The sequence below is a fragment of the Neolamprologus brichardi genome, chromosome 23 (assembly GCF_056152115.1).
Source record: "Neolamprologus brichardi isolate AB-2024 chromosome 23, ASM5615211v1, whole genome shotgun sequence".
Taxonomy (NCBI): Eukaryota; Metazoa; Chordata; class Actinopteri; order Cichliformes; family Cichlidae; genus Neolamprologus; species Neolamprologus brichardi.
This window is the reverse complement of record NC_142125.1, coordinates 31,261,853-31,318,417: the sequence shown is the minus strand read 5'-3', so window position 1 is coordinate 31,318,417 and position 56,565 is coordinate 31,261,853. Positions and strand designations below refer to the sequence as shown.

At 43.7% G+C, this 56,565-nt stretch overlaps 3 protein-coding genes and 1 pseudogene across 3 annotated transcripts; 1 reads left to right on the top strand and 3 right to left on the bottom strand.

The window, feature by feature from the left end:
- Positions 1-7,293: 7,293 nt before the first annotated feature.
- On the top strand, positions 7,294-11,073 carry atp5f1b (ATP synthase F1 subunit beta). The gene is made up of 10 exons (XM_006804086.3): positions 7,294-7,452; positions 8,240-8,413; positions 8,513-8,687; positions 8,856-8,977; positions 9,052-9,236; positions 9,330-9,488; positions 9,674-9,796; positions 9,973-10,185; positions 10,267-10,468; positions 10,606-11,073. The coding sequence occupies exons 1-10, from the start codon at positions 7,350-7,352 to the stop codon at positions 10,701-10,703; spliced, it is 1,554 nt and encodes a 517-aa protein (XP_006804149.1). The 5' UTR covers positions 7,294-7,349; the 3' UTR covers positions 10,704-11,073.
- A 1,184-nt stretch (positions 11,074-12,257) lies between these two features.
- LOC102792419 (retinol dehydrogenase 7-like) lies at positions 12,258-17,068 on the bottom strand. The gene is made up of 5 exons (XM_006804087.3): positions 16,938-17,068; positions 14,793-15,107; positions 12,872-13,130; positions 12,637-12,800; positions 12,258-12,553 (listed from the first exon to the last, which is right to left on the bottom strand). Exons 2-5 carry the CDS (start codon positions 15,103-15,105, stop codon positions 12,330-12,332), a joined length of 960 nt encoding a protein of 319 aa, XP_006804150.2. The 5' UTR covers positions 15,106-15,107; positions 16,938-17,068; the 3' UTR covers positions 12,258-12,329.
- Positions 17,069-28,632: 11,564 nt separating this feature from the next.
- LOC148096261 (general transcription factor II-I repeat domain-containing protein 2B-like) lies at positions 28,633-35,745 on the bottom strand. Its single transcript, XM_087836383.1, has 3 exons — positions 35,698-35,745; positions 30,149-30,285; positions 28,633-29,587 (listed from the first exon to the last, which is right to left on the bottom strand). The coding sequence occupies exons 1-3, from the start codon at positions 35,743-35,745 to the stop codon at positions 28,633-28,635; spliced, it is 1,140 nt and encodes a 379-aa protein (XP_087692509.1).
- Positions 35,746-36,402: 657 nt separating this feature from the next.
- Positions 36,403-38,951, bottom strand: LOC102777213 (uncharacterized; annotated as a pseudogene).
- Positions 38,952-56,565: the final 17,614 nt, after the last annotated feature.

The following is a 56,565-nucleotide window of genomic DNA, read 5'->3' as shown; positions in this document are numbered from 1 at the left end:
TGCCACCAGTGCATCAAGCCACCTGGGGGGCTCTTCAACTGGTGGGGGAGGCTGTTATATCTTGCAGGAGGTCTCCTCTCTTCAGGAACTCACTCTGCAGGAGGGGGAGATATAGGAGAAGTGGAGGAAGATCTCAGCTTGGGCGTCTATTGTCTTGTGTAGTCTGGAAGATGAGTGGATGACGGGGTGGGTTTTCTCTGTGGTGGGGTCGGGTGGGCTGTACCGGGCTCTGTGGGGCTGGGCGGCGCTGCTGAACTGGGCCCCGGTCCGGATGGGCCTGGGCCCCCTTTCCCTGGCGGGTTGCAGAGTGTGGGGGGGGCCTACTGGGGTCAGCGGGGGAGCTGGCCCCAGGGAGGGGTCACTTGCCCCACCCTTCCTTCCCTCCCCATCTTCAGCTGCCTCTTCCCGCTCCACCACAATCACCCACACATGCAGGGCCTTGGGGTAAAGGTGTGTCACCAGGGTGCAGGGGAGGCATCCCCCCCTCTGTCCCCTTCTGGCTGCCTATGCCTCAATTTTATCTCACAACTTAGACATTCACATTACTCACAGTCTCATAACACATACATATAGGATCTTGGGGGTGGGCACGCTACACGGACTCCAAAAGACCATCAGGGTGTACAACCTCACCCCTTCCGCCGTTGCCCACCTCTCAATTTTAAATACATGTAGACATTGAGGGCTATCAGGAGGGGCTATGCGCTTACCTGCTGCTCTCTGGCAGGTAGCTCCATGCCCTCCTCGGTTTTAAATGCACCTTAGAACACTCATGCATCAACACTACATATGAGCGGGCGGAGGGAGATTTGGAGTCTTTACACCCCCCCGTTTTCTGCAGCCTGTTGGAGCGAGGGGGCTAGGAGGAGGAGTTGGCCGTCTGACTGGGGTCTGGAAAGTGGGACCTCCCTGCTGCTGCCGAGTCAGGGCAGTCTGCTTTTCTCCACCCCAGGCAAAAGGGTAACTTTTGCCTGGGGTGGAGGGGGGTAACACCACCTGGGTCTGGGTGCAGTTTCCCCCTCCTGGGGCAAAGGTACCTAGACCCGGGGCTTAGAGTACGCTTGGGGAGTGTGATTGTGTGTACAGTGTCTCTCTATGTCTGTCTCCACGTTGGTTGAGTGTTGAGTAATTGCATATGAGAACATGAGGGTGGGAATGGATGTTTGTATCTGTGTGTGCCTGTATGTCTGTGTCCATATGTCAGGTTGGGTATCAGACGCCACCTCTCTGGGGACAGCTCAGGCCCTTCAAGGTATGGAGGCCTATCTCCCCCACCACTTCCACTGCCAGTGGCAGACGCCCTCAGACATCGGTGCGTTGGTGGTTCTTTGTGTCCGGTGATGGGCGTCCAGGTACACACCAGCTCACTCCTGGTGGCTGCTTGTCGGGGCCTGGAGTCTGGGGCTCGCTTGGGCCACTTCGGGGGTGGGGTGCCCCCGGCCTCTCGGCCTGGGCTTGGTCACTCTGGCACAGCTGGTTGCCGGCGGAGCTCACAGGCACGCCACTGCAAACCCCCCCTGGCTTCTGCTCCGCGGCTGCTGAGTGACCCCTCATCTGGGACTCTCCTCAGCTCTTTCTGGGATAGTGGTGCAGCTGCCCCTCTGTTGGTCTTCCTTGGTCTCTTGTGTTCTGAGGACCTCTGGATGTCTGGAGTTTTGATCTCCTTCATACCTGCTTCATGCCCTGGAGGACGGGGCTATGGCCCCCCCACACCCTCTAGCAGATCATTACATGAAGGAACCTTTTAAATACAAGCGCACTCACGCTCACAGGTGTACACACGGGTGCTCACACACACAAACTACACCCTTTTTGGCTCCTACCTCAAAGCACACTGTGCGCTGTCGATCTTGCTATTTAAAAATGTTAAAAAATTAGTAGATAATTGCGTTCTGGTGTTGTTTATCAATCAATCAATCAATCAAATTGATTGATTTATATTCTACTCAGCATCACAATGTTTTCTGTAAACCATAAAAAATTTTCTGTACACGAAAGTTTTGCTGGTTTAGTCTTCGCACCACCTGAGTAGAAGAAAAAGAAAAGAAAGAAAAAGAAAGAAAAGAAAAAAAAACACTTGGTGTTGTTATTGCCTCCTTTGTTACTGAACTTAGGTAAAGGTAAGCGGTCACAAAAAAATCCTCTCTTTCAAAGATAAAGCTGCTTAAATCTTATTCGGCTCCCTTTCTTTCAAGTTTCAAGTGCTGATTAAGCAAAGCAAGAAACTCTTGAAGTTACTTTTGTCGTTTCTGCTTCTGCTTTGGATATTTCACATGAATCAAGGGAACGTCTGTTGCCCAGACTCTTTTTTTGTTCCATAACACACACCATATGGTAAAACTAGGATGCAGCATAGCGCTGAATTTCAATATGATACATCTAATAAAAATGAAGGGCCAAAAAATTTAGAAAATCTTCTGAAAAACTAAACAAACAGCTGCAAATCCACAAAACTCTCATGACACTTTTTTGAGTTGTATCACTTTTTTGTATTATTAAAAACAGGTTTCATTTTCCATCTGTGAACTTTTATTTGTTGATGGTTTTCTAAACGCAACACCCATCGTGCCTCTAAATTTCACAACAATTAACTGACATTCATTGAGAGCATGATAATAAATTAATAAAGATGATCCTATCTGAAAGTGTACTGTAATGCTCTGAGCACATGCAGACACCACTAAAGGGCATCAATAAAGAGCAGGGCATGGTATTTTTATGCAGTGACACAGAATTGAATTTTAATGAGCAAATAACTTCATTGGAAGAAGTGTATGGCAGATCTTTCTTTTATGACACTATGGAAGAAACCACTTAGCTCTTTGAAATTCCATAACCCCTCCAGACATCTTTCCGGTGACTTTAGTTTAATCACTGCTTTTACAAGATAATGCATGATCTTTAAACAGATAGTTACAGCACCACAGACGCATGACATGCGAAGCGCTTGATTGTCGCATCAATCCATATCACGTATTTTTAAGATTGTTTGGAGCAACAAAACATGCATATGTGTCCCAACAAGCCCTCGCATCAGTGTGTTTTACAAGAGAGCTGAGGGCTATACCACAGTGGAGTCAATAGCTCAGGCTTTTGGTTGCCATGTAAAAGGTTTTCACAGAACTCTTTGCAGTTCTACATCGACCTAAATATGCCTTTACAGGAACTGAGAGATAAAGCAGCAGACAGGTCCTGGTAATCAAATGAAACTGATTAACTGATCATCAGTAAGTGTGAGCACTTCGATAAATAATAATGGATTGGATTTATATAGCGCTTTTCAAGGCACCCAAAGCGCTTTACAATGCCACTATTCATTCACTCTCACATTCACACACTGATGGAGGCAAGCTACAGTTGTAGCTACAGCTGCCCTGGGGCAGACTGACAGAAGCGAGGCTGCCATATTGCACCATCGGCCCCTCTGGCCATCACCAGTAGGCAGTAGGTGAAGTGTCTTGCCCAGAGACACAACGACCAGGACAGAGAGCACAGGGTTCGAACCGGCGACCTTCCGGTTACAGATACACTTCCCAGGAGCCCTGAGCCACGGTCGCCCCGATAAAAGCAGAAGTCTGGATGCTAACATAATCGCACAGTCTTTCCAGGAGTGAATGTTCCAGCAAATTCACCACAAGGTCAGACCATGCAATGTTTGCAGAAACTGCAAAAATCCAAAACCTAGATCTCAGACTCTGCAGGCCTCAGCTAGCATGTTAAATGTTAAAGTTCAAGACATTTGAAAACGACTGACAAAATAAGCCGGTTCCGCTTTCTTAATTCTTTGATAAGTCAGGGCCAAGCCAGCTCTGATCAGCCAGAACCCTGTTACCATGGTTCCGAATAGGTAGATATCTTCAGCACTCAGGCTCACCCAAGCCCAAACTTCTCGTTGAGAAAGGGGTGTCAATTGCATATGCAAGCACGACTTCCACTGTGAGCATTCTAACTGCTCCCATCATCTCATGATCAAAAATAGGAAATACTACAGTTTGCCCATAGACAATGCCCATAGAAGGTCAAAGGTTACTTTTTGTGGATTCAAACAGAGAGTAGATTCTACAGATAACTCCGTAATGATTAACATTAGCACATTAAGCTTATGTGCTTGAATGGTAACCACATCGACCTCTGCTGCATTTGACTGTTTGAATAAACATGTTGATTCTTGTATCACACTCTTGTGAACTCATATAGCAGATCACTGTGGCTACAGTAACAGACACTCAAAGTCTGTCTAACACTAAGTAAAGGCTGCGAACTGACGTCAGTATTATTCCACCAACTACATTGGAGCTTTTTCAGCAGAAATGTTAAAATAGTTTTTTTCAATGAGCTTCTACCTGTAACAATCCAGCAACACAAACCACAAAGCCTAGCAACTAATCTCAGTCATCAGTCATCAGACATTACTTTGGGGCATGCAAAGGATGCTTAACTCATGTGCTGTTTTTGCAGGCAAATTCAGACTAGTAGAGCTCTATCTGAGCCTGCTGGTTGTCAGATAGTCATCTACAGGCATGGGGAGGGATGCCAATTTTTCACTTAAAGCAATAACCCAAATTATAGGTGTTTTAAAAATTTGTTTAAAAAACTAATAGAATACAACGAGTGCATCAGCAAACACTAAACTTGATTATTTCATGCTGACTGGACTCACCTGCAGTTTTGCCAAAAGTCAAAATCAGACATCATATCTGATTACAAAGCATACTTAAGATTAGAACGGTTCTATACAGAGCATAAGATTAGCAGACAGACATTCCTGCTTGTTAAAGTGTTAACTATGTGCTACTGAAAAGGCAAAGTGTAATAAAACAAAGACAACAGACTTGTCTATACATACTCATACACTAAAAACCTCAAACAACTGTGCATACACTAGCAAAGAGCATGAGTCACACATTCTATATCTTTTGGTACGGCAGCTCCCTCTACTGTAAATCTAGTGGAATTACAATTCACAATTTCCCAGTTTCATCCTGCAGACTAACTCAAAATATTTCTCTTGAAATCTCTTTCTATATGAAATCTCTCTCTCTCTCTCTCTCTCTCTCTCTCTCTCTCTCTCTCTCTCTCTCTCTCTCTCAGTGCATGTGTATCGCTCTTTCTCTCTCTTTTGATTGATTAAGAAACTGATAGACCTGTGCAGACGCCTTGAGCCATCTGTTATGTCTTTATATTTTGTTAGCAAAATGGGAATTAAATGTAGCAATTCATTGAAACATGGGCGAACAAACAGTTTGAATTGTATAAGGCACAAACAGAGATTGTACGCTACCTTTGTTTCATCCTCTGACAAGTTTGGCATGGTGGATCACAATTTAATCAAACTGAATCAAATTAAACACAATTCAATTATATTTATACAGTGCCAAATTACAAAGAGACAGAAATAAATATGTGTATAAACAGATAATGAGTGGAAAAAGGTGCATCATGGGAAGCCCCCAGCATCCTAGGCCTATTGTAGAAGGATTCAAGGTCATCCGATCCAGCCCTCACTATAAGCTTTGCTAAAAAGGATAGTTTTAAGCCTAATCTTAAAAGGGTGAGAGGGTGTTTTTCTCCCAAATCCAAGTTGGGAGCTAGTTCCACAGAAGAGGGGCTCTGCTTCCCAATCTACTTTATACTCTAACAACGAGTAATCCTGCAGTCTGAGGGTTAAACACTATAATGGGCTGATACAGTAATATGAGGTCTTTAAGATACGATGGGCGCTGATTATTTAAGATCCTGTATTCGTAGAGAAGGAGTTTAAATGAGATTCTGTATGTAACAGGGGGACAATGTTGGAGAAATATAATCTCTCTTACTAGACACTGTCAGTAATCTCACTGCACCATTCTGGATAAACTTTTCAGAGAGTTTTTTGGAGAGCCTAATAATAATGCACTACAACAGTCTGCCCTAGAATTAATAGATGCATGAACTGGTTTTTCAGTCTCACTCTGAGTCAGGATGTTAGTGATTTTAGAGATACTGTGAAAATGCAAGTCCTACATTTTTTTAATATAAAAATTGAGAGACGGATCCTGGTCAAAAACAAGATTCCAAGATTCCTCAAAGTGTTACTGGAGGACAATGTAATGCCATCCATAGTAAGTATCTTGTTAAACACCATATTTCTAGCATTTATAGGGCACATTACAGATTCAATTATTGTACTCGGCCCCATTAGATGTTGCTTTTTATAATTCCATCAGTTGAGAAGATTTTCAAAACCACTGTCTGAAATATGGCTGCAAAACAGGACTGAGCCTCAGATGGCTGTAGACACTCACTGTGTACAGTCATCTGTGCGTTTTTCTACCCAGGTATGCTTTTACGGCATTGGCAGTGTATATCATGGTCATGCTAAATGGCTTTGTGACATCCACTGATCATTTCAGAAACAGCGGATTGATTAAATGAAAGGTCAGATGCATTTTTCAGGATGCAAGTCAAGTCTTTGCTGTTTATTTTCCTGTTTCTTAAGGACATGACTTTCAGCAACAACTGCTGCTACTTCACTGATGAACAGTTTATTCACACCATCAAAATGGAAAACAAATGATCAATAATGAATGTAAAAAAGGAGTATTATAGTAAAATATTGAACAATATAAAGGGAATATGGGATATTTTAAATTGCATTGTTAAAAGCAGCTCTGGACAACAAAATTGTCCTCAATATTTTATTGATAATGGCAATAAATGTGCAAAATTTAAAAAAGTGGTTTGACAGGAACAAACTAAATCTAAGTAAAACTAAAATCACAATTCAATTATTGTTGAATTAACCCTAACCCTATTACTGTTATTGCTATTATTACTATTATTGCACAGTACTCTCCAATTTATGCTGTGAAACTTTAACATTAGCAAGGTAATTTCGATTTACATGTACAATAAAAATAAAGGGCTATTCTGTTCTGTAAAGTCTACTGGCTGTTGCTATAATGTAAACAAGTGGGGAGTGTCTTGAGGCAAACTGAGGCAACTATTTCTCATTTTAATGAGGGCACTGTCAGTGACCTATAATAAAAATAGGTTACGTGGATAACACTAGTTAGTTAGAGTTTCACCAGGGTTTTTATTTAATTTGGCTACCCCACTGAGATGTCCAAACCATCTACATTAACTAAAACAAAGAATTATAACTGGGATTATAAACTTTCGTTTGGGCGGTCATTTGGTTCAAATAAGCCAGCTCTATCGAGGGCACAATGTCAACTGCATGCGCTTAACTACTACGCATGCTCGTTGTGGCGTGTTTTACGTTGTGCGCAGGCGCAGTTCGTCTAAGCGGTCATACGTTATAAAGCCTGAAGTTCCTCTGTCTCTTTCCACCTTCAGCCATTTTGACAATGTTAGGAGCTGTGGGACGCTGCTGCACCGGGGCTTTGCAGGCTCTGAAGCCTGGAGTCCAGCCCTTGAAGGCTCTTGTTGGATCTCCAGCTGTCCTTTCACGTGAGTCCTGCATGCTCGTTGTTTCTGGAAAGAAGACTGTTTAAAGAACAGACGCATTTATGTGGCTGTCAGAAGAGGGCAGGGACCATGCTAAACTTAGCTGGTGCTAGCAACACGCTGGCTTGCCTGCCGGTGGCTTAGCAGGCCTTAATATTAAAATGTACATTTTAAATCAGCCGGAGTGTTTCCAAAACATTAAATGGGTAAACATGTGTGCAAACAGATCTTTCCATGGTTACTTCGCATTGTGAAATGAGCAGACTGTATTATTCTTGTGTTATTAGAAATGACCTCTGTAATGACATGAGGCGGTCGAAGACTGCTGTTAGCATTAGTAGTTGCAGATTAGCAGGGTTAGACAGTCGGTAACACAGTTCACTTTTGTGATACGTGTGGAGGTAATGCAGTGCCAAAATAACAAAACTACAAAGGGGAAAAACAAAGCTGTGTCACTGAGTTTGTGGCCAAGTATGCAGCATTAGCAATGCTAGCTCGGAATCGCTATCCATTCATCTGTCACTGTTGGCGCTGACGCTATTTAGTGGGAGAACTCGCTTATTTGCACTTGATAAAATAAACTGAAATTTTACTGAATTCTGCTTAGTACTGCTGTTTCACTTTCTAGTTTAAAAACTTATTCGCAGATTAGCCTAAGCCACTTGACATTGAGATGTACCGGCCGGACACACAAGTATACAAGCCCTTTCCGGTGCTTCTTCCGTCCATAAAGCATAACAAGGTCACAGCTGCAGCACATCTGTATGACACTCAGTGGTTCATGTTCCAGGTAGAGACTATGTCGCACCTGCCGCTGCTGCCAGCACCGCCAACGGACGCATTGTGGCTGTCATTGGTGCCGTTGTCGATGTCCAGTTCGATGAGGGTCTCCCTCCCATCCTCAACGCCCTGGAGGTGGCAGGCCGTGAATCCAGGCTAGTCCTGGAGGTGGCACAGCATCTCGGTGAGCCAGCTGGATTATACTCTTCACCTACCTACCTACAATACCACTAGCAACTCTTTCTTAGGTTAAACAGACACATCAAAATCACTTTGTTTTTAGGGGAGAACACAGTGCGTACCATTGCGATGGATGGTACCGAGGGTCTGGTCCGTGGACAGAAGGTTCTGGACACTGGTGCCCCCATCAGAATTCCAGTGGGTCCCGAGACCCTGGGCAGGATTATGAATGTCATCGGGGAGCCTATTGATGAGAGGGGTCCCATCTCCACCAAACAGTAAGTACACTTTGAAAATATCCTGCAGTTTTTTGTATGAGGTTTAAACATGCACAGTCTGAAGCAATAATGAAACCTGTTATGATAGGACATATAGATGCTGTGCTTTAAATGTTAACTGGTGAGTTCAGTGATTACATTAATCTACTTTTTTTCCCTTCTTCCCAGGACTGCACCTATCCATGCAGAGGCTCCTGAATTCACTGACATGAGTGTGGAACAGGAGATTCTGGTTACTGGCATTAAGGTTGTGGACCTGCTGGCTCCGTATGCCAAGGGAGGAAAGATCGGTATGAGCCCAAACATGCACGTCAGCCTTGACTTTGATGCCTGATAAACTAACTTGGTTTTCTCGTCTTGACAGGTCTGTTCGGTGGTGCCGGTGTAGGCAAGACTGTGTTGATCATGGAGCTGATCAACAATGTGGCCAAGGCCCATGGTGGTTACTCTGTGTTTGCTGGTGTGGGAGAGCGTACCCGTGAGGGAAATGACTTGTACCATGAAATGATTGAGTCTGGTGTGATCAACCTGAAGGATACCACCTCCAAGGTGAGGACTGTGGAAAGCAACTTTAAAAAGATGCATTTTTTATTACAGCACATTCCAAAATGTCTGATTTAACCAAACTCTTGTCCATGCTAGGTGGCGCTGGTGTACGGACAGATGAACGAGCCCCCCGGTGCCCGTGCCAGAGTTGCTCTGACTGGATTGACTGTGGCTGAATATTTCCGTGACCAGGAGGGTCAGGATGTGCTGCTCTTCATTGACAACATCTTCCGCTTCACACAGGCTGGCTCTGAGGTCTGTGCAACTTGATTTAAACCAAAGCTTTCCTTAAAAATAAAGATTTACAACTGCTCTAGCTACACCACACATCCAATGTAAAGATTCTCATTTCAAAAGTTATTTTGTTTTCCCCCTCTTCCTCCTTCAAATACACTGATTCTGTCAAACTGCAATCTTGATGACTTCACCTTCTCTCTCAGGTGTCTGCTCTGCTGGGTCGTATTCCCTCTGCTGTGGGTTACCAGCCCACTCTGGCCACTGACATGGGTACCATGCAGGAGAGAATCACCACCACCAAGAAGGGTTCAATCACATCTGTGCAGGTGAGGTTTGAGGAGTGCTGAGTCTGCATTTTAGAAATCAAAAATCTATTTACTTTGACATAAGCTGGAAACTATCTTACTGACAGTAAGGAATAAATCTTGGTTTTATATGTTGCTGGGCAACCTAAAGGGTAACCTAGGACTTCAAAAAATGCTAACAAGTCCTGTGTTTCCAGGCCATTTACGTGCCTGCTGACGATTTGACTGACCCTGCCCCCGCCACCACCTTCGCTCACTTGGATGCCACCACTGTGTTGTCCCGTGCCATCGCTGAGCTGGGCATCTACCCTGCTGTCGACCCCCTGGACTCAACTTCCCGTATCATGGACCCCAACATTGTCGGAGCCGAGCACTACGATGTTGCTCGTGGCGTGCAGAAAATCCTTCAGGTTTGCAGCTTTATTGGTACCATCAGAATTAACATGACAACTGTAAGTGCTTCAAACAAATTAGGCTACTTTCTTCTGTAGGACTACAAATCACTACAGGATATCATTGCCATCCTGGGTATGGATGAGTTGTCTGAGGAGGATAAACTCACTGTGGCTCGTGCCCGTAAGATCCAGCGTTTCCTGTCTCAGCCATTCCAAGTGGCTGAGGTCTTCACTGGCCACTTGGGCAAGCTGGTGCCCCTCAAGGAAACCATCAAGGGCTTCAAGAGCATCCTTGGTGGTAAGTTTGAATTGTCCATTTTTATTTTTTATGGCTTGTGATCCTCAACTTCCTCAGCTCTGTTTATAATTTAATTGCCTTTTTTTTTTTTTTTTTTTTTTTTTTTTTTTTTTTTTTTTGTTCTCATTTCATTTCAGGTGAGTATGATGCTCTGCCCGAGCAAGCCTTCTACATGGTCGGTCCAATTGAGGAGGTGGTTCAGAAAGCTGAGAAACTGGCTGAGGAGCACTCATAAACATCCAGACAACCTAACTGAAGGGAAGCAAGAAGAGTAGAAGCAGAGAGGCCCTGTGGTTAGGAGCACTTGGTTTGTAAAACATGTCAAAATACAAATGTACCTGTCTTGTCATCCTGAAAAAGTTCTATTTAATGTTTCCAGTGAAAGATGGAATAAAACAGTCTTTACATAAAACTCATCGTTAACTGCATATTTTCTCAATGGTTATACTTGTAGTGGAAAATCTTGTTGCTGGTAAAGGAGTTAAAGAAATGGCTGTCCTTGTCTACTTTGACCAGAAGATGGCATTCTGGAGCTGCTATGTTAAGCTATCAACTGTGCTGCAGCTTGTCACATGCTGAAATAAAACAGTTGAACAATTCTGTCATTCTGCAGTTGTTTACTTGGTCAAAGTAGTCAAGACGTTCTGAAATTGTACATTTATATGTACAAATTAAATCAACATGCACCAATTTACATGCTTTCCCAAAACATGTACAGCAGAGTTTTATTGAACCTAAAAAAAAAAATAGGTTTTAGCCACAATAGATTAAGACTTTAACGCTTGAATCGGGGGTAAAAAAATAAAGTTAAATTGTACGAAATCAAATCCTTTCTAAAGACAGTTGACTGTCATGCAGACATTACAGTGTTGACAGATGCAGCCAGTTTGACAAAGACTAAAACTAAATATTGAAACGTGATGTTTCAGAAGTAATTTCATTTTAACGTTGTTTATTTCAGTGTTTCAAGCTTTTCACAGAAGCGTTATACAAATGACCACTCTAGATCTCAAACTGCTGTCAGAAGCCAGCAGGGACTATATGAATATAAGAATAAACAAGTGTGAAGGTACTACCTAAATGCAGAGTTTTGGCTCTAAATCTGGTTTTATTAGAAAGCACGAATGGCATTACTGCTTACAGGAACAATGATAGAATATAAAGGCTTAATGTCTTAAGGTTTCATATAGGAAAGATTGTTAGTGCCACTGGAGACAAAAAAATACTATGTATTTAAACAGTTTGACTCCTCGTCTAGATAGGAGTCATGAAGCAAAATGAACAGAATGAACCTTACAACCTCGTGTCCACCAGGTCAGTGACTCCCTCCAAGGTAAGATTAGCACTGCGTCCTAAAAAAACAAGGTTTTCCTTTTTCTATATCTTTTGGACATACAGTTCTATTTTTATCTGTGCAGCTAACTCTACCAATAACTATAAACATTTTGCTTTGTAACTTAAGAAGTTAAAATCCTGCAGGTGACATTGCAGTCTTGTTTTGGTACTGCAAAACAAGGGATTTCTACTATTTGAAGTATAGCAACAACACGCTCCTGCTCGCTGTGTACTTTGAAACCAAGTGTGAACTGGATTTTTTTTATTTTTTTTATTGGTCTTTCTTAACCTTTCCCACATGCCTATCAATAATGTCATGGACAAAGGTCTTTTCATTTGTTCAGACTAGCTGTAGATAAGATGGCCTTGAAAATGCCTTTGTGAAAAAGGTGCAAAGGTTCCTTTCTGAGAAAGTAATGTGATAAGTAATGAGAACAGATTGGAAGACAAAGCCTTTCTGAAATCAGTTAAATTTACTGATGCATGAGATGTACATACAGAGAGAATGCCTTTATTACATGCAAAGTTATTCTATCTGCTTGGCGATGGGAATAGCTTCCAGCTTCAGGATGTAATCACGGATGCAGGTTGGCATGTAGGATAGTGGCAGCCAGAAGAACTTGGCGTCCCAGCCCGGGGAGTAGCGAGTGCGAGGATGGACAGCAGCCACGGCATGTTCCATGCAGCTGACCACTTTCATCAAGTCTGCATCACTCATTTTGGCAACTTTGTCAGTCAAGATTGTTAATGCTAAAAGGGGCAAATAAATGAAATAAGAACAAATAATCAGTTGGGAACAAAAATAAATGGAAGAAGTGGTGATCCACATATACCTTTCTGTAGGTATGCCGTTCCATAATCATCTCGGACTTCCTGTGGAAGTTTATCCCAGATCATTTTAATGTTTTTGCTCAGGATAGCACTGTTGGTCACATTTGTCTTGAAGAAGCCTGGCTCAATGCAGAGGACTTTCACACCAAAAGGTGCCATATCTAACCTAAGAAGGACACTTCATCAACCTGGGAAATCTTTGTATTATCATACCAATATTTGATGAGTTCTCCTTACCTGAGGCTGTCATTGAATGCTTCAACACCGTACTTTGAGACAGTATATGGGCCCCCAACAGGACTGATCCTTCCAAACACACTGGCAACGTTCACCACCCTTCCCCTTGCCTTTTTTATGAGCGGTAGGACGCTTAGGGTCACACCAATCACCCCATTCAGGTTCACATCCAGCATGGGTTTGTAGTCATTGAGGGTCAGCCAGTCACTTGGGGCACTGGGAATGGAGATGCCGGCATTGTTCACTACAGCCCACAGGCCTAAAATAATGAAAAAGAGCACATACAGTCTACTGAAATTCATCTGTTCTTGACCAGTAATGTTTTATGTGCACTAGCAACAGTAGTTGATCGATATTCAAATGGGAAAAATAACTCAAAGCGAAATTATTCTGCTCAAGTCCAGGTCCATATTTTTATCCCTAAACTCTACTAGAGTCGGGCTGCATGACAGAGTTTAGAATAAACCCTGCTTATCTCATACTGGTTCTTATCTGTATGTCTGTAAAAGCAAACTCGGTCTCCTCCTCCTATTAGACCCTCCTATCATTAGCTTTCTTCTGACTGGCTGCCTGGGATGGCCATATTATGCTTCCAAGGAGCCAGACATTCTTTTTAATAGTTGAGGAATAGTTCTGCAGGCTTTCTGGAGGTCTTTAAATGTTTTTCTTTGGACATTTGGACCCTAAAGGGACCCCAGAGAGTACTGCGCAGTATCTTAGGACTGTGCTCTTCTGGACAGAGATCTGGGATTTTATTCCTGGGACCTGCTGGAGCCATTCACCTAGCTTGGGAGTCACTGCACCAAGTGCAGACTAATTGGTTCACGATAGATACTGCAGCACAATACCTTTAATACATACAGCATATTTTAATCACTGTAATATTATGGTCAACAGGTCTAACAGGACAATCTGCTGTCAGAGGCCAAGAGAAGACCTTTTGTAACCGTCCCTAAAGATGTTTCTGTGCTGTAATGATCTCCGAATCTTCACTGAGACTCTTCAAATGAGGCCTAGATTAACAGATTTAGGGCTAACAGTTCATCCCTTGACATTTCAAGACTAAAATAACTGCTTATCTTTACCAATAACTAACCTTGCAACTCTTCAGAGGTCTGCACAATACTGTCACATAATAAAATTAGGAATTCAATAAAAAATTTCTAACTGGGATGTTGGATCTTGGAACAAGCTTTTTAACTAGTTGTTTAGTCCTATGTACCCACATAATCCACCATTTGCGCTTCCTGTCATATGGAGTGTTACTAGCAGAGTTTCAGTGATGCTCAGTGGAGTCCTTTATTTACATTTGGGTCACACATAGCTGCTGGCATCTCCTCCTTCATAGCCTGGTTGTACTTGATATAGTCCGTTTCTGCCTCGAGTGCTGAAACATATTTGTTGCTTCCACCTTCAAGCAAGAACAGTTTTTTGCATATTTTGCAAAGTACTTTATTGGAGGTTGTTGAAGCAGCTCTGTTTTAGGTATTCAAATTGTTGCTGACACATGTGCCTGGGCTTCCGTCATGGGTGCACATACTAAGGAAAGTTAACACGTGGCATTGCTATTAGAGTGATATCAGGCTATTACATTTTTATATCACTTAAAATGTATACATGTCTTCTGCAATAATACCTGTATACATTTTTATATCACTTAAAAATGTATACAGGTATTATTGCAGAAGACATGATATGGCACAGTCCTACCAGGAAATATACAGTTGGTGAGACCTCTGTGATTTTCAACCATTTATTCATTTTTTGCCAGTTGGCATAAAGAAAAAGAACATCCTATAGACTTACTTGGTCTTAATGGTGATATTGAAAGTCAGAGGTCACAAACATAAACAGCACTCAAACTCTGTGGGGAAACAGCTATTTAAATGAAGTGCAGGTATTTCCACCAAATAAAACTTACCACGTGCCCCAACCATATCCTTGATCATTGCCGCAACTTTGTCAATGCTTTCCTGAGAACTAACATCCAGATGAGTTGTGATCAGGTTGCTGGAGCAGGACTTCTTTAGATCCTCTTCTCCTTTCTCAGTGAAACAAGAGGCAATCACTCGAAAGCCCAGCTTGTCAAGATGCCGGGCCAGAAGATTCCCAAAGCCACTGTCGCAGCCTGTGATGTACACATACTTGCTGTTTTTGTCAGAGACCCTGGGGAGCTCTCTGATCCAACGGTACAGGTAGTAGAGAACCACCAGGCCCAGAAGGTACAAGTACATGACTGGAAGGACAAAGGAACGTATGTTTACTCGTTACTGGCTGTTTTAACAAAGTGAACAGAGTAAGCCACGTGACAACACTGTTGTGTAAGGCCAGCTTTAAGGTACCCCTGCATGTTTGATTTGGCTTTCTTTTTTCTTAATAACAGAAGCCAGTGTTCTTTTCGTCGACAGTCCCAAGCCCAAGTTTCATGGCCAAAGTTAAAAGTGAAGTGATCTGAGCAAACGATCAGGGACAAACTTGATGAAGGTGGCCTGAGGGTCCAACGTCCTCTGACAGACTCTAACAAACTCAAGTTAGTGTTTAATTTGAGCTGGGGGTTCTTCCAGTGTATGTGTTGGTGTTCTTAAGGTCAGTCATTGCAAACAAGGCCTGTGCAGGTGTACACCCTGTATGAACCTCATACAGTTCAACTTGGGAGAAAAGCTAAAACAAATGTGCTAATTATAACTGACATCTAAATGAACTTTTGCTATTAACAGAGGGCAAAAAAAGACTACTGTAAAGTTAGGCTTGGTTGTACTTAATAACATAATATTAATAATCATGATTAAACGTATTCAACATATTAAAGCTTATTACTTTAGGAGGGTTGATTATGCTTTTTCCTGTTAGTTTGCATTTGTGGGAGCTGATTTCTTTAACCGCTCTTTACAGGGACTTTTTTTTGCCCTCTGCCTGCTCAGTTTGAAGGAAGAGTCCACGACAAGTCAGTCACTGAAAAAAAAATCAGACAACCTGTAGAAAATGACAGAGACTGCACTTGCAGTTGTAAGACTGTAGCTATTTTGGCCAACATTGTTCATTATTTTAAATAAAAAACAAACAAACAAATATGGGCTCAAAATGTGGTCATAAATATTTTGTACTTGTAAATCAGGATTTGTATGTGTAAAAAAAAATTGTGTGTGTGTAAAAAAGATTTGTATGTGTAAAATAGATTTGTGCGTGCGTAAAAAAGAATTCATAACGAAGAAAGCTTTGTAATGAAGACCGTCATTTCGAAAACACTGCCCGCCCCCACCCCGCGGTCAGCAGCGCTGTTGAAAAGGCTGTGGAAGTCCCTATATTAAACACGTAGACCTGTGACACAAAAATCACCAAACTCGGACGACCACAGACTGTTTTCCTTCGTGGTGATGAAGGAAAACGCTGGGTTGGCATGTAAAAGGGCATTTATTCCCTTCAAAGACTTGCAGTTCAAAAAAAGCGCCCCTTCGACAGCCAAACCCATCTGTTCTGTGATTGGATTGTTACATTTGTGATTGACATGACATTGACCAATCAGATGAAAGGAAGAAACATAGGGTCAAAATTCGTACTTGTAACTTGCAGGGTTTTTTTTGGCTAAGTCCACAAATCTTTTTTACACATACAAATCCTGATTTACAAGTACAAAACCGATTTACAAGTACAAAATATTTATGACCACATTTTGAGCCCATAAACAAACTCAGTGACGATGTTAGGTCGTCTAAAGTTAATTAAACTTGCAGCTAAACGCACTTCATTTAAAGTCCGCCTCTAAATGTTCACAGATGTGACCAATTTACGACTACAAACTTTTGGAGTTCATTTGGTGACTGGTTGAAATAGTTGACGTGGAATCCAGCTAACCTGGAAGATGGGACTTGGACGCTTCTTTGCTCAATGTGACAGCAGAACAAAGGTCATATGGAACCGAGTTCAAAGTACATTTCCTCGAAGTTTCTTAACCCTTTTGAAACAAATATTAAAGCGTCCACCAAACGTACTGAAAATGTAACACTATTCATCTACTCAGCTACTGACTTATGCCAGTAATGTGCTGTCAGTTCACGGGATTTCTTACCTGATCCGAAGAAGATTTCACAGACAGTTTGTGACAAGGTACGTATGCCCAACAGAGTTTGTTACCCCTGCATCGGGAGCGCGCACTGGACAGGGAGAGCCGATCCAGTTGACTCCGCCTATTAGTTTAGTCTCTTCTGTTCTCACGTGGTATCTGACGGGATTATTTCAACAAACCAACGACGGTTTCCATAATAAGAGGATAATAATACTGGATAACGCTCAATATACCACGTTGTCAACAGGTAAACGGTCCTGTGTACGTTACCAGATGTCCTATAAAAACACTATTTTCTGTGATTGTTGCACATCGCCAAAAGTTATGTCTGCTGGAAACAAATATGCACCTTTCTGAGTACATCGCTGGAATCAATTATCTATTTTACAATTATTAAACACATTTCTGTAGCTGAAGGACAAGAATAAGGGATACTGTTTGTGCATAATTTGGACAGAGGAACAAAAGGAGGGATATTAGGCCCCTTATGTCAAACTGAATGATTTGTGGCCCCAATAGATTATTCATGAGCTCAGGAAGTAATAAAGGAAGTAATAAAAATTATGACATTCATAAAACATATGATATTAATAAAATTATGACATTCATAAAACATATGATATTCATAAAATTATGATATTCATAAAATTATGATATTAATCAAAATATGCTAGTTCATAGCTCATTAATTTTTCCCCAAAAAATAAATTATTTTATTATTAAAGAATAAAGTTTTTATATCAAATAGCATTCTTTATTTTTAAGCTTTTACTTTTTATGCTTAAAAAACGCCATCTGGTGGTGGGTCAGTGCGTGTGTGTGCGCGCGCGCCTGTGCGAGCTCGTGCGTGCGCCTGTGTCTGGGCCCGTGCTCGTCTGTGTGTGTGTGTGTGTGTGTGTAGGTGTGTGTGTGAAAATGTGTTAAACCAGAGTAAAAGTGCTTAGTTAAACTTGTGCTTTTGTAATGTTCAGTATGGCGAGACGTACAGGTTGCATGCCTTGTTGGAAAACTTTATTTCCATTTATTTGCATTTGTTTAATCTGAACAAGGAAAATGAGAATGAATGTCCAAGTCGCAAAAAACTCTCGCGACTCCCATCTATCCCCAAACCTTAGATAAGTCAACAGAAAAAAAAACCTCCGTCTTTCTCCAAAAGCGCACAACAAATCCCCCCTAGAATTACTTAATAGGCAGTGGCGGTCCTAGCCTGTTTGGCGCCCTGGGCGAATACTTCCTCTGGCGCCCCCCTCCCACACACGCACACAGACACACACATAAAACATATTAAAGATTGTACATTAACATAAAACTGTTGTCGAAACCATACTAAATTTCACCAGAGAAACACACACAGACACACACACAAACACACACAGAGGCGGTCCTAGCCTGTTTGGCGCCCTGGGCGAATACTCCCTCTTTTCTTTTCTCTTTCTCAACAGGTGATCCAGGTGATTGATAATGTATTTTTTTTTTGTCTGCTTATTTAGTTGGTTTTTGGGTTCTTTTGCCCTTTATCCCCGTCCGTCTTCTCCGCTGTTTTTTCCCCCTCTTCCTTTTCTTTTCCTTATTCAAGTCTGTCCCGTATCTAGCAAGTGAAAATAAAAAAAAATAAACAATAAAAGGTGAATCAAATAGACCATTACGGCAAGGCTGGGATGGTCAATTTGGTAAAGTAAATCCGTCGGGCATCTTTCCTCGCCTTTAGACAATAATTCTGATGGCAAAAGAACCAAACGGGACAGGCAAAAAAAAGAAAAAAAGAAAAAAAAGAAACCATACTGAATTTCACCAGAGAAACACACACAGACACACACACACAGACACACACACACATCAAGAGAGAGAGTGTATACATAGTATGCAAACGGCTACCAAACAGCCATCATAATACGTCATACAATGAGAACAGGACAAATCAACAATTGACAATGACTAATTAATATTAAAATCTGCAACATAATGTTTGGAGTTTAGTCTGTTACTGTTACTATTTTTATGTCTGTGAAGGTTCTCAGTCATCCAGGTCATCGTAGTCAAAGGAGCTTGCAAAGAAAAGCATCTGGACTTCTTTAAGTTGCTTGAAGACGTTTCAGCTCTCATCCAAGAAGCTTCTTCAGTTCTAAGGTCAAATGGTGGGGAGTCCCAGATTTAAACCTAGTGGGAGTATCCCCCCACAGAGGGACAAAAGGACCCCCTGATGATCCTCTAATCGTCTGAGCCAAGGTGTGAAACTTGGTGTGGGTCCCAATCAGCCAGAGTTTCGGGTGAGCTCATTGTCAAACCTTATCATGTGATTTACTGAGGTCAGATGACCCAGGATGTGAGTGGGCGTTCAGGCGTCTGGGGAGGGAACTCAAAACTGGATTATAGATGGCACAGTTGGTGTCGTAAACAGAGATGGGCAGTAACGCGTTACTTGTAATCTGATTACTTTTTTCAAGTAACGAGTAAAGTAAGGGATTACTATTGCAAAAACGGTAATTAGATTACCGTTACTTTCCCGTAGGAACGCTGCGTTACTGCGTTACTAAAACCGTGATTTTTTTGCGAGAATGTCTCATGACAGTGACGTAAGCGAGTGCGACGTTCGTAACAACAGCTGTGTGCAGATCAACAATGGATAATATATTGAGTGCGGGAGAGAGTATGAGCGTGCAGCGTTTAAAGCGTGGAAGTACTGACCTTACTTTAAGTTTGATTCCATAAAAAGTGACAAAAACATTAGTGTCCGTTGTACGTGGGAAGAAAACTTCTTTTTACAGCGAAAAACCCCCCTAAACTTCCAAGCAAGCACCAAGTAGCTACCACGTAATGGGAAACTCACAGAGAAACTCGCGGATTCTTCCACTGACCGCTGTGGCACACCTGCACCAGGGTAAACCTCCGCCTACCCCACTCCTGCTTTACAGGTGAAAATAGAGCAAAAGGACCGCTAGTCTTTGACTTTATTTATTTTCTGCTGTGTTTTACTTGCATCTATTTGAAAGACTGAGTGTAAACACAAAAAAATTATTTTATGTGCTGGAATGTGCAGAAAATAAGTTTAAATGTTAAACAAATGACCCTTATGAAAAAAACACAGAGGAAACAGTTTACCCTGCCCGGGATAGGGTTACCGGGGCCCCGCCCTGGAGCCAGGCCCGGGGAGGGTGCCCGAGGGCGAGCGTCTGGTGGCCGGGCCTTAGTCCATGGGGCCCGGCCGGGCACAGCCCGAAGAGGAGACATGGGCCCATCCTCCCGCAGGCCCACCACCCGCAGGAGGCGCCATAGGGGTCGGGTGCATTGTGTGCCGGGTGGCGGCCAGGAGCGGAGGCCCTGGCGGACTGACCCCCGGCTGCCAAGACTGGCAATAGGGACATGGAATGTCACCTCTCTGGTGGGGAAGGAGCCTGAGTTAGTGCGTGAGGTTGAGAGGTACCGGCTAGATATAGTCGGGCTCACCTCTACGCACGGCTTGGGCTCTGGAACCAGTCTCCTGAAGAGGGGCTGGACTCTGTCTAAGTCTGGAGTTGCCCCTGGTGAGAGGCGGCGGGCTGGGGTGGGTATTCTAATATCCCCTCGGCTTGCTGCCGGTACGTTGGGGTTTTTCCCGGTGGACGAGAGGGTTTGTTCCCTGCGCCTTAGGGTCGGGGAACGGGTCCTGACTGTCATCTGCGCTTATGCGCCGAGTGGCAGTTCGGAGTACCCAGCCTTCTTAGAGTCCCTGGGGGGGGGGGGGGGGGGTGCTGGAAGGTGCTCCACCTGGAGACTCTGTTGTCCTGCTGGGAGACTTCAATGCTCACGTGGGTAACGACAGCGAGACCTGGAGGGGCGTGATTGGGAGGAACGGCCTCCCTGATCTGAACCCGAGCGGTGCTTTGTTATTGGACTTCTGTGCTAATCACAGTTTGGCCATAACGAACACCTTGTTCGAACATAAGAGTGTCCATAAGTGCACGTGGCACCAGGACGCTCTAGGCCGTAGGTCGATGATCGATTTTGTAATCGTATCACCAGACCTGCGACCATATGTTCTGGACACTCGGGTAAAGAGAGGGGCTGAGCTGTCAACTGATCACCACCTGGTGGTGAGTTGGATCAGGTGGCGGGGGAGGACGCTGGACAGACCTGGTGCACCTAAACGCGTAGTGAGGGTGTGCTGGGAATGACTAGCAGAGGCCCCAGTCCGCGAGATCTTCAACGCACACCTCCGGCAGAGCTTCAACAGCATTCCGAGGGTGGCGGGGGACATCGAATCCGAATGGACCATGTTCAGCGCCTCCATTGCCGAAGCTGCTGCATTGAGCTGCGGCCGCAAGGTGGTTGGTGCCTGCCGTGGTGGTAATCCCCGAACCAAATGGTGGACACCAGAGGTGAAGGGAGCCACCAGGCTGAAGAAGGAGTCCTATCGGGCTTGGTTAGCCTGTGGGACTCCGGAGGCAGCCGACAGGTATCGACAGGCCAAGCGGAATGCGGCCCGGGCAGTGGCTGAAGCAAAAACTCGGGTGTGGGAGGAGTTCGGAGAGGCCATGGAAAAAGACTTTCGGACTGCCTCGAAGAGGTTCTGGCAAACCGTCAGGCGTCTCAGGAGGGGAAAGCGGTGCTCTACCTGCACTGTGTATAGTGCTGGCGGAGCGCTGCTGACGTCGACTGAGAAAATTGTCAGGCGGTGGAAGGAATACTTCAAGGACCTCCTTAATCCCACTGACGCATCTTCCGAGGAGGAAGCAGAGTCTGGGGATGAGGGGAATGACCCGCCAATTTCCGGGGGCGAGGTCACTGAGGCAGTTAAACAACTCCTTGGTGGCAGAGCCCCTGGTGTTGATGAGGTCCGCCCCGAGTTCCTGAAGGCTCTGGACGTTGTAGGGCTGTCCTGGTTGACATGCCTCTGCAATGTTGCGTGGAGATCAGGGGCAGTACCCGTGGATTGGCAGACTGGGGTGGTGGTCCCCATCTTTAAGAAGGGGGACCGGAGGGTGTGTTCCAACTACAGGGGGATCACACTCCTCAGCCTCCCCGGGAAAGTCTATGCCAGGGTGCTGGAAAGGAGAGTTCGTCCGCTAGTCGAACCTCTGATGCAGGAGGAACAATGCAGTTTTCGTCCTGGTCGCGGAACACTGGACCAGCTCGTCATCCTCTCGAGGATACTTGAGGGTGCATGGGAGTTTGCCCAACCAGTCTACATGTGTTTTGTGGACTTGGAGAAGGCATTCGACCGTGTCTCTCAGGGTGTCCTGTGGGTGTCCTGTGGGAGGTGTTGCGGGAGTATGGGGTGTCTGGCCCATTGCTACGGGCCATTCGATCCCTATACAACCGTTGCAAGAGCTTGGTTCGCATTGCCGGCAATAAGTCGGACTCGTTCCCGGTGGGTGATGGGCTCCGCCAGGGCTGCCCTTTGTCACCGGTTCTGTTCATAATTTTTATGGACAGGATTTCTAGGCGCAGCCAAGTGGCGGAGGGCTTTCGCTTTGGTGGCCTCAGGATCTCATCTCTGATTTTTGCGGATGATGTGGTTCTGTTGGCTTCATCGGGTGAGGGCCTCCAGCTCGCACTGGAGCGGTTCGCAGCCGAGTGTGAAGCAGCAGGAATGAGGATCAGCACCTCCAAATCTGAGGCCATGGTTCTCAGCCGGAAAAGGGTGGAGTGCCCACTCCGGGTCGGGGATGAGGTCCTGCCCCAAGTGGAGGAGTTCAAGTATCTCGGGGTCTTGTTCGCGAGTGATGGGAGAAGGGAGCAGGAGATCGACAGACGGATTGGGGCTGCAGCTGCAGTAATGCAGACGCTGCACCGGTCCGTCGTGGTGAAGAGGGAGCTGAGTGTAAAAGCGAAGCTCTCAATTTACCGGTCGATCTACGTCCCTACCCTCACCTATGGCCACGAGCTGTGGGTAGTGACCGAAAGGACGAGATCGCGGATACAAGCGGCGGAAATGAGCTTCCTCCGAAGGGTGGCTGGCATCTCCCTTAGAGATAGGGTGAGAAGTTCGGCCATCCGGGAGGGGCTCAGAGTAGAGCCGCTGCTGCTCCACATCGAAAGGAGCCAGCTGAGGTGGTTTGGGCATCTGACAAGGATGCCCTCTGGGCGCCTCCTGGGTGAGGTGTTCCAGGCATGTCCCACCGGGAGGAGGCCCCGGGGCAGACCCAGGACACGCTGGAGAGATTATATCTCTCGGCTGGCCTGGGAACGCCTTGGTGTTCCCCCGGATGAGCTGGAGGAGGTGGCTGGGGAGAGGGAGGTCTGGGCCTCTTTGCTTAGGCTGCTGCCCCCGCGACCCGGCCCCGGATAAAGCGGATGAAGATGGATGGATGGATGGATGGATGTTAATCAAATTTCTTCCAGTCAGAAAATGTTGCATATAATTAAATTTTTGCTTGATGCATAAAGTTAAAAGATTAAAACTAATAAAACAAGTTTTAAAAAGGGACTTTTCCATTTGATTACATTTTGTATGATGGATTATGCATAAAATGTAGAATTGGGCTGAAAGATCTATCGCTTTATCACCTATTCAGGTTGTAAATCGTGTTTTTAAAAAGTAACTAAGTAATTAATTACTTTTGAAAATAGGTAATCAGTAAAGTAACAGGATTACTTTTTGGGGGAAGTAATCAGTAATTAGTTACTGATTACTTTTTTCAAGTAACTTGACCAACACTGGTCGTAAACCACCGCCTCTGTTCAAAGATGGTCGCTCACAGTGGACATAGATGGCTTCTTTCACTCCTCTTTCAAACCATCTGTCCTCTCTGTCCAAAATGTGAACATTGGCATCCTCGAAAGAGTGTCCTTTATCCTTAAGATGCAGATGGACAGCTGAATCTTCTCCTGTGGAGGTGGCTCTTCTATGTTGTGCCATACGCTTGTGAAGTGGCTGTTTGGTCTCTCCAATGTAGAGGTCTGGGCATTCCTCGCTGCACTGTACAGCAAACACCACATTGTTAAGTCTGTGTTTTGGCGTTTTGTCTTTCGGGTGAAACAGTTTTTGTCTGAGTGTGTTGCTGGGTCTGAAATGCACCGGGATGTCATGCTTGGAGAAAACCCTCCTGAGTTTCTCTGATACACCGGCTACATAGGGGATGACAATGTTGTTGCGTCTGTCCTTCTTATCCTCCCTCGCTGGTGTCTGATCTTCTTTTCTGTGCCTCTTTGCTGACTTTAAGAACGTCCATTTAGGATAGCCGCACGTTTTGACTGCTTCCTTTACATTCATGTGTTCCTTCTTTTTCCCTTCAGGCTTAGAGGGAACATGTTCTCCCCGGTGGTGTAGGGTCCTAATTACTCCAAGTTTGTGTTCCAGAGGGTGATGGGAGTCAAAGAGGAGGTACTGGTCCGTGTGTGTGGGCTTCCGGTAAACTTCGATGTTGAGGTTGCCATTCTCTTCAATGTGCACAGCGCAGTCCAGGAAAGGCAAACAGTTGTCCTTTGTGTCTTCCCTGGTGAACTTGATGTTTTTATCCACCGCGTTAATCTGCACAGTGAAGGATTCCACTTCTTTTGTCTTGATTTTGACCCAGCTGTCGTCTACAGTGTGTTTACTATTATTACCATTTCTTCTTGGAGCAACTGTAATCCACATCATTTCCTTAGGGATTAATAAAGTATTCTGATTCTGATTGTTTCAGGATGACCTGCCATTATCCAATGACACATCTGCTTACCTGTATCTTTTGCTCGTTTCTCCTCCTCTTCTTTTCTCTTTTTTCTAAACTGAGGACCTGATGAACTTTTCTTGTCCATCTTCCATTGGTTTTAATTTTGCACTCCAGTATGAACATACAGTCGAGGATCACCACAACATAACCTAATAGACCTACACCTTAGTTCACAGATATGCTTTGTCTAGGGTGTATTTCTGGGATTTTGCACAACCCAGGATTCAAATCATGAATACATAATGGGCTTGGATTTACAACATTATGAATGAAATGTGGTCTATTTGGAAGCAGCCACCCCCCTCCCCTTTCGGTGGGTTGTGTGTGAGACTGTAAATTATAAATTTTTGAATAATTTATTATTAACAATAATATAAAATTATGCACAAAAGGAATTACTAATGTAAAAAAAGTGGTTTTATTTATATATGTTTATATATAAATATATGTGGTGGCCCCTAGAGACAAAACACGTACAAACTCCAAAACACATTTCTAGCATGAACTGAACTTCCAAAACAGAGCTAGATCACTTAAATTACACAATTGAAAGCATGAAAGCATATGTGTATTGTTTGTGTATTTATACACAAGCATTCATATATATTCAAATAATAAAAATAAAATTTCATTTACCTGTTATTACCACACACCAAATCCGGTCGTTGGTACTTGCTGGCTTGTGTAACCACTAGGTAACAAAAGCTCAATACTGCGCCTAGCATCCTGGAGCACTTCTGTTGTGTTTTGTGTTGTCTGTTGTTTTGAGTTTTTATGTGCTTCTGAGTTTTTACGTATTTTGGAGTTTGTACATGCTTCAGGGCTTGTACGTGCTTCAGAGTTCGTACGTGATTTGAAGTTTGTATGTGCTTTGTCTCTAGGGGCCACCGTAAATATACTTTTATTTATTCACTCCACATAAAATGTAATAAATAAATCATATAATACAAAAACCAACTATTCACAGTTCAACTTTTAACTACTTACATTTTCAGCTTGTCAATGGAAAATTGCACTTAGTAGTCAGTATAGTCTTTTAATGATATAAGTTTGCATATGGTAGAATACTGCATGTAATCATTTGTGTTTAGAAGTATATAGTTGGTGGCATATTGAAAGAATGTCTCATCCTAGGAGGTCTGTAACATTCCAGGGTGTTCTGGCGTTCACCCCCACATCCTAGGAGCATGGGAAAGGTTGTACCTTGTCTTATTGTTTTACGGTAGGATTAACGTAGCTATGTCAGTTTTAGTCTAAGTGCCTTTTTTACATATAGATGAACTGTTGGACTTTCCAGACCAGCAGGTTAAGGGAAGTCGTTTATGGGGTCACACTCTGACACACACACACACACACACACACACACACACACACACACACACACACACACACACACACACAAGCACCCACTGAAGTATAAATAAAGACCGGGGCAGTCTCTCATTTGCGAATCTTGGAGCCTGACTCTGTGTGTGTGTGAGCTCTAGAGGCTGCCCTTGCTAGCAAGAAAATCTGTGTGTTTCTCCTCTCTGATTCTCTGCTGAAGAAGTGTTTTAGAATATATCTCTTAACACAGCTTTTTCCTTTTACAAATTTAAAGTGAAACAACACAAAACACTGCAAACCACAACACAATTAAATATAAATTAAAATATGAAAACAAAAAGAAGATGCACATTCTCTGTCATATGGACCTGCATGAATAAACTTTCTGAATCCTTTATCATCCGCAACTGAAAATAGTTGTGGATGATTACTATACCTTTCTGATGTGACATTGGTGTCCCTGGCTCTTTCTCTCTCTCTCCCTCTGGCTCTGTTCCTGTGCTACTGAGTGTAACTACCGCCCCTCCCCCCTCTGCCCAGCGTAAAGCACAAGGCTCGCATGCGGAGTGAAGCGGAAAAAAAGTGCGAGAGAGAGGGTGAGAGAAGGAGAAAAAACCCCCACGGCTCGCGATAAGGAGCCGGCTCGCGTCGTTCACGTCAAAGATTCGGCTGTAAGAGCCATTTTGTTCGCGATCGACACATCACTATTAGTGATCCCTTTAACCCTAGTCCTAAAGTGTATATTTATTTTCTTACTGTTCTTATATATTGTTTGTTTCAAGAGCGTAGATTTGGCATGGACGGAAGGGACATGTCCCCACCAATATCCAGCGAGTGTTGAATTGTCCCCACCAATGATTTGCTCTCTTCCAGTAAAGAAAAACAAACCCGATAGAAAGAAAAAAACGATCTGTCAACGTCTCATTCACCCAGCGGTGCAGAAAGAGCTAAATTACGTTCTCTACTGGAGTCCTATCTCATGTGACAAATATGGCCAATGTGATTGGCTGTGCCTTTCAGGGAGCTCTGTTTAGTTTTAGCAGCGGAAAGCCTGCGCTGCGAGGAGGAGACGAGGATGGCAGCAAAAAGGAAGAACCTGGATATAAGAAAGTATTTTTCAAAGAAACCTGTAAGTCACGTAAAGTCAAGTTCACTCATAAAATGTGTCCGTCATAATAACGTTACAGGCTATGCTAGGCCATACATGCCAACCCACCCGATTTTTCCGGGAGAATCCCGAATTTCAGTGTCCCTCCCGAAAATCTTTCGGAGCCACCATTCTCCCCAATTTCTCCCGATTTTCCACCTGGACAACAAAACTGAAAAACCATATCCTAGATTGGACCATCCAATTCCAGTTTCCAACAATGGCTACTACTACTGCAGCTACTTAGTTTTAATATTACTCTTATTTTCTTTTTGGGTTGCAAAATAAACTTCTAATACATTTTCAGGCGAGAATGTAGCTGTGTAAACGTCAAATAACTTACACATGTTATTGTTTGGCCTTTTTCAGTGATTTAGTTGTGTTTTATTTGTTGGTGAGTAAATCGGTTTGGCTGAGATTAAAGTTATTAGATTAAATAAAACTTTATTAATCCCTTTGGAGGATTCCTCCGGGGTTCTCACACAGCTGAATAAACTGCTGTGTGAAAACAGCAGTTTATTTGACCATCTCACACTTCTGTTCTGGTCGAGAATCTACGCCAGCGTCTGGTTATATTTTAGACAGCAAAGAGCAGACAGCAGAGGTGACGGAATTCTGAAGGCTAGACTGTCCAATTTCACAGTCGCTCATTTCCAGTCTACCGGCCCTTTATCCGGCCGGACAATAATGACATTTATAGTGACATTTAACTTATTTTATCCGATAAATAAACACTGTAAAATTCAAGTTTTTGTATATATATGTATATGTACATATATATACAAAAACACATATGTATGTATATTTCTTTTTTGACCCCTAAAAAATGCTGGTCTGCACCAGTTTAATTTTTCCTGCATCTCTTCTGAAAACTCCATGTTTTTGCCTCAAAATTATATTCGCCTGACAAGGATCAGGGTCATACATTTTTACCACAATGTAACGGAGTTAAAAATACATCTGAAAAACATGCACTTACCTGTTCTTAATTATTATTTTAAGTGTGAATTTTATCATTTTTTTTATTGTATTTTATTTTGAAAACCGAGAAACCGGATCTCACTCTAGCGTTTAGAACAGGGGTGGGCAAACTTTTTGATTCGTGGGCCACATTGAGTTCTAACATTTGACAAAGGGGCCGGAACAGAAGCAGATAGATGGCATGCTTTGAAAACATCACCTCATTGGGGGAAAAATACACATCTTGGGATATGGAGAAAACATGTGCTTTAATTTCCAATGAAAATGAAGAAAAGCATTACAATAAAATCTCTGACTTCGAAATGAGTCTTTAAACACTGAAAATGAAATAAATGAACATTTTATTTTAAAGCACTGAAAGTTCTGTTATCCTTCAGGATATCACATCACTCTCCTCCTGACTCTTTTTTTTTTTTTTTTTCAAAAACGGTAGGAGATGCAGATGTACTTGTCCTGTTCCTTTTATTCAAATTGTTTCCCCGGTGCCAAAAGTCAACAACGACCAGTGCAAGAACGAAACAGTTGCAGCAAGTCAGTCTGTGAAGCGTTATATTTGATCTGCGCGCACTGTTCATTTTAACAACGTGCGTATCACGGAGACACACCCATTTTAATGGGAGCAGTGTTGTTGGTCTCCTTTTTTAGCCAGCGCATCAAAGTCTGGAGTTAGTTTTGTTGTGGCGATTCTCAGGATGGATCTGAGGTGTAGGTCTGTTAACTTGGATCTGTGGCTGGCTTTGTTGATGTTCATGACGCTGAATGTCTGTTCACACAGAACACACAGAGTAGAGCCGAACAAAGCCAACATCATCTGCGCTTTTCGCCTTAGATTTGGAAACGCGGCATCATTGAGTGAAGCATAGAAGTCATTTAGTTTCAGAGAGCTGAACTTCACTTTTAAGCCAGGGTCGGACTGAAGGTCGATGAGTTTGAGCTGAAGCTCCTCTGGAGCTGTTTCGGGGTCTTGTGACAGAGGAAAGGCCACCAATTGAAGTGACGTGTCAATTTTATAGAAATCCAAAAACCGACGGAAGAATTCTCCGTGCAGTGCATCCAATGACTCACTGTATTTCTTTACTTTTGCTCCGGCCTCTTTCAGCGTGGCTAGTGTAGGAAAATGAGTGAATGACTTGTTCAAAATCTGCCTGGAGAATAAAGCCAGCTTGGATTTAAAGGCTTTCACGTTTGTGTGCATGTCATGCACAAACTGCTCCTTCCCCTGCAGTTTCACGTTGAGCTCATTCAAGTGTGAAAATACGTCCGTAGCAAACGCAAAGTCACACATCCAGCTCTTGTTGCTCAGCTCAGGAAATTCATCACTCTTCCCCTGCCGCTCCAAAAACACGCCAATCTCCTCTTTGAGCTCCCACACTCGTTGAAACACTTTGCCCAAACTCAACCAGCGGACACGGGAGTGATAAAGCAGGTCCTGGTGATCCGCATCAGTTTCCTCCAGGAATGCAATGAACTGACGGTGCTGAAGTCCCCATGCGCGTATGAAGTTGACAAGTTTCACCACAGGATTCACAACATGATTCAGCTGTAACACCGATTTACATAGTGTCGGATTATAATATTATTTTATGCCATGTTAGACCCCTAATTAAAGATTGTGAATTATTATGTAGTTTTAGTTTGCATTATTCTCCTGAATTAGAAGAAGGTGATAACTATTACATTTGTTAAACTGATCTGCATTACATTAGACTGCTGATTTATTGTGAATGAATGATATTGTTTTATGATGCATTATATTGCTGAGTTATAAGAAAATACTGTTCGCAGAAAGTCATCGCCTTATTTTTCTGGTTAGAAGAGAACAGAGCATTCTGCCCCATTTCAGCAGGAGCAGATAAACAGGGAGCCAAGGTCATAGCTTAGGCGCTGTGTGAGAGAAAGAATGTGAATGTTTAGGCTTTTATGATGAGGTGGGGGCCACTAGAGGCTATCAGAGTTTAATCAAGGCTCCACCATTTTGAGATCTGATGCTGTCTGCTGTATGGTGTCCATCTCCCACGCGTGTGTTCATTAAATCATCGTTTGACTTGACCCGGCTGGACCAGTGTTGTTATTTTGGTTTTCCTCTTGTATCCATCCCCAATATTTGAATCCGTAACAATAGAGATTCCTGGTGGAAGATGCAGTGGAGGAAAATGACATCCTGGTCAGGGTTTTCATCTTTCACTTTATTCTGGATTCTCCTCAGCAGGCCAACGTTTTTTCCCGTTAAATTCGGAGATCCATCTGTGGTGACGTTAACAAGCTTACTCCATGGCAGCAGACACCCGTTCAAACAACTCCTCTCCCCGTGTTTGTCCTTTCAGAGACTCCATTGTCAAAAACTCCTCCGTTATTTCAAAGGTTTCGTTGATCCCTTGGATAAAAATGAGGAGCTGAGCAGTGTCTTTGACATCGTTGCTTTCATCCAGTGCTAAAGAATAAAAAGTGAATGACTTTGCCTTTTTGTTTAATATGCTGGTGATATCTTCATCTATTAGTTCTACACGGCGAGTCACTGTCCGCCGTGATAGACTGATTTTCTCAAATTTGTCTTTGGTCTCCGGGCACAAAACACCTGCTGTCTCTACCATACATTCTTTTAAACTCGCCCTCAGACAGTGGTTTGCTGGCCTTTGCTATTTTGAATGAAAGCATAAAACTGGCCTTGGTACTTGACTCTTGAATGGCAGTTTGACGGTGAAAAAAACTTTGCTGAGCCTTCAAATTAGCTGCCAACTTCTCAGCAGCGGCTTCCCGTTCTTTTGTTGAGAGCTTGCTAGCATAATTAGCATGCTTTGTGGCAAAGTGACGGCTAATATTATACTCTTTAAAAACCGCCACAGTTTCTTGGCATATCAGGCAAACAGCAGATGATCGGTGTTCAGTGAGAAAATATTTAGTTGTCCACTCCTTTTGAACACTTGACATTCTCTGTCCACTTTCCTTTTCTTGGGTCCGCTCATCTTCATAGAGGGGCGGTGGGTCACAGGGTAAAGTGCAAACGTGGGCCTACGCTTCACCTCAACAAAGCAAATATATCTAGAGTGCGCCATCTAGTGAGGAAACATCAGAATTGCAGGGGAAATAAAACATTAACAAGGTTAATTTATTACATTTTTTTCAAGTTTGGCGGGCCGGATCAAAACGTTTAACGGGCTGCATGTGGCCCCCGGGCCGTAGTTTGCCCATGCCTGGTTTAGAAGCTGCTAAGGCTTCCGCTCCTCACAGCGCGCGTTTGCACTGTGAGGGTAAGTTCTGTAATGAAAGGCTGTCGATGTATATAGATTCATATTGATGTTAGAAAGTTTCTGTGTAACCGAAACAAAGGCTGGTTGCTGTTAAACAGTGTTTCTGCCGTATTTATGCTCTTTGGCAGTAAGCTTTTGTCAGCCCCCTAGTGGTTGCTGCGCATAGCAGGAAATGTGTTTGGATTTACTGTTTTTCTGTGCTTTTTGTGATGTTGTTTTACATTGTAGGAGCTACAATTGCTGGTACCATCAGAAGACACCTGTTGAGTGTGTTTTATGTCTTCTGCAGGTACGTGAGCTTGTTAACAGTCATTTTGTTTGTAAAGCACAAGCAAGTGAAAATGTAATGCGCTACTGTTAATTTGTCCACTAGAGGGAAATGTTTAGCCGGTGATACTTCTGTTATCCTGTTATTTTGTTTTATACGATTGTGAAATGTATTTTATTAATCATAAGATTTCTTTTTTGTATACAAGTTCAGTGTGACAGACTGAAAAATGGGAGAAATTATTATTTTCCATCTTTTCTTTATTAAAAAGTTAATTGTAAGTCTGTCAAGACAGTGTGCGTTTGCACTGTGAGGGAGCTACAATTGCTGGTACCATCAGAAGACACCTGTTGAGTGTGTTTTATGTCTTCTGCAGGAAAAAACTGTGAAAAGCCAACCTTTCTGAGCGTCTGTGATTTTTGAAGAGCTGGAAGCGTTACAACAAGGTGGCAGAAGTGCTGTTTAATGACTCATTTGCTGTTCTGCAGAGGCTGCTTTCAGATACTCCTAGAAGATTTCCACTTTTAAAGTTTTAAACTCACAGATATGTAAATGCTATGCGACAGATTTTATAACAGAATATAATAAAACGGGACTACTTGCTAGGGACACTAAGCTGTTAATGCACATTTCCCAGCTGTAAACAAATCTCACCAAGTCAAGCAACTTAAAGTTTCTGGGGATTTTGTTAATCATTGCAGCATTTCTGAGCCTACAGAAAGAACCACAGTTCCCTTTAGGTTGACTTTACACATCATTTATGTGCACAAAGATAATACATTTTCAATGACATGACATGTTACCATGACCTCTTAATCTGAAAGGCTTCTCCCAGACATGCACATTATTTTGTTGTTTGTGGTTTCCTGAATGCACTTGAATGCTGCGGTGAATGACCTAAAGTTCACAACCATCAAACCCTCAAATGAGCAACCATCCAATCGCCAGTCATTATTATATAAATAATATAAATCACTAAAGTTGTCCATCATTCATGACTGAAGAGGGAAATTTATACACAAAAAAGAAGAATTTTGTGTGTTCCACATAGTTAAAATATGAGTTAGAGGACTTCAACAGCATCTATAAACATATGTCTTAAATTTACTATCTACACTTGCACAGCAATGCCTTGACTCAAAGGCGTAGATTTGGCATGGGCGGAAGGGACGTGTCCCCACCAATATTCAGCAATTATTGAATTGTCCCCACCAATAATTTGATCTCTTCGAGTAGAGAAAATCAAACCGGATAGAAAGGGGGAAAAAACGACCTGTCAACGTCTCATTCACCCAGCGGTGCAGAAAGAGTTAAATTACGTTCTCTTCTAGAGTCCTACCTCATGTGACAAATATGGCCAATGTGATTGGCTGTGCCTTTCAGGGAGCTCTGTTTAGTTTTAGCAGCGGCAAGCCTGCGCTGCGAGGAGGATGACAGCAAAAAGGAAGAACCTGGATTTTTCAAAGAAACCTGTAAGTCACTTAAAGCCAAGTTCACTCATAAAATGTGTCCGTCATAATAACGTTACAGGCTATGCTAGGCTTTGGCCCACATCAGTCTAAAATTGTATGTAACCATAAATAACGTGTTTTGGAAACTAACTGCACAACAGGCAGCATTATTAGTTATCTTATTCTTAGAGTAGCATTTCTAATTTGGATTGAAACTGTCAGAGAAAACGGCAGCCTCGAGCAAGCCAGGATATTAGTTTACAGAGGCTGTTAAAATTATATGTCTAACATTAAAATGTTGGTGATACAATAATTTCATCCTAATGGTACTGACATATTCATAGGGTTAATTTTTGAGACAAAATGTCATGAGGTAGTCATGATTTTGCAAATATTCCACCTTGTAGTGCAGTTTGCACAAATTGTTTTAAAAATGCACTCACCCTACAAACATTACTGATGAGTCAAGATCTGCACAAATTGACAGAAACACTGAAGCAGCTACACATTTTATTCTTATTGTCATGTATGTCCTATTTGTCAGGTGACAGAAGAACCAACACAAAGCTCAGAGAGCAATGGTGACACAAGATCACAGGTGAAATTGGATGATGACTTGCTGGTTCATGACTGTATTTGAAGCACATGTGTGACTGCATGTATTTGGAATGTCTCACTGTTATTTATCAGGTGACAGAGGCAGCTCTGCCATGTTGTAGCTCAGACAGAAGTGAAGAGGCGAGGTCACAGGTGACTGACTTATGATTTGTTGCTATAGATTAACTAGTATTTATTATCATGACAATTGTTAGGCTGCTGATGCAAATTGATTGATTAGTGTATATTTGACAAAGAATCTGAATTGACATGTCTCACTTTTTTTATGGCACGAATCAATGTGTTATTTTATCAGGTGAGCTTGTTAACAGTCATTTTGTCTGTAAAGCACAAGCAAGTGAAAATGTAATGCGCTACTGTTAATTTGTCCACTAGAGTGAAATGTTTAGCCGGTGATACTTCTGTTATCCTGTTATTTTGTTTTATACGGTTGTGAAATGTATTTTATTAATCATAAGATTTCTTTTTTGTATACAAGTTCAGTGTGACAGACTGAAAAATGGGAGAAATTATTATTTTCCATCTTTTCTTTATTAAAAAGTTAATTGTAAGTCTGTCAAGACAGTGTGCGTTTGCACTGTGAGGGAGCTACAATTGCTGGTACCATCAGAAGACACCTGTTGAGTGTGTTTTATGTCTTCTGCAGGAATAAACTGTGAAAAGCCAACCTTTCTGAACGTCTGTGATTTTTGAAGAGCTGGAAGCGTTACACTGGTGCCGTGACCATTCGGATCTTCAGATCAGCTTGATGCTCATCGCCGTGGCTGCTGTTCTGCTCCCCTGCTGTTCACAAGTTGAATGTGGGTTGTTGTAACCAAGTGAGTTTAGACAAAAAAACAAACAAACAAACAAACAAAAAAAACCCAAAAACAAACAAAAAGGTGAGGGGTGTGATTGAAATAAGACAATGGTGAAAGTGTCTGTGTTTTGACATACAACGTGTGGTTATACACTCAAATTATTTGGACATTATTATTCTAATTTTTTTTCTTTCCCTCGTTTTGCTGCTATTATACTGTTATTTTTCTTATTTTTATCTCTGTTTTTTTTTTTCTCTCCCTAATGGAGTGCACATGCAGTTATTATCTTAAGTGTGTGACTTGACGATGGATAAATTTGTCACTCCAGTACTACCTAAGGGTAGAGGCGCCGGACTAGTTCATGCAGTTGACGCCAGTAATGTCACACAGTTTGGTCCTGTGAGCAGTGACACTGGGTTAGGCCAAAGTCCGAGTTTTATTCCCATTGGTAGGGGTGTGGGTGATATGCCTCAGGTTTCCACCCCAATTAGAAACAGTGATGCTGTACACAGTTTTACTGACATGGTTGAGCAAATAGGAGCCCAGATAGGTGAATCCATTGTTACTAAACTGTTGTCAGCTGGCGTTGTGAATCTGACTGGTGACTCTAAGACTCAAACTGAGCAATGTAACAGTACCGCTCGAGATGTACCGCATGTAACTGCTCATGTTAAGCCCAATAGGGAGCTTCAAATTTTTAGGGGTGATGGCACAGACAGATGTTCGGTTCAGGACTGGATTGACATGGCAACGACTTATCTATGGAAGCAAGAGGTCCCCATTCATGGTCAGGCTGACGAAATTACTAGCCACTTAATGGGGAAGGCCAGAGATGTGGTCAGAGTGGCTCTTCGTAGTGACCCAGGTCTTGATGTCAAACAGAAACCTGATCTGATCTTTGGGGTCCTTCGCCATTATTTCAGTGACTCTTCGTCATGCCTCCCTCTTGCTGACTTCTTGCAACACTCCCTACCAGAGGTGAAAACCCGGTAGATTATTGGATAAGACTGAACAAGGCTGCTGAACTAGCCATAGAGGGGCTACGCAGACAGGGGCAAACAGCGACCCCTTTAACCCATGAAGTAGCATGTATGTTTGTGAAACATTGTCCTGACCCCGAGTTGTCTGATGTCTTCAAGTGCAAGCCTGTCCATGAGTGGACTGCTCGGGACGTACAACAAAGAATTGATGATTATCAAAGGGAGGTGAGAGCTAATGGCAGAGCCAGCAGCATTGCACAGTTTAAGGGCTGTAATTCTACGATCACCGCCGTGCATCCGAACGCCTCACCTGCAGCTGCTGTGCCAGAGGGATGCTCCCGAAGCTTCTCGCCCCCATCCTTGGGTTTTCAGGGGTTAGTGGACTCGTTCCCCTCCACCAAGTCTGAGTTTCTCCCCTTCGCTGCGGTGAGTCAAAATCTTCAACAGTCAGAGGAAAGGCTCATGGGTCAGATGGTGGATATGTTTCAGGCCATGATGGAGAGAATGCAGCACCACAACACTCAGACACCAAGGAGAGGGGCGTTTAATCAGTTCTCCCGAAATAGACGGAGGAGGGAGGATGCCTGCAGAGTCTGCAATGATCCAAGACATACCACAGCATCACACTGCCTATCTGATAAACTGTGCTTTTCATGCTTTGCTTCTGGCCATGTTCGGTAGTCCTGCCCGGCTAGTACGTCTACCCAGGTCCAGCCGGAGGGAAACTAGCCGACCTGTATTCGGTGGGAGGCAGTGCAGGTCTTACAGGAAACTCCCAAACTGTTGATACCTGTGATGCAGAGTCAGTGTATGAAGAGGCAAGACAAAAATGCAAAGATTCTGAAGTTATTTTTCAAAACGTTCACAAAGTCGGCAATAGTGACAGTCTTTTCTACACTCCGGTCACTTTCGGTGGGCTTTTGAAAATGGGTGGTATGCTGGACAGTGGATCCATGGCCTGCAGCATGAATGAAGCAGCCGAGGTGACGCTGCGTGAGTCTGGACTGATATCTGATCAAGATGTTATCAAAGTGGATGTGACTCTTGTTGGGTGTGGAGGACTACGTGTGAAGCCTGCCCCAGCCACGCCCAGCCAGCCTAGGACTTTGCAGAGTGATCGTCCTGCAAAGCCCCTACAACCCACTTCTATGGGCTCATAGAAAGTTTTCCAGCCCCTTCCCCTGCACTCCTGCACTAGTTCCTGGTACTTTCCTCGTTTCCTTTCATTGGCCTCCTCAATCCTCTCTTCCCAGGGCACTGTGAGTTCCAGCATGATCAGCTGTTTTGAGGCCTCAGAAATAATTATCATGTCTGGCCGGAGTGATGTTTTTGCAATGTTCTGAGGGAACTTTAGTTGTATACCCAGGTCAGCCTGTAGCTGCCAATCAGAGGCTGTGTTGAGGAGGCCAGTTGTCAAATGTGGGCGCACCTGGGGTTTCTCTCCAGCCTTAATAAAAGAGATTGCCTTCCTCGGAGCATGATGATGCTTGCTGGTGCTGATTGCTGAGGCAATCTTTTCAGCAACTACTCTGAGCACCTGGTCGTTCTGCCAACGATACCGACTATCGGCCAGGGCCCTTGGGCAGCTGCTAAGGAGGTGTTCTAGGGTCCCTCTTCCAGAGCACAGGGGACAGGCAGGTGTCTCGCTCTTTCCCCACAGATGGAGGTTTGCTGGGCTTGGCAGAGTGTCGTATACTGCCTGCACTAGGAATCGGATCCGGTGGAAGTCTGCCTGCATGATGTTTGCCCAGGTGACCTTGCGCTGCAAGGTGCTCTCCCACGTTGTCCATGCTCCCTGCTGCTTAAGGCCTACAGCTCTACTTACTCGCTCCTCCTCCACACCTGCTCGGACCTCTTCCTGGAGTAGCTGGTGTTTCTCCTTTCCCTGTGCCCTGCTGACCTGGGCCTTTGGGAAGTACCCCAAGCCTGTTCCCCCTGTTGCTAAGACCCCCACCAGTGTTTTCTGCCTTAGGCGTGACTCCGCCACCTCAACTGCCTTCTCAGCCTTCCACTTTCTTCCTGTCCTTACCTCAATACCTGCTGATGCCACCTTGCAGTCTTTAGAATCTCTGTACTGTAGGGCTTCTTGTGTGCGAGCCACCTTGAACTCTTCTGTGAGACCACTGAAGGGTAACTGTACGCTGTTGCTTGCCCCATACAAGGCAGCGCTGGTGAGACTGCGGGGAAGTCCCAGCCACTTACGAAGAAAGCCACTGATCTTCCTTTCAAGGAATTCCACAGTAGTTATTGGATCTGTATAGACAAGCAAGGGCCACAGGATTCGGGGCAGGATGGAATGCTGGTAGATCCAGGCTTTAAATCTTCCAGGCAGGCCGGACTTATCCACCTTAATGAGCCATGCTCCCAGCTCCTCATTTGCCTTCTGAATGGCAGTAGAGTCTTTCAGACTGGAGTCAAAGAGTTTCCCCAAGCTCTTAACTGGTTGTTCCGTTATGGATGGAATAATGGTTCCTGAAATTGAGAACCGGAACTTGTCCGTCACCTTGCCCTTCTTCAGTACCACCAATCTTGACTTGGAAGGATTAAAACTCATCCTTGCGCATGAGATGAGTCTCTCAAGACCTTGCAAGATCCACCTACACCCGGGAACTGATGATGTTGTAATGGTGAGGTCATCCATATAGGCTCTGATAGGGGGCTGACGAACACCTGACCTTGTTAACGGCCCTCTGCACTCCACCTCCGCAACCTTTACCACCATGTTCATTGCCAGGGCAAAGAGCGTAACTGAGATGGTACAGCCTGTTATTATACCTTTCCCGAGTCGGTGCCAGTTGGAAGTAACTGCCCTAGAAGTGACCCTAAGCCTGAAATTGGCGTAATAGTCCAGGATCAGGTCCTTGATCTTGCTGGGAACATGGTGGAGGTGTAAAGCATGCTCAACCAGTTTGTGTGGGATCGACCCATACGCATTAGTCAGGTCCAGCCACAATACAGCTAGGTTGCCTCTGTTCTCATGGGCTTCTCTTATAAGGTGTGTAACTACACCAGTGTGCTCTAGGCAACCAGGAACTCCTGGGATCCCCCCTTCTGAACTGATGGATCAATGTAATTGTTTCTCAGGAGAAACACGGTCAATGTCTGGGAGACAACGCTAAAAAACACCTTCCACTTCACGCTCAATAGCGAGATGCTCCGAAACTGGTTTATGTTTTTCGAATCCTCCTCTTTGGGAATCCAGACTCCCTCTGCGCACCTCCACTGATCAGCAACTCTCCCTCTCCGCCATATCACCTTTAAGATCTTCCACAGGTGGCGAAGCAACTCTGGGCAGCGCTTATAGACAAGGTAGGGTATGCCACTGGGACCTGGGGAGGATGCTGAGCAGGCTGCTTTGATGACCTCACACACCTCCTTCAAACTTGGCTCCGTCAACTTGAACTCTACTGATGGTGGGGCAGGGTTAATGAGAGCTTTGTTTGGTCCCAAGTCTTGTTCCCTCAATGGGTCACTCATGGTCTCATGAAGGAAGTTATTCACCTCCCCACGCTGGTTCTTACACAGCTTGCCGCAGATACATGTCTTACTCATAGTCCTTTCCATTGCGTTGGTCGTTAACCTTGAGCCCGTCCAATTGGAGACCTCATCCTCCCCCCCTCTCGGGATCTCCTGGGGGTATCTTTCTTTAGGGCTTTCCGTAGCTTTTTGGGGTGCTTTCTCACGAAAACTGCAGACCGGGATGCTAGCCCAACCTGCCCCCTGCAGAATGATAGTTCCAATCCTGGTGGTTCAAGGGCAGCTTGATAACCTGATACTGGGGACGAACATCATAAAGCACATATTACACCAGTCTAAACGTTGTGAGTCCTACTGGAACACGGTCTCCAGTAATTGCTCTAAGACCAACCTTGAGACTGAAAACTTTCTGTCTATGCTTTCTGGTTTGACCCCATGGAAAGATTCGGACGTCCCGGACAGAGTAGGCACTGTTAGGTGTAACTCAGCTGTGTCCCTTGAACCGGGTCGCGAATATCTGGTATGGGGAAAACTACCAAAGAACATCAATGTCTCCCCTGGCAGCACAGTGATGACAGAGCCCTCGTCATCCCGCTCAGCACCCAGAGGGATTTTGGTTGCTAGATTGGTTACTCCCTTGTGGGGTGACAGATGGGTCCCATTGAAACTGATCAATATGTCTGAGCAGCCTGTACATCTGCGACGTAACGCCAAACTAGCAGACGTGTACTCCTGTGTGGCGCTTGAGGACTTTGGTGCTTCAGCGCTCCAGGACACAACTCTGGCTAGCAGCCATCAGTCGGCCATGTCGCCACAAGTCACGCCCACCTCCATGATGGAGAAACTCAAACTTGTTGGGCTTGGTGATGTTGACATAGAGTCCTGTGAGACATCGGGACAGTGTAAAGAGAAGATGGCTGACCTGGTTTTGCAGTATGAGGATGTTTTTTCCCACCATCATCTCGACTGTGGGGAAGCCAAAAACTTTGTGCATCGCATCCGCCTCTCAGATAACAGACCTTTCAGACTTCCCTACAGGCGTGTGCCCCCAAGTCCGTACCAGAAGCTGAGACAAGTGTTAACTGAGATGGAGGAGAGGGACATCATCAGGAAATCGACCAGTGAGTATGCATCACCATTGGTGCTTGTGTGGAAGAAGAATGGCGATCTACGCATTTGCAACGATTTCCGGTGGCTCAACAAGAGAACCCTGAAGGATGCCCATCCTCTTCCACATCAAGCAGATTGTCTGGCTGCTTTGTGGGGAAACAGCCTGTTCAGTACCATGGACTTGACATCTGGCTTCTACAACATGACGCTGCATGAAGATGACAGGAAATATTCTGCCTTCACCACGCCCATGGGTCTATATGAGTATAATCGGCTGCCGCAGGGTCTGTGCAACAGCCCTGCGAGCTTCATGCGCATGATGACCAGCATCTTTGGTGACCAGAATTATTTGAGCCTGTTGTGTTACCTGGACGATCTCCTGGTGTTTGCTCCAGATGAGGACACTGCCTTGCAGCGCCTGGAAATGGTGTTTGAGAGGCTGCGCGGGCATAACTTGAAGCTGGCTCCCAGAAAGTGCTTCTTCCTGAGGAAATCCGTGAAGTTCCTCAGTCACATCATTGATCAAAATGGGGTATCAACAGACCCATCCAAAGTTGAAGTTATCGTGAGCATAAGGAGCGTGGACCTCATGGACACTGATGGAGTGACTACTTCCCAACGAAAAGTCAGATCATTTTTGGGGATGATTAATTACTACCAACACTTTGTCCCCATGTACTCTGCTGTTGCCAGACCTCTGTTTGAGCTTCTGAGAGGTGCTGTGAAGAAGGGCAAGGGAGCAACTATGGTGAGGCGGCCATGCAGGGAGTTGAGTGCTTCGGATTGGACATCCAGAGAAGAGGAGGCTTTTGAGAAGCTCAAGAGCTTGATGTTAAATACAGTCGTTTTGGCTCACCCAGACACAACTATCCAGCACACAGGTTGGAGTTTCTGGCGTTAAAGTGGTCGGTCTGCGACAAGTTCAGTCATTGGCTCAAAGGTCACAAGTTCAACGTCTGGACTGATAACAACCCCTTGTCCCACATTTTAACCAAGCCAAAGCTGGACTGTTGTCAACAACGTTGGGTGGCTAAACTTGCAAGCTATGACTTTGACATTAAATATGTCCCAGGCTGTCAGAGCATTGTTGCAGATGCCCTGAGCCGATTGCCTTTTGTGAAGGATAATGTAAGTGACAGACTGCTGGCTGAGAGATATGCAGACTTCCTTAATGAGGCAAAAGATGTTTCACATGCATCAATCCAGGGGGCGTTTCGGTGGTCCACCGACTGCGAGGCAAATGGTGGATCTGGTGGTGGAGTTTCCATCATGTCCCAAGGCACGCAGAGTCTGAATCCCCTGGTTCTGGCTGAAGATGCTGTCACAGCTGTTTTGCAGTCACATGTCGAGTGGGATGTCACCCAAGAGGGAGAGCAATAGAGGCTTTACATCACCTGCCACAGATGGTGTCCCCCGGTCTGGAGGCCTTACCTGCCTATTCAGAGAGGGAACCTAGGGACGTACAGCTGCAGGATGCAGTGCTTTCTCGCATCGTCTTCTACGTTGAGAGACACAGGAGACCCTCGAGGGGAGAGCGGGTAGGGGACCCAGTCCTTGTCAAAAGATACCTGAGCCACTGGGAGAAGCTGGTCCTCAACAACGGTGTGTTGTACAGAGTCTCCAGAGACCAGATATCAGGTAACAGACGACTGCAGTTCGTGGTTCCTGACTCGTTGAAGGCTGAGGTCCTCCGAGGGATCCATGATGATGCCGGTCACCAGGGCCAGTTCAGGAGTTTAGACCTGGCTAGAAAGAGATTTTTCTGGTTGAACCTTGGGCGTGACGTGAGAGACCATGTACGGGGATGCCAGCGCTGTGTAGTCAGTAAGACTATCGAACCAGAGGGGCGTGCTCCTTTGGTCAGCATGTCCTCGTCCAGACCGTTGGAGTTGGTCTGCATCGACTTTTGGTTGGCTGAGGCCTCACACAACAAGTCCGTCGACGTCTTGGTCATCACAGACCACTTCACTGGCTGGGCGCAGGCCTTCCCATGCAAGGACCAGTCGGCTAAACAGGTTGCAAGGCTTCTCTGGGACAGGTACTTCTGTGTATTTGGGTTGCCGGAAAGGATACACAGCGACCAGGGTGCTAATTTTGAGAGCCAATTGATAAGTGAGCTCCTCAGAGTCTCTGGTGTGAAGAAGACACACACGACACCTTACCACCCGATGGGGAACGGCAGTGTGGAGTGCTTCAACCGGACTCTGGGTGGAATGATTCGTGCCCCACCACCAGACTCGAAAGTGGACTGGCCACGTCGGCTACAGACTCTGACGTTCATGTACAACTGCACCGCACATGAGACAACTGGATTTGCACCCTTTTACCTGATGTTTGGTTGCACGCCCCGGTTGCCTGTTGACATTCTGTTCCGCTCTGTCCTGAGCGATCCTGCTGTTACCTGTTATGACAGGTATGTGGTTTCCATCAGGGAAGATGTGAAGGAAGCAATGGTCATTGCAGGCGCCCAAGCTGCGCAGGAGAAGCGTCATCACTCGCAACTCTATAACAGGGGAGTGAAGGGTTCCAGGATTGAGGTTGGTGATAGAGTCCTGGTTGCTAACAGGAAAGAGAGGGGAAAGAAGAAGGTTGCTGATTGGTGGGAGTCAACGGTCTACACCATGATCGATGTGAACCATGATACTCACACTTTCAAAATCTGTGATTCTGTTTCCAGACGAGAGAGAGTGGTCCACCGGAATCTGCTGTTGGTGGCGAATTTCCTGCCCCTGGAGGATGATGCTGGAACCTCGGATCACGTCTCCTCTACGTGGGATGTGAACACGGCGCCTGAAGATGATGATGGGGCTGCGTCTGGGGAGGGGGATTTGAATGCCCCTGCTGTGAGCTGTGTAGGTGCTCATGGTAACCGCTCACCCGATGCCATGGATGGGACAGCTGACCTGGAGGGTGTCGCAGTTGACGGAGTCCAGCCGGTCTAAGGGAGATGTTACTGATGTTTCAAGCGTGGATTCAGTCTTGCCAGCCGCATCGGCCTTGTCTGTTGAAGTGGACTTTGACCAAACTGCTTCTAGCATGGCGTCCCAGGAGGTCAATATTGCTACGAGCTGTGGGGAGGGTGTACAAGTATGCTCTACTACACCTGACGTAGTGGTGGATGTAGTTGCTCCTGCCATTGCTGCTCAGTCCCTAATGGTTGACTATAGCCAAACCGGGAATGGTTCTCAGATCAGAACCAGACTTGGGCAACGTGAATAGACTGATCCAGACTATGTCAAATCAAGTTGTGGTTCGCGACAGGTTTGATGTGAGGTCAGTTTGTAAGTCTTTGATTCCATCCTTCTCTAACTAAATGTTTTGTTTATATGCCTACCTGAGTGATGGGATTTGCTGTTATGTCCTCTATATTTTGTTTGTTTTTTTCCCTTTTGAGCCGTGGTACACACCTTGTAAGGGGTTATAGGTAGGGTGTATTTCGGGTACTCTGCTGCCAGTTGCTGGGTTGGGAGTTTAGTGCTGCTCCTATCCCACTTCATCCTTAGGGATACGTTTAGTTGCTGTCTGTGATTTTTGACTTCTGTTTGGTTGGTGATAAGATTTCTTTTTTGTATACAAGTTCAGTGTGACAGACTGAAAAATGGGAGAAATTATTATTTTCCATCTTTTCTTTATTAAAAAGTTAATTGTAAGTCTGTCAAGACAGCATGCGTTTGCACTGTGAGGGAGCTACAATTGCTGGTACCATCAGAAGACACCGGTTGAGTGTGTTTTATGTCTTCTGCAGGAATAAACTGTGAAAAGCCAACCTTTCTGAGCGTCTGTGATTTTTGAAGAGCTGGAAGCGTTACAACAAGGTGACAGAAAAAGATACTCCTAGAAGATTTCCACTTTTAAAGTTTTAAACTCACGGAAATGTAAATGCTATACGACAGATTTTATAACAGAATATAATAAAACGGGACTACTTGTTAGGTACACTAAGCTGTTAATGCACATTTCCCAGCTGTAAACAAATCTCACCAAGTCAAGCAACTTAAAGTTTCTGGGGATTTTGTTAATCATTGCAGCATTTCTGAGCCTACAGGAAGAACCACAGTTCCCTTTAGGTTGACTTTACACATCATTTATGTGCACGAAGATAATACATTTTCCATGACACATGTCAAAAACACATCAAACAAGAGCTATTAAATGTACCCATTCTTTAAATTATTTATTTAGTGATATTGCACTTGGTACATTTGCCACTTTTTTGTGGTATTGCAAGCCTGAATGAAGTAATTGCCATGCAGTGGAGTTTTTAAAACACTGTGCTTGAAATGAGTATCGCTATGTTACCATGACCTCTTAATCTGAAAGGCTTCTCCCAGACATGCACATTATTTTGTTGTTTGTGGTTTCCTGAATGCACTTGAATGCTGCGGTGAATGACCTAAAGTTCACAACCATCAAACCCTCAAATGAGCAACCATCCAATCGCCAGTCATTATTATATAAATAATATAAATCACTAAAGTTGTCCATCATTCATGACTGAAGAGGGAAATTTATACACAAGAAAGAAGAATTTTGTGTGTTCCACGTAGTTAAAATATGAGTTAGAGGACTTCAACAGCATCTATAGTCTTAAATTTACTATCTACACTTGCACAGCAATGCCTTGACTCAAAGGTGTAGATTTGGCATGGACGGAAGGGACATGTCCCCACCAATATTCAGCAATTATTGAATTGTCCCCACCAATAATTTGATCTCTTCGAGTAGAGAAAATCAAACCGGATAGAAAGGGGGAAAAAACGATCTGTCAACGTCTCATTCACCCAGCGGTGCAGAAAGAGTTAAATTACGTTCTCTTCTAGAGTCCTACCTCATGTGACAAATATGGCCAATGTGATTGGCTGTGCCTTTCAGGGAGCTCTGTTTAGTTTTAGCAGCGGCAAGCCTGCGCTGCGAGGAGGATGACAGCAAAAAGGAAGAACCTGGATTTTTCAAAGAAACCTGTAAGTCATATCACTTCTACCTCTTCTTAAAGTCAATAAAGAGTTCTTTTACTGATGGCATGAAGTTGGCTTTAATGTTAGTTGTAAAGTCTTGGGGTTGTTACAGCTTCACCTTGATCACAAACTACGCCACCGTCGAACTAAAACATAACATAAAATTCAATGAAATAGTAAGACGAGTGAAATAAAGACATAAAATGATCTATATAACATACAAACATACCTCGCTGGCTGACCCATGCTTTGAGGCAGAAATGAGCACTTTACAGATACTTTTAAGAAACAACTTTCTCTGAATTAAATTGGCATCTCTAGCTTCAACTTGCCATGGGCGTGCACATCAACATGGGCATGCATCTCAACAGGTGCACCAGTGGAACCAACATGCAGTACAATAGTTCCTACATGAGAATTTTCACAATAAATGACCTAATGGCATATAAAATATGCATAGTGCAAAACAAAATACATTAACTGAAAGTAAGGCAGTAAAAAGTCACTTGAATCCAAGTTCACTCATAAAATGTGTTCGTCATAATAACGTTACAGGCTATGCTAGGCTTTGGCCCACATCAGTCTAAAATTGTATGTAACCATAAATAACGTGTTTTGGAAACTAACTGCACAACAGGCAGCATTATTAGTTATCTTATTCTCAGAGTAGCATTTCTAATTTTGATTGAAACTGTCAGAGAAAACGGCAGCTTTGAGCAAGCCAGGATATTAGTTTACAGAGGCTGTTAAAATTATATGTCTAACATTAAAATGTTGGTGATACAATAATTTCCTCCTAATGGTACTGACATATTCATAGGGTTAATTTTTGAGACAAAATGTCATGAGGTAGTCATGATTTTGCAAATATTCCACCTTGTAGTGCAGTTTGCACAAATTGTTTTAAAAATGCACTCACCCTACAAACATTACTGATGAGTCAAGATCTGCACAAATTGACAGAAACACTGAAGCAGCTACACATTTTATTCTTATTGTCATGTATGTCCTATTTGTCAGGTGACAGAAGAACCAACACAAAGCTCAGAGAGCAATGGTGACACAAGATCACAGGTGAAATTGGATGATGACTTGCTGGTTCATGACTGTATTTGAAGCACATGTGTGACTGCATAAGAATAATAATTTTAATCTGAGGATAAAACGCATGTACTGAGGCTGAAAGAAGCTTCAATGCTCTCAGAAGACTAAAAAGATGGCTAAGGTTAATAATGACTCAAATGAGATTAAACAATGCTGCTGTGTGCCATGTCCACCAGGAGAGACTGGACAGCATAGATGTAAAACCAATATGCCAGCAGTTTATCTCAGTTAACGAGAGGAGAAGGCATGTGTTTGGCTCCTTCACATAGTGTTGTTGTGTGGGACACCAGTAGTCCATGTCTGTTGCTGTAACAGTAGTTCATGTTTAGAATAAAAAATCCCAGCTCACTGATTTGATCGGGGGAACAGTGTGCCTAAACTGTTGCATAATTTTGCTGAGAGATCTTTTACTTTGTGGTAATCTTAGACGAGTAGTTTTATGGACAAAAACCACCAGGTCATTCAGTGTTCCCTTAGTGCCAAAATATAATGGTGGTGTACTTATAACTGAAGTAATGTTGTTAAGTCCTTAAGTCATATTCTTTTATTGTCATGACTGTATTTGAAGCTATTTTTATTTTTGTATGATACCTGATTTATATGGAATATGGCTGAAGTAAACTAAAGCCTAAAATACTTAGTCCGTCATTTGTTTAATACTAATTTAACATTATATAATTCACATATAAAACTATGAATGAGCACGTAGAATAGCATATGTAGGCAAGTATATTTCTCCTCTTTTTATTAAGAAGCAAAAACAAAAAGGAAAAAAAAAAAAGAAACCTGGCAGGGTTCGGTGGTTGAATCATCTGTCCCCACCAATGCCAAAATCAAATCTACGCCCTTGCCTTGACTGTTCATTAGTTTTTGATTAGAAGTTGGACTTTTTGCAACTACCAGACTCAGCAACCTGTGTTTATCCCTGTATTCAATTTAATCTCAGAGAAAAGTACTGATAGTAAGGTCCTCATAAATAAGAATGTAAGTAAATATAAATATAAGTTGGAACAACTTCATTTTTTTTATAAGCGTCACACTGCGTGTCTGGCCCGGCACACACGGTCCGTGTTGCAGGGAAAGTGAACATTTTATTTTCCTTTTCAGTGAACAAACTTGCAGCCTTTTCAGCCGTTGCGACCCTGGCTCAGGTCTCTCGTCTTCTGTGGTCCCAGCTGGGTACTAAAACAGGGAAAGCATGATTGGATGATTGAGCCCACCTGCCCTGCCAGCATCCCTGGCACTGCCCCCAAACCCACTGCAGCACCCCTCCTCTGCAGCTGAACAGCAGACCACAACCTGCCACATTAAGTTTAAAGGCATTCATTTTCTTCTTCTTCTTCCTTCTCACTTTAGCGCTTGCTAACGCAGAGAGTTTGCCCCTAGCTCTCCTTATCCCTAGCATCTTTCTCTGTCTCACAGATCTTCTGCATATCTTTCTTCACTACATTCATGAACCTGCTCTGTGGTCTTTCTCTTTTCCTTCTGCCCAGCAACTCCATCTTTAACATCAGTTGTCCAGTATATCCAATATTTGTCTTCCATACATGTCAAAACCATTTCAGCCTGGCCTCTTTAACTTTGTCTCCAAACCACTCAACCTCAGCTACTTGTATACTTGTTTTGAACTCTTAACCAAATGTGACTGAAAAAGAAACAATGCATCATGGGAATGCCCCAGCAGATTAGAGGTCTTGCAATGTATCTAAGGAATTATTTAAGGTCGCCTGATTCAGCCCTAACTATGCTTTATCAAAAAGCATATAATTACTCCAACAGGGTAACAGGATTTGGTGGAAGCACTGTGATGGTGCGGGGTGGCTTCTCCCTCCATTGAAAAACAAAGCTGCAACCAGTGGCCAAATCTCCACAGTCTGGGACCAAACTCTGTCCCCTAACAATTTTTGCCCCCAGAGAGATTTATCAGACTACCTCCAGAATTTGGGAGGAAGAGGCTTGCCTCTAGTCCTGTCCTTAACCACAATGAACACGTGTGAGATCACCATGGGTTGCTGTTTGTGCCAGAGTGACCAACACAACCACAATGGCAGACTTGGTAAAAGGTAAACGGTAAAAGGCCTGCTTTTGTATTGTGGTGGGGGCGGCATCACGGGCATCGGCAAAAAAATAATAAATAAAAAAAATTTACTCGTACTCATGCTGCCCCGACATCATGCCAGCGCATATTGGGAATGGCATAGGCACCGATCGGCTTTCTATCGCCCATTTGCTGGCAGTAAGGGCACTCCGTTTGCGAGGTGCGCCTGCTGCTTGTGGCACGGGGAGGAGAGGGCGGGGCGGCGGGCTTTTGTAACAAATGCTGGTTGAGGAATGGGATGCCATTCCACAGCAGTGTGTGACAAAGCTGGTGACCAGTATGAGGGGGGAGGTGCAAGGCAGATTTATTTATATAGCACATTTTCATGCACAAGACAACTTAAGGTGCTTTACATAAACATTAAAAGGCATTACATTAAAAACAAAGAACATTAAACAACAGATAGCGAGAAACCATCAACAGAACACACAGTGAGTTATATACGACACAAACAGAGGTCAATGGCAAATACATCGTCATCGTAACTATTATCATTTCCACCACAATCACCACCACAACCATCATCAGCACTGCCATCATCATCGCCACCACTGTCAGTGTACATATGCATGAAAATATATTCAAAAGAGGAAAAAAAAACTCTACATATTATTTAAAAGTGATAACACATAAACAAGTTTCAAGACCTAATTTAAAGAACTTTTGAGCAGATTTTGATCAGAGTTCAGGTTTTCTGGTAGTTTGATATTATTTGACCAAATTAGTAGAGTTTAGTTCTGGACCAGAACCATTCAGCACCTGGCAGCATTGTGACAAATACACTGGCAGCAACCTTTTAAAATGAGATGTTTGGGGCACAGGAAGTCAGTGTAGAGATCTGTGAACTATGTGTTCCCTTTTATTGGTCTTTGTAAGGACACATGCAGCTGTGTTCTGAATTAGTTGCAGTTGTCTTAATGATTTTTCAGAGAGACTTGCAAAAACTCCATTATAGTAGTCAAGCCTACTGAAAACAAATGCATGAACAAAATTCTCTAAATCATGTTGAGCCATCAGTCCCCTTATTCTAGATATATTCTTTAGGTGATAAAAAGGGTGATTTGTTTATTGCTTTGATATGACTTTTAAAATTTAGCTTAGATTCCAAAATAACACCAAGATTTCAGGCTTGATCTGTTAATTTCAGCATTCTAGCAAGTGAAGGTGGGCATTGTACTTTAGACCCTCATCTGTTTTTATCCATCCATCCATCCAACTCTAAGCCCCTCCCGCATGGCCTAAGCCCTCACCCTATCTCTAACGGAGAGGACAGCCACCCTTCGGAGAAAGCTCATTTCTGCCGCTTGTATCCAAAATCTTGTTCTTGTAACTATCCAAAGCTTGTGATCATAAGTGAGGGTAGGGACGCAGATCGATCAGTAAATTGAGAGCTTCGCTTTTAGCCCTCCCTTCACCATGACGGATTGGTACAACGTCCACATCACTGCAGCCGGAGCACCTATCCATCTGTTGAACTCCAGCTCCCTTTTCCCCTCACTCGCGAACAAGTACCCGAGTGAGGGGAGAAGGTCGCCGAGATGCTTAAACTACTCCACTTGGGGAGTTCCTGGGGTACGCCACCCTTTTCCAGCTGAGGACTGTGGGATCAGGATTGGAAATGCTGTATTTCATTCCCGCCGCTTCACACTTGGCTGTGAACTGCTCCAGTGTGAGCTGAACCACATTATCTGCAAAAAGCAGAGATGAGATTCTGAGACCACCCAAATGGAAGCCTTTAGCCAGTTGGCTATGCCTAGAAATTCTGTTCATAAAAATTATGAACAGAATAGGTGACAAAGGGCAGCCCTGGCAGTGTCCAACACCCACTGGAAACAAGTCCGAATTATTGCCAGCTATGCAGACGAAGCTCTTGCAATGATTTTATAAGGATTGAATGGCCTGTAGCAATAGGCCAGACACTACATACTCCTGAAGCACCTCCCACAGGACACCCAGAAGGACAAGGTTCAATGTCTTGATAGCGGATATCAAGATTTGTTTCTCCATGGAGAAACTCACTTGAGTCTTTACTGTTGTTGGATGAATGCACTCCAAAACATCTGTAATTTTGAAACTGAACTCATCTACAAGCTTGTTAACTGTTAAGTGGACAAAGTCCACAAAGTGGAGGCAAAGAGGAGATAGTGTGGGAGAATAATTCCCTTGTCATTTCATTAATATATCACTTACTGATTACCTCGATTTTTGCATCTTTGTGCACTGGAGCATTTACATGAAAAAACACACAGTTATGGTCAGAGAGAGCCACATCACTTACTGTGATCTTAGAAATATTAAAACCCCTGGTTTTAATATTACATCCAGTGTACGCCCTGTGTGTTGGCACTGTAACATGTTGGATCAACTTATAATTAACCAGCATATTACACATGGGAAATGTCAACATGGATGTTATAATCACCAGTGATTACCAGATAATCAGATTAAGTGCAAATTATGGACAATAATTCAGCAAATTCATCAAAGAATATTGCATTGTATTTAGGTGGCTTATAAAATTTAGAAAAACAGAATATAGTAACCCTGATTGCAACATATTGAAAGGAAGTATATTCTCCGTAGTACATATGTTTACACTGGATGGAATTATTGACTAGATTGGTCAATGGGCCCTGTGACAAAGTGGAGGAGCAGTTGCAATGCTCTCCATTTGTCCCATTTGTGTTTACCTTTTTTTGCACATTGTACACATTATTCTGTTTCTATGTATTTGCTATGATTCGCTATTTGTAAAGTAACATTGCTTCACTCACTATCCCGGGTTTGTTTGTGTAAGCGTTCTGTTGCCGGCAAATTAAACATTCTGCAAATGAAGACAAATACTAAGTTATGTTTCTTTATATTTTATTATGTTACAGATTAAGTCCTTTGTTCATACTTACTTTGTTTGTCTTTTCAGTCTTCATGAGGGTCAGGTGTGGGAAAACGCCCGCCTGGCATTTCCTCATTTTAAAGTCCTGATGATGTCACATATGACATCAGCAGGTCAAACCAAGTGGAGGGGTTTCTTTTTCCATAGAGATGCTTCCTTTTGTTTGTGTTAAGGTTTAAAGGGATTTGTTGAATGTTTTTCCTTTCGTTAATACTGCCATTTAGTTGTGTAAGTGTGCGTGTTAGAAGTGTGTAGAGATTTTCTGTTTTTAGATAATCTGTGTAGAGCTTTAGATCCCTCAGTTGAGTGAGTGGTACTGGCTGGGCAATTGGAGGGAAATTGATGGCCCTATTTAAAGCCAGTCTCTACCAGATGCAGGAGAGAGGAACAGAGCAGAGACTGCCATCGACTTGGGAGGCAAGTGGTCGGTCGACAAGCTGGAAGCGTACATTCCATACGGTTTAAGTGAATCGTTTAGTTTTTGGGCTTTGGACTTCGGATTTGGATCACGGACATTGGAGGTTGGGCATAAACTGGTATGTGACTGGCTGGAATGGCGTCTCAGGTGGGTGAGGATGATGATATGGATTTTGGTGACTGGACCCTGGTTGCTGGCGGGGGAAGATCAGGAAGAGGGAGAAGCAGGACGGAGGAGGCGAGTTTATTTGGGACACAGACTAGTAAACCGAGCTTGGAGGAGAACAGTTCGGAGGAGGGGTCCAGAGTTGTCCGGAAGAAAACGGTGAGGGAGGAATTCAAAATAATTCTGAAGTTCAGGAAGGAAGATGAGGATGTGCAGCTAAGCCCACTAGCGTTGTCTGGAGAACTGAAAAAGAAGTTTGGAGATGTTCAGGTGGCTAAAATTCTCAGGGATGGGAACTTGCTGATAGTGGTTAAGACAGAAGAACAAAAAAATAAAGGGTTGAATGCTGAAAGTATTTGTAGGAAGCCTGTGGGAGAAAAGAAGGATCTTAGGAGACAACAAAGTGACACGGGGGGTGATTACGGGTATCCCTGTAGGAGAGGACCTGGAGAAGCTCAAGCGGTGTATTAATGGTGGTGAGGTCAGCAAAGTACAAAGACTGCTAAAAACAATTAATGGGGAGAGTGTGAGTAACCTGTCGATTCTATTGGAATTCCAGGAGGCTGTCCTGCCGGACAGAGTTAAAATAGGTTGCATGAGCTTTCCTGTTAGATCATATGTGCCTCCACCCCTCAGGTGCTATAAATGCCAAAGATACGGACACATCGCTGCAGTTTGCAAAGGGAAACAGAGGTGCCCCAAGTGTGGAGGGGAACACCGATATGACGAATGTGGGGATAGTGTAGAGGATAAATGCAGTAACTGTGGGGGGCAGCACAAGGTGAGTTATGGGGGTTGTGAAGTAAGGAAGAAGGCTGTGGAGGTCGAGCAAGTCAAAGTAGCTCACAACTTAAGTTACGCTGAGGCTGTCAAAAGGGTGCAAAAGGCAAAGGATGGGACAGAAAAGGTTCGACCTTCAATGCCTGTTAGGAGAAAAACCTCAGGAAAGCAAAGAATCACAGGCCCAGAGTTAATTCATGTACATGGACGATTCCTGTGCAGGAATGCGCGCCAGGCATCTGCTCAAACTTTATTATATACTGTCTTACTCACGTAACACTCATGGGTGGAGTACAAGTTAGGAAAAAACAACTTCTTATCTGGTGATTGCATACGAGGCTGCACAGGATGCAGCCTTGCAAGACAAGGAGGAACAAGTTGATTAACGATCTTGTAGTGGGTTAAAACAATACATGTGGGTGTAAGGAGAAAAACCTCAGAAAAGCAAAGAATCACGGGCCCAGAGTTAATTCATGCACATGGACGATTACCTGACACCTTCCGTCAACTACAGAAAGTGTAGGCAAAGCGCGCCAGGCTTTCGCTCAGAGTTTATTATATACTGTCCTCTCACGTAACACTCATGGGTGGAGTACAAGTTAGGAAAAAACAACTTCTTATCTGCTGCTTGCATAGAGGCTGCACAGGATGCAAGCTTGCAAGACGAAGATGGACAAGTTGATTAACGATCTTGTAGTGGGTTAGAACAATACACGTGGGTGTTGTCTAAACTTGAGCAACTTCCTCATGTGATCACTTTGTTGCAGCTAAAGAATTTGCTGACACGCTATGTACAGGCATTACTGTGCAATTTAAATAAGCTTAAACATAAAGGTAATAAGGTAAAACCTTTTCACATTCCAGCCTGTTTTTAGCAATTTAAATTGTACGGCAAAACACATATCATTTATCAGGACATAACTTCTTACAACATGTATTTTCAGTTAGTTCATCATAGAATGCATTTGCTGATTTTTATAGGCAACTTAGATACTTGTATCAGAGTCTACATCATAGTCATCAGTAAGTAACTACTTGTCTTTCACATTTTCAGTTACTACATAATTAGTTGCACTTCATCTTCATTTAACAAATAGGAAAAGAAGTCTTCATGATCTTCATCGGTTTGTGGTACATCTGCGTGAGTGATAAACTTATCATCTGTGAAATTACAGCCTTTAAACAAGGTATAACACAAGTAAAGAAAAGCAAAATAAAATAAAATATAATAAAGTAAAATAAAACCAGGAAAACTCCAACACCGATCAACAGTCTCTTTAGAATCTGAAGCCATGTTTAAAGAATGTACATTATCTGGTATGTAGGTGCAGCACATGGTGGTGAAAGACACACAATCCTCCTTTCTCAGCCAGGATCATGTCCAGTGCTACACGATATTGCATTACAGCAATTCAGAGAGCGTCCATTTCTTGGTTATGTCCCTCGTTGACCTTGCAGATGCATTGAGGAACAAGCCAAATCTTTTTCCAACATGTTTTCCAGTCCCTATCCATGGGAATAGGGCGTGGAGAACTTTCTGTCCTGTGATAGGAATACCTATGACTCTTCTACTGCAGAAAAAACCCTTCTGTGGAAAGGGTGCTGGGTCCAGTTATCTTACTGCTGTTATGATCCCAGCAGTCTTCAGAGTGTCATTGTATGCACAGTACAGTGACACAGCATTAGGTGATGTTCATAGGAGACTGCTGTCATCACCACCATAGCTTCTGGTTCCTGTGCTTTTCACAGGATCATGATGTCATCCTCGGACTCCCCCTGCGCTGTCGATGGAGCTTGGCACGCTCCCCTCATCCTTCAGGTGCCCGTCTGTTGTCCAAAATCTCCTCTGTTGGCCTCTGGAAATCCCCCTCGGCACAGCTCTCATTCCAACGCAGTTTCGTGGTCCTTGCTGCGGCTCCAAAGTCTAATCTCATGATGGGCCCCAATCAGCTCGACCTTTGACCTCAACCACTGCCTGGGCTGTCAGCTATGCCTGGAATGGTTCTTGCTTCTCACCGGGCCTCTGAAGATTTCTCAGGAGATGACTGCTGCACCTGTATTTCCTTGCTACACTGAAAAAAAGGCACTGGCCATCTCTTGGATTTATGTAAGCATCTTGCATGTATTTAACACAATTGCCTCATGTTTTAAAGATAAATGTAACCATATAGTGTAAAAACTATATGATATGCAGAAAGGGTGTATTAAATTGTTCATATCATGTTCAGGTGAAGTAAGTCAATAAGATAGCAACATTAAATCTCGTGAAACCACGCGTGATTTCATCTCGCGGGCTTTGGATCGTGGTTCAAAAAAGGCATCTATCTCAGTCAAGTCGAGCAGCCAACTCTACGTTTTTGGTATGTCTTGATTTTTTGAATTAATATTTACCATATTTCAGCCAAATGTAGTTAAACGTCTAGAGTGTCGCCATGTAACATGCTAAAAAAGACCCGTTAGCTTATTTGCTGTTTTATCTGTTGTCAAAGAATTGGCGCTTTTTCATTTGAATTTGTCTTTGGCACAAGAGCCATAATATCACATTAAACCTAATTATGAGGCACTCATAACATAATTTGGTTTTCTGTGTGAATAGATTTGCCAACTGACTCTTCAGTTACATTGTGTATTTACTGCACCGTGGTGTTAGTGAGATTTTGGACATTGAACAGCTTTAGCTAATATCATTAGCGGCATTATGCTAGCTTACATCCTTACCCCTCCTGCCCTCACCTGCTGTCCTTTTGTTTTTGTTTTTTTTGCTGCACATTGAGAGACGACCTCTATTTCGCATTTCACCATGAGTCAGCTGATGGATTGTGGGTTAGAGGTGTTATGGTAAGAAAGTATATTCTATTTTCGCTTAAGGTTTCTGTAACTTAATTATAATAGGTTTTGTATAATTATTAGGTGCATGCATACACAAATAGACCACCCTATTAATACAACTGAGATATCCAAAATCTGCCATAGGTTTAACTTATACCTGTATGTATTGTCAGAAAGGTGATTACTGGACTCACATTAATGCACACTTGAACTAAAATGAGGTTGTAACTTGTGGGTTGTTGGGTTGCAAATCAGAAACAAACATCTTTGGATTTTTTTTAATCCCATAAGATCTGGAAACACAGTTTTTATTCAACAAAACATTACTGATTAACCAAGCACAGTGCCTGCTGTTATTTCAAAAATAATTTTATGTCATTTCAGATAAAATGCAGCATTCCAGTGCATCCCAACCATGCCTTTACAGTCAAGGTTTCTGACGGAGCTGAGTTTCTCTCTGACAGTCTGCTGAAAGTGTTTCCAAAGTGATCGGGGGAACAGGGCACAAAGCTAAAGGATGTAGCTGCCATGATGACAGTAAGAACTTTAAAATTCTTTAACTACAAAGTGTATACAGTGGGGCAAAAAAGTATTTAGTCAGCCACCGATTGTGCAAGTTCCCCCACTTAAAATGATGACAGAGGTCAGTAATTTGCACCAGAGGTACACTTCAACTGTGAGAGACAGAATGTGAAAAAAAAATCCATGAATTCACATGGTAGGATTTGTAAAGAATTTATTCGTAAATCAGGGTGGAAAATAAGTATTTGGTCACCTCAAACAAGGAAAATCCCTGGCTCTCACAGACCTGTAACGTCTTCTGTAAGAAGCTTTTCTGTCCCCCACTCGTTACCTGTATGAATGGCACCTGTTTGACCTCATCATCTGTATAAAAGACACCTGTCCACAGCCTCAACCAGTCAGACTCCAAACTCCGCCATGGCCAAGACCAAAGAGCTTTCGAAGGACACCAGGAAAAGAATTGTAGACCTGCACCAGACTGGGAAGAGTGAATCTACAATAGGCAAGCAGCTTGGTGTGAAAAAATCAACTGTGGGAGCAATCATCAGAAAATGGAAGACATACAAGACCACTGATAATCTCCCTCGATCTGGGGCTCCACGCAAGATCTCATCCCGTGGGGTCAAAATGATCATGAGAACGGTGAGCAAAGATCCCAGAACCACACGAGGGGACCTGGTGAATGACCTGCAGAGAGCTGGGACCAAAGTAACAAAGGTCACCATCAGTAACACACTACAACAGCAGGGAATCAAATCCCGCAGTGCCAGACGTGTTCCGCTGCTGAAGCCAGTGCATGTCCAGGCCCGTCTGAAGTTTGCCAGAGA

Coding starts and splice junctions, on each gene's coding strand:
- atp5f1b (XM_006804086.3), top strand. CDS start 7,350: ATGTTAGGAGCTGTGGGACGCTGCTGCACCGGGGCTTTGCAGGCTCTG. Junction 7,453..8,239: donor ATCTCCAGCTGTCCTTTCAC/GTGAGTCCTGCA, acceptor TTCATGTTCCAG/GTAGAGACTATGTCGCACCT. Junction 8,978..9,051: donor TGCCAAGGGAGGAAAGATCG/GTATGAGCCCAA, acceptor TCGTCTTGACAG/GTCTGTTCGGTGGTGCCGGT.
- LOC102792419 (XM_006804087.3), bottom strand. CDS start 15,105: ATGTACTTGTACCTTCTGGGCCTGGTGGTTCTCTACTACCTGTACCGT. Junction 12,801..12,871: donor GCATTCAATGACAGCCTCAG/GTAAGGAGAACT, acceptor TGTCCTTCTTAG/GTTAGATATGGCACCTTTTG. Junction 12,554..12,636: donor AACGGCATACCTACAGAAAG/GTATATGTGGAT, acceptor TGCCCCTTTTAG/CATTAACAATCTTGACTGAC.
- LOC148096261 (XM_087836383.1), bottom strand. CDS start 35,745: ATGGGGGCGAGAAGCTTCGGGAGCATCCCTCTGGCACAGCAGCTGCAG. Junction 30,286..35,697: donor CTCTGGCACAGCAGCTGCAG/GTGAGGCGTTCG, acceptor CCATGGAGTAAG/CTTGTTAACGTCACCACAGA. Junction 29,588..30,148: donor CACTGCATCTTCCACCAGGA/ATCTCTATTGTT, acceptor ATATTATAATCC/GACACTATGTAAATCGGTGT.